Here is a 72,089-nt window from a genome sequence, read left to right as displayed (position 1 = left end):
ATTCCAGGCCTCGATCAATATCCAAACCACCAGTTTTTAACCTGCCACTGAATCTGGTTTTGTATGCAGAATTATCCAATCCATGTATGCATAACTAGCCCAATATGTTGCATAATATTGTGCATAACTGTAGTTGCATGCTGCAACAATGGCTATGATTAAGGCTGTATACTGCATGTACTGTAACACATAAATAAGGGATCAGATGAAATATAATTTCAAATCCATGATTGAATGAATCTGATCTGAAGTTCTTTCATTAACATTTGGTAAGATAAGGTCAGATAAACCTTTATCGATCCCTGTGGGGAAATTCAGGTGTCATGGCAGCAACAGCAGAGTGAAACACATTATATACTGGTAAGAATAGAGAGATAGAAATAAGAGAAATTGTGTCAGAAAATTGCAGACCTCTTTGTTATATTGATCTTGACTACATGCTGCCTTTTCTGTCTGCTAAAAAATGTATAAAGTAATAAATATAATAAATAAATAAAAAGTCATATTCAAGTAAAACAAGACAATACTAAGAGTGAGTTATTTTTAATTAAGTATGCTCTGGAATTTACAACGATAGGGTACTGAGCTACTGTTCAATTCAATACAAGTTGGGTGGAAACAATCTAACAATCTGTTGAGGCATGCAAAATACCATGACTGATAAGAAAAATGAATTAAATTGAAAATAAAAGACTGCAATTGTGCAACAGCTGCATCGATTCATTCCCATGTGGTTGAGGTTAACATCACATTACTCTCCCTTTCAACAACAGAGAAAAATCGAATCATGTGGCTCTCGGGAACGACGTGGCTCCAATGTGGATCTCGGACCTGGCTCCAATGTATAGCTCTTGGATTTCATGTGGCCAGCCTGTGACATTAGTCCTCTATGACGTCAATCGATTACGATTTATCTATGATGTATGACTCCAAACATGGACAAGGTTACAGTCCGATAAGAGCCCCATTGACTTCCATTATGAATGTAAAGTTAAAATATTATAATATTATTTATACATCTATATCTATCAGACAGACAGACAGACAGACAGACAGACAGACAGACAGACAGACAGACAGACAGACAGACAGACAGACAGACAGACAGACAGACAGACAGACAGACAGACAGACAGACAGACCCTCTTCTAGATGACTCTGCCTCCTATAGAGCCATGCAGTAAAACAATACAGACAACAAATAATGCCAAACTAAAAGGGCTTCTGAGTGAAATCTGAGACCACGGTGCTGTTGTTTCATCTCCTCCTGGTGTTTAATGCTCTAATAGAACTGGGGATAAATGATAGCTTTTATCGGTTCCGCCTACACCGAGGGACCGTACATTTTTGGTGATAAGAGCAGCTACTCAGTATATACTGTACAGGATGTGTAATGGATCAGAGGCTTCTTCCTCTGAGCTACTCTGACTACAGATTGCTCATATACGTCAGTCTCCTCAGATATTTGCATGCAATAGCTTTAATAAAGTCTTAAAAGTAATGTATGTGTACACACACACACACACACACACACACACACACACACACACACACACACACACACACACACACACACACACACACACACACACACACACACACACACACACACACACACACACACACACACACACACACACACACACACAGTATGTATATACACATGTATACACACACAATATATATATATATATATATATATATATATATATATATATATATATATATATATATATATATATATATATATATATATATATATATAGTATACATTTAGTGCATGTATATGTATAGAGGACTATTTTAATGAATTAAGTTTCACTTGTGTAAGGGTTGTAGCAGACAAGGGTTGCCCCTCATCGCACCGCTGTTAGGTTTGTATGGAGCGGAACAGAAGGCTTTAGACAAGAAAGGGATGGTGGTGGGTGTGCTTCTACAGTTCCCTTTCCTCTGAAGAAACTCTTTATACCCGGCAACAAAGGGCCATTTCAATCAATCTCTTTCTTGTAACAGAACGAGCCAAATGCTTTGATGCAGAACTCTTTGAGGATGATATTTATACACTATATTATTTATATTTCCAAACTCCAGTCACTTATCAGTCCAAATTAGCAAGATGCTCACTTTCCATTAAGTTTTAGAGTAATTTGGAGGGGATAGTGCTGCAATAGATGATAGCATATCAGCTTTTTCTTCCTTCCTATTTCATTGGTTGGTTGGATGTACAGCTAGATCCATAAAACATGCACAACACATTATTATACCACATGCATCTTTAAGTCTTACTTACTTATAGTAATGCATGAACATAATCGGCTGTACAGTGACAATAACCCATTGCAACACTATGTCAGGGTTTGTTTTGCAACCATAATGTTTTTGGTTACATTTGAGATTCTCTCGGGCGTCCTACAGGGTGACACCCTGGACCCCTTCCCTTTATGGTAGCGATGGACCATGCCCTGAGACTTGCAATCAGTGGCAGGGAGGAGACACCGGGGTTCGCGCTGGTCCCGAGGCAGAGCAACATCCCATGCCGATTTCCGACCTCGACTATGCAGATGACATAGCCCTAGTCTCGGACACAGCAGAGAAAGGAAGGGAACAACTGGCAGTAGAAACGGCTTTAAGCTCAATGCTAAGAAAATGTCTTGCATGGGATGAGGAGAGAGTGGAAATCTGACATGGGAGATGACCTCAAGAGGCGGCCGTTCATACAGTGGAGTCAGTACTGCTGTATCTTGCCGAGACATGGCTACACAAGAATGCTATGAATGGCACTTTGTCACATGGGCGAACCACATCAGAAACTTGGACCTCTACAAGGGCCTCCCACAGGTCACAGACAAGGTCAGACTCAGAGAGAGAAGCATGAGGATGATATATTGTGATTATACCATGGCTATGAGCATTGAAGGCACTCCACTTAATGTCATGCCAACAATACCCGCAGCTGTGGTATAATAATACACCACGGTTTTAAATTGATGCACACACCCTCACTGTACATTTCATCAGATTTCTGAAGCAATCAGTCTAGCAAGCAAATATAATTATAAAAACAAGTGTAAGGTAAACATCAAAATGGTAGATATTGCTTCCAAAAGTTTGCATATTTTATACTCCTAATAGACCCCTTAACAGACGACATCACACTGATAAGAACCAGTATGCGCGCACAGGCCGGCACCAAATTAAACCCATTTTGTCATGTCTTGCTAGGACGCGCTTCACTAGCCAACACACAAGAGGTTGAATGAACTGAAACCAGCGCACCCCGAAACAATATGTTGGGAATTGACTTATTTAAAGACTTTTTTAAGACTTAAATAAGATTTAAGAACATGTAAGACTTGCAAACATTTACTGGAAAATTACCTCCTTTCAGAAAAGTTACACATAAGGACAACAGAAGTGTTTTACCAACACAACCAGTGGGTTGTGCGGCTGCCCATGAGTGTGTTGTGAGAAATCCACACTGATCAAGAGCAATTTAGACATAGTGCTATATAGTGCAGTTATTTAGGGTCATGGCCTTAGACAAACAACAACTTCAGAGGGTTGTGTTATGTAATTATTGGTGGTTCCTGACTTCATGGTCAATGAGACATTTTGGGTCCCAGTTGAGAAGAACTGAACTATTACACTGCTAGGTCCTCCTGACTTCACAGAAAAGTTATAATTTGAAATCTGAGAACAACCATTTGGGAGGTACTCACTTGGAAAAAGATGGAGTTGGAAAGAATATGAGTTAATATTTCACAACACCAGTTTATGCAGTTCTTCTAAGAATCCCTCCATACATGGCATTCTAGTCTCCTGTTTATATTGTGTCTTTTGTTAACATGCTGTAGCTTGAAAAAAAAATTATTGACAAAGATCATTAATCGAGTAAGTACAAAAAAACTGAATGGATGATATTCTGTTCTTCTCTCATTGCCTTAAAGGACCTTTTTCCTCAGTAAAAAATGCTACTTTTGAACTGCAGAAAAGCCCACAAATTGTAGTTACTGTTTAAAATTACAAGAATAGAAAATGAGACACAAATGGGCCATTCATGCAGCAATCAGTTGTACCACTTCCAACAGTCCCTCAAAAATCACCGATCGCTCGCTAATGGCCTTCATAGTGTGCTATTCAGATTCTGCCTTTTTTCCTCTGGAGTGCTGATTTCGTCTGCATTGTGCTCTGAACATTCATGTTCTTAACCTTTTGACATGGTGATGGGCTACTAGGTTTAAAGTCTGCTATGTCACTCATTTAATGAGTGACAAGGAAAAAAGAAAAATCCTTTCCAAAGTGTAAAAGGGCATGTGATGCATCACCCTGTCCTCTAATATCACTGCCTGTGCTTGGGTTTGACCTAACAATCGACTGACTGCCTTTTGAAATCGGCACAAGCCCACATTGTAAGTCACAGTAGATTAAAGTGTCGGTGGAGTAATGAAGTAATCGTGCTAAAATATCACTTCAATGTACTTTTCCTCTCAGTTCAGTAAAGAATGTAAGTCATTCACTAATATGTATTTGATGCTTGGTTAAATCAAATTCAAGGACACTGCGTTATGAGACACAATTATTTCAAGGCTGCGGCTTCATTCCAGCACCCTGTTTCTTATTTAATTATTTTCAGAAATCAGTTAATAAAAAGGCCTAATATAAACATGACAGAAACAGTGCTATATACTGTACAACAGTGTATTGCTTGGCTATCGTGAATGTGTATTGTGCCTTTATTTTAGAGTCCTACGTCAAGGAACTGCACCGCAAACCTCCGTTTTGGAAATACTAATATTCTACACCCCCAAGGACAAAGCTCCACATCATGGGCGACCAGGCTCTCTGCTCAACCGCTCCTCGGCTGTGAAACACTCTCCCTGATCACCTGAGAGCACCACAGTCTGTCAATGTTTAAAAAAATAATTAAAAAACCTTCATTTTTAACAAAGCATCATTGTGTAAACATATTTTGGTTCCCAGGCACAAGCTCCACTTCCCATTAACTATTATTCACAAGAAGACACTGTTGCAAGCTATAACTGCAACAACTGCAGTGAGAGAGAGAGAGAGAGAGAGAGAGAGAGAGAGAGAGAGAGAGAGAGAGAGAGAGAGAGAGAGAGAGAAAGAGAGAGAGAATGAAAGAGAGAGAGAGAGAGAGAGAGAGAGAGAGAGAGAGAGAGAGAGAGACGGAATGTGTATGTGTGTGTGTGTGTGTGTGTGTGTGTGTGTGTGTGTGTGTGTGTGTGTGTGTGTGTGTGTGTGTGTGTGTGTGTGTGTGTGTGTGTGTGTGTGTGTGTGTGTGTGTGTGTGTGCCTGTGCAGTTTCAGGAGTTTAGAAGTATGGCACTGGTCCAAGATGACCTGGAGGTGGTTCTATCTACTTGGCCTGAACACTTCCACAAGCGAGAGCCCAGAGACCTCAGGATGGCAGCCTGGAGAACTCCAAATAAATAGGACTTGTCCATCAGCAGCTGATTCACACCCAACACTGTACTGTACTATCTATAACCCACACTGCTGGATAGTAGCACAATCATGAACTTGTGTGTGTGAGAGAGAAAGTGAGTGTGTGTGTATGTGTGTAGTGTACTATCTATAACCCACACTGCTGGATAGTAGCACATGAACTTGTGTGTGAGAGAGAAAGTGAGTGTGTGCATGTGTGCTCCATGTGTGTATGTGTGTACACATGCGTGTACGCACGCACGCACGCACGCACTCACTTTCTCTCTCTCACACACAAGTTTATGTGTGTGAGAGAGAGAAAGTGAGTGAGTGAGTGCGTGTGTGCATGCGTGTGTGCATGTGCGTGCACATTGTGTGTATATGTATGTGTCTTCAAGAGCAGTATTTTGTATCAATAAAGGTTAATACTACACCTGATAAACATTAATACAACACAATGAAGCTGGCAGTTCTATGGAATGCAACACAATAATACCTCGGAGTGGGCAAAGTGTTCATGGACATCTCATAGTAAGCTACTAGTTCATATGGGCACTTTCCCTGTTTACTTTTTAATTGTTATGTGTTATTGACTCATTTTCTACCAGCAGTTTAACCACACTAACCCTGCTGTCCCTATTTTGAGCAAATTTTCTAAATGTTGTGACACGATTCATTGTGAGCTTGTAGATTGGCTTTTTTCACTATTTGTCATTCGACAAAGTACATAAGGCTGGTTAAATGTCTGATTTAACATGTCCATGTCCATATCCATGGAAAAAATTAAAGAAAAAGTCAATTATTATTCTGATGGACTTCCCATCAGTTTCCCTACCTGAAGGCTTACCGTAATGGCAGCTAGACCTTTCTAATACTCTCGTCAGTTTAACCCGTTAATACCTGAAGCCGATTCTACAGTACAAATGTCTTCTAAATCCCAACAGTTTTCTGAAAAACGTTTCTATATCAGTGGTGCTCAAACCTTTTCATGTCAAGGACCCCCAAAATGATATGTATTTGGCCGCCAACCCCCATCTCAAAATATGTTGTTCCAGGGACCCCCAGAAGCAAAGAATTGAGTTAAAATTGTTCGCTTTAAAATAATATATATATTCAAAGATTTGCACACATTTTCAAGATAAAAAAAAATTAGCAGATCTACAAGCTCGTAGCGCAGCACTGGGTAAAGAAAAGGCAAATGTATTCGTATATACTCTGTAGCACATCTCATACACAAGGCAATACTGCCTCCAATCTCACTTCCCACTCATGATCCCTCTGGGTCACCTCTGCACACCCACACCTCCCACACTATTAGAGCCTGTTTCTCTGTCTTTCCTGTCTGACACAGTTTCTCACTTGGACCTCGCAACCTGCTCCCTTGACATCGTTCCCTCACACCTTCAGGAGGCTTGTCCCCAGTATCTTGGCTTTTATTAACTATTTTCGTAGTTGCAAACACAGATACATCCTGTTTTATTTTTATTTTTTGGGGGGCTTTTTATGCCTTTATTATTGATTGGACAGTAGGCTGACAGGAAATAGGGAGAAAGAGATTGGGAGTGACACACAGCAAAGGCCGTAGGGTATTGTAGCCTAGGTTGTAACCCCCCCCCGACTCCGTTACATCCTGTTTTAAAAGGTCATTTAAAGGGTCCTGACCTTTTAAAATCTTTTTAAAAAAGTCAGTCAAATCTGTTAAATCTTGATTCTGGTGACTGTGCTATTTTCATTCTATTGGACCTTAGCACAACTGATCATGATATTGTAATTGACTATCCTGAGCTTGAGGCTGGCATGCATGTCACATCTCTTAAGTGGTTTGCCTCCTATATTATGTGCAGGACCTTCTCTGTCAACATTAGCACCCTTTCTTCCTCCCTGCTTCCATCTCCTGTGGATCACTTTTATGACTTATGCAATTTTCTTTATATATGCTCCCTTTTGGTTCCATTATTCAAAAGATAACACCTTCCTTCATTGCTATGCTGATGACACCCAGCTTTATCTCCCCGTAAAAAAACTCAATGACAAGTGTTCATGAGAGAAACGTCTTAACTGCTTTGAGGACATCAGCTGCTCGGTGTCAAGTCATCTTGAAGGTAAGATTGAGTTTATGTTATCCCCCCCCCCATCCCCTGTCAGTCACATCGTCGATAACCTATAGGAACTCTGTCATCACACTGTAGCCTACGTGAAAGGTCACGCCAATAATCTTGGTGTGATCTTTAACTCAGTCTTCAGATTTGACAAGCAAATACATTATTTAGTTTAGAACTATGCCAAGTCCTTTCTTTCATTTCATGAGCTGCAAAAAAACAAACATACAATGCCTTCATCTCCTCGTAGACTATTGTATGTAACTCCCTGTACACGGGTGTCAATCATTCATCTCTGTCCTGCCTGTAGCTACAGTAGATGAAAATGCTCCTGCCAGACCTCTAACTGGCATCAGAAAGAGAGAAGACTTTCACTTTTGTGTTGGCTCCCCAGTTAGTTTTGTTTAAGATTTTAATGTTTTGTTCGTAAAGCATTGCATGGGCCGGCCTCTTTCTTTGTAACTGACCTATTAGGTCACTCAGATCCTCCAGCCAAATGTTATTGTTTGCTCCATGGTCTCAGTTAAAGCACAAGGGGAACATCGTTTTGCCACTGCTGCACTAGGACTGTGGAACAAATTGCCTCTTTGTGTTTAGGTCTATACCTCTACTGTTGACACTTTTAAATCCAGCTTAAAAGCCCATTTCCCTTGCATTTCAGACTACCTGAAGGCCCTATTTGTTGTTCTGTGTAGCCTGGTCTTTATTACTGTGCCTCTCATCTTGCTCATCACCACCTCTTCTGAAAGCCACCCTCTGGCAAGAGGCAGCGGTGGAAGAAGAAGTACTCCGATTTATTTTTAGTAAGTAAAAGTAACTATACCACAATATAGAAATACTAGTACTGTATTCAAAATTTACTTTAGTAAAAGTACAAAAGTATCGGCATTAAAATAGGGCTTAATTGGTTAAAGCATGTTTTGTATTAATGATCTAAATCTGTAAATGTACTAGTAAAGCTGTCCCATAATTGCAGTGGAGTAAAAAGAACAATATTTGCCTCTGATATGTAGTGCAGTATATTGTATAAAGTATTGACAAATTTACATACTCAATGAAAGTATAAATACCACAAAATTCTACTTAAGTACAGTACTTGAGTACATGTGCTTAGTTACTTTCCATCTTCTGGCGAGAGGCATAGTTCTATTATCATCACCAGGCTCACGCCTGTCAAACAACGTTTTCCCCCCAAGGCAGTTAGGCTCATAAACAAGCCACGGCCTACCCCTTTACACACCTCTGGGACTGGTACTAGAAACACGCACGCGCACACACACACACACACACACACACACACACACACACACACACACACACACACACACACACACACACACACACACACACACACACACACACACACACACACACACACACACACACACACACACACACACACACACACACACACACACACACAGTATTATGGTATGGTATTGTGTAGCATGGCATGTAATATGGCATGGTATGTAGCCAGGTATGTAGCAGTAGTGTAGTGGGAGAATTGCTTTCCTTCATCCTTTTAAGTCCGTGACACACTGAAAGTGTGCGTTACTGATGCGCATGAAAAGAAAAAAACAATAAAGAGAAAAAATAGGTTATCTATCTGCGTTGCTCCAACGCATTTCAGACACATTTTCAAAAATAAATTATTTCAGCTCAGTAAAGAATGTGACTCATTCAGTGACGAGCAATAACGCTACAGCTTGACTTGGGACTCTCAGAGCAGTATCTGTATTTGGTTCATTTATTTTACTACAGCAACAGCATGGTGGCATCGTGGGTATATAGGGCAATACTCAATTGCCCCAGGTGGCAGTAAGCCAGTAACGAATCTCATCATCTGGACAATATGAGAAGAAATTGTGAAACTGCTCAATAATATACTGTAGCGGTAGTTATTTATTAGGATATGTATCTATGAATCCTACCTCAACTATGTAGTTGAGCCAAATTAACCTGCTATAGATATGATCTAATCATCAAGATATAATCATCTGAACAATCAGACAGGCGTCGATCAGCATGTTCAGGTAACGGTGCCCTGCATTTCTCTGGGTTACTGCATGGGTAGACTGAGAGAACGAGCCCAATCGATGGTCTTGAAGGGCGGATCCAAACCCAGCCGCCCGGATTCGTGCGGGGCTTCCTATTGCTTCACCAATCTATGTCCCCGCCCCCCCTCCCCTCCCCCCCGGCCTGTGCACGGAGCACGCTGACGTCACCAAATTTAGAGCGACGCCCCTCTGCACTCTGATTGGTTAGGAGATAACAAGGTCCTAAGACCATCGTTCCTGCATGGCTCTCCCAGGCTTTTTTTCTTTTGTAACAAAAAAAAAGCATGGGTTTCCGAGGCTACTGCATGGGTGGCATAGGCTCTCTCTCTCCCGCTCCCGCTATCCCTCTCTCTAGCTGATCAAAATAATTCAAATTTTTAATAATTAATGTCTGGATGTTGTATAATTGTATAATGTACAAACAAAACAAAGAACAAACAAACACAGTCAGTAGACTTCCTCATGCTTCCTGCAATCCAAATCAGCATAATTTTGCTCTTAAGTGTTGGGCAAAAATTATTGAGGCAATGAATAAATAAAAAGTGGCCATTACGGGGACATGTCAAATCACATAGCATGGGCTTCACAAAACTGTCTGCAGTGTCTACATGTGTTACCAGAAATATCCACAAAAGGTCAAGGCATCCACACCCATGACTAACAGACTTTGTGCAGAGGGAGGGCATACATGTAAAGGTATTTGAAACTCACATCACGGCGCACAATAGCATACTGCATTCAGAAAAGGCAACCGGCGATACCGCCCGTCTCAGAAGATGATTTCCAATTTCCATCAGCCAAGTATGAAATCACTGTGCTGCCAATATTGCCTGCCAAGTTGGAGAGACGGAGACACACTACAAGTAAATCTTCTGTTTGTAGTACAAGGAATGAAACCATCACCTCCCTGTATAGCTTAATCACAGAGATTAATTTAGAAGCTGATACTGGGGAGGCCACAGTTACTGTAGGAGAGAGCGACGTGCGAGAGGAAAACAGGCATCAAAGTCGGTAGTGGTTGAAGTAATTTCCTATGCATGAGTTTGGCAATATGAGTCGGCGTGAAGTAGAACAGCTAGTGTTTTGCTATTCAAACTCAGCCGAACAAATGAGGTAAACAGAGGATGTCAGTCCTTTTCAAATATTATGACTGCCTCCGTGGCATGAGTGAAAGCTAATATTTCATACTTGTGAAATTATTTAGTGCGATGATGAGGGATTCATGGTGATGAGGGAGTAATGCTGAAGTACAGTTAGGACTAACGGAATAGGAAATCTAAGCAGAGCACAATGTGGATACATACTATTCATAAATAGGGCATCATAAATGATAAATGAACCGGAGCATATAGTTATTGAGGAGATTCAATCAAAGAATGGTTTGTGTGTGTCTGTCCTACAGTATGTGGGTGAGAGAAATAGAGAAGAGCTAAAGAGAGGGTGAGACAAAGACAGAATGACAGACAGCCAGGGGAAGAAAGAGATGGATATAGAGAAGGATGGAAAGGGAAAGTGAGAGTCTGCGTGTGTGCAACCTTCTGCTAAGATTTGGCAATGGACGATTCACCTCATCCACTCCCATCTAGTTACTGTGACACTCCAGCCCATTAAATAGAATAGATTATTGATTTTGCTCTCTTCGCTTGCTCTGAGATTTTCCATCAGCGTGCAGTAGGAGAAGTGCTGAAGAAAAGCACTAGTCATTAGGTGTACTGCCACACAATGATACATCAGTTATACAGATGTGTGAGTCTGCATGTGTGCGTACCTCCGTGCGTGCATGTGTGACTGTGAGAGAGACATAGTGAGGGTGCATGCAAGACATCGCCAAAACAACACTGAACATACAATTCATGTAGATGAGAGTTATTTATGGTATTGTTTTAATTGCGCATACAAGCAGTCTGGCACGTTTATCCCATAGACTACGATCAATTCCAACCTTTCCATACATGTGGTTTGTTTAAGGAAGCCTCTGGATCCCATTAAATTCTATACTGGTATCTAAAAATAAAGCCATTAATGGGAAAATTGTTTATGTACAATATTTAGTTAAAACCGTGAATAGATAATGACATATTGACGGCAGTATGGTCCTTTAACATCAGAACCCCTTGAGGGGCTGAACTAATTTGGATGAGAGTGACACAATACTGTACATACTCTGCTTGCCTTGATTGATTTAATTTAACTAAGATTGACTAACCCTGAGGAAGACTGTATTGTCGAAACGTTGGTTTCATTTCATTCTAATTAAACTTTCTGCATCGTGGCTAAGAGTTGTGCGGCCTCATCCTTGTCTACATAGATACCACGACTGACATCATAGCCATTTACTATGCGGATCCCGACTCCCAAGATCAACATAATTTCCTAGTTTATTGAAAGTTCATCGTGGAGAAGACTGAGCTAACTTCAATCTACAGCATAATGGTTGTTGACAGATAGGGGGCCTTGCAAAGCTCCCTGTTCATCAGTCTTTAAAAAGGCCATACCAGCCTTGACAAAAAAGGATAGTAATTTTTTTAATTTTGTAGTTTAAAACAAAATGCCAGACGTCAGATGGGTTAATAGTGTGTGATATAAACAAACAAAAAAGCACGCACATCCATTCACTAAAGTTCCAGGTGCCGGAAAGAGGTCAGAATCACCCCCAAAAAAGAGTCCACACACCGTCTCTTCATTAGACTGAAGAGCCGATGAGGCTCGAAATGTCACGTCCAAATGGTGGAAACAAATACATTTTAAACTTGGAGTATGATCCATTGTGCAGACTTTATTCTCTTTTAGTACTGTGTGATGACATCATGTCTTCAGGTACACATGAAGAGTATGTTCATTTGCCTCCACTCACCTTGAGCAGGTTATAACTGCTCCTAAACTGTCTGAACTTTCTGAATTTAAACCCACCTCTGGGACAGCTACACAGGTCAATGATATTGCTGCTGAATCAGCAATGACACCTTATTATAGAATTTACTACCTACTGTATGTAGCACCTTCAGAATAAGGTAACATTATATAAAAGAGTATAATTAAATGTATGAATGATAAACAAGAAACAATGAACAGTAATGCTTTAGTGAAACTTGTACAGTGTCAATAAATAGGCTGCAAGTATGTACTAATATGGAAATTGATTCCGTATTAGTGCAGATATTTAAGGTTATTCATGAGGTGGCAGTTCTTGCCTCTTTTCAATAAATCCATACAAATCTATTTTTGAGCAACACATAAAATAAGGTTTGATGACTAGTGATCTTAAACTACGCTACTAATAATAATCATATAAATATCAGCATACAGCAATGTCTAATTCAATATCAGTCTTTGTCAGCTCAATGTGTACTAATTAAAATCACACATTATTAGAAGGAAATACCTAAAAACTGAGCAACTCCAATGCAAATCCGTGTTTGCAGTGATTTCCATGTCCTTGGAATTTTAAGTCAGCATTTATGAGGAAAAATAGATTCAGCAAAGACAGATTGCTGCCTTTCTGTTCCATTGTTAAATGAAATATGTTTGAGCACCCTAGTACATCTGTCTGGTTTTCAATGTCAGAGTAAAAAATATGATATCAGGATATCCTTCCAATAACAATGCGCGGCGGTAACCCAGTCTCTTTTCTTGGAGGGTTAGTCAATGCATCATCTGCTCACAGTTTCAACTGGACTCGCAACAAAAGCACAATTTCCTGCATTCCTGAGGTGTGGAATTGGGAGGCATTTGCATGCTAGTGCAGACTGACATGGTATGATATTGGTAGGAAAAAAAGAAAATTGTGTGACTGTACAATAGCATATGACTCTTGATGAAATTCCAATCCCTGTTTGGATGATATGAGTTTGCAGCACACACTGAACAGGCATGTATTCACATCGTGCCAGCAGTCGTGGGCTGGGGCTCATTGTTAATGGTTGTATTGTGTCTCTTCGCTCTCTCTCTTCTCTTCTCTCTCTTTCTCTTTCTCTCCCTCTCTCTTCTCTCTTTCTCTCCCTTTCCCTCTCTCTATCGCTCTCTCTTCCAGCTATAGTCTTGAGTGAGAAGCGATTATGTATGGTGTAGTATGTAAATATAATATAACTTTCATATCTGCAGTGGTTGGAGGTGGTCTCCCTATATACTTTTCCATTGAAAGATTTCAACCCTGGTGTTGGGTAGGACACCGACTGGTTGACAATGTCAATAAAGTTAAATGATGCAGATGGCACACCGGATTGGACACTAGATGGGCCGCCATCTTTATTGTACTTTGGACATCAGTGCAAGTACCTCTCTCTGTTTGGACAGCAAGACAACTGACAAATTAAACTTACAGATTGTAGCTTTAAACATTTTACACACACCACTGACAGAATAAGTTGCAAAATCAAACCAAATGAGCCGAGTTATAAAAGCTTGGCAACTTTCTGTCCAGTTACTTGATGGACCATTTGATTTGAATGAACTCGCTAAGTATTATGAAATGCCTGCACATTACTGATTGTGGGATAATGGAGAAGCATAATGTTCCTGTGTTGAGTTTGTTAGGAAAGCTTAATGACAAAATGGGATACCAGTACATCACTAGCTGTATGTAGCGAACTGAGGGCGTGATAGTTGTGTTTCAACTGTTGGGAGTCCGTCAGTCAGTTACTGACATTAGCTATTAAAGGCAGTCCAAAATCTAAAATGTGAAAGCATACAGTAAATATTGCATGCTCTTGGCAACACTTGTGCTCAGTAGACCACAGACCTCCACCAAGGTGTCAGTTTGTCTATAAGGTGTTGTGGTGCTTCTGGCCCCACGTTCCCTTATGCCCAATATAACAACAAAAAATGGTGGTGTTATTGTCTTGTCTTGTCTTGTCTTGTCTTATAACGTCATTTATATTGTATGCAGTTGTGTTGTTTGTAATTACTTTATTTTGAGAGACAAGTACCTTTAGATTGAAAGGCCCGCTTGGTGAGAAGAGGTGATTGTGACATTAGTAAAGGCAGGTGTGTGAGTTTAGGTGATTTATAAAAAAAACTCCTGTGCGTGGAGCTGAGGTTAAGCACACACTTTGGCAGGAACAGCACAGTTATGCTAATCGGTTCAGATATTATGTGCATTTCTGCTCACCAACGCAATCCAGACTTGTGAGGCACACCGTTGCTCAGGGAGGTGTGGGGGGCACATCGGGGCACCTGTGGGCCCCTGGGGTGCACTTTTGCTCCAATCCGCACCAAACTCGGCACAAACACTGTTCAGGGGTCTGCCATGAAAATAGTCAGGGGCCACAGGCCCCCTGGACAGCAGCTGCAGTGACAGTTACAGTACTTCAGAACCATGGACAGCAGCTGTAGTGACCAGTTACGTCAGAACCATGGACAGCAGCTACAGTTACTTCAGAACCAAGGAGGAGCTACAGTTATTTCAGAACATAGACTGTAAAAAGTATGGACGAAGGGAATGGTGAGTCACACATTGGTTTCTACTGACCCATTGTGAAGCCACTTTTTCAGCAAATTCAAATCCACTATCTTGGAACTTCCATTCCCCAAAAGCAACCGGAAACGAATGCTATTGCCTGGAAGGGCAGTGAAGGCGGGTCTTCACTTGGTAGGACCAGTTCAATTTAATAAAGATGTAATAGAAAATTATTAAACGTTAAAAGTGTAAAGTCCGGCCAAAACCTCTTGAATGGCGTGTTAGTGCTTACGCAGCCAGCAGGAGGGGAAATAGCGACATCTGCGGGGCCATTAATGGGAACTGCAGGCTTAAGAAATCACTTCCTGGGCTTCAAATCCAGTGGAGCTTCCTTGCCGCCTGCTTCAGAAGCATGGGCAGCAGCCGCAGACATCTCTGTACTATGTTCAGGGCCTCTCTCTCTCTCTTTCTCATCCATTCCTATGTTAAAATTGCTTAGAGGGTGGGACCGTGGACGTCACAAACGTTCAGGAGACTGCCATCAGAATAGCCACACCAGCGAGCCCAGGGTGCCACAGGTGCACTGTTGCTCGAAACTTGGCACGAACACTGTTCAGGGGTCTGCCATGACAATAGTCACACTAAGGGCCACTGTTCAGGAATCTGCCATGAGCTAGTAAACCACTAACTGTACTGCATATCATTGCTGCCAGGTGTAAAACTTCCAAAGCACAGTTACTCTTTTATTATTATTTTATTATTTTTAAATAATTTAACATTTTAAAATAGTGAAAATAGCCGATCTACAAGCTCACAACGTGGCACTGGCAGTCCTTTTGTGTGACACTCTTGTATGATGAAGTAGTTCATTAATTTACGAGAAAAAAAACATAAAAAGTTGAAATATGGAGATAGAAGTTTTTTTTTCTTCCTGCCCGACAGCAGCGATATTATCCATAATGGAGGATGTTCATGATTCTCTCGTTAGAGATTGGCTGAATCACACTTAAGCCAGACTCAGAGTATCAGAGTTGGGGAGGCAAATGTAAACATCCCTCTATGGTTAAGCCCATTGCATACTACACCAGTTCAGTTCGGCTGGCTACAAACTACAATATGACGTCATTCAGAGGTTCGGGGTGGGTGGGATCAGAACTAATTTCTGGTCTTCTGTGCCTCTGAGATGTTGTGATTACCCAAACTATTTGGGCTACTGTGATTGGTCAGACGTTCCCCACAGTTTCCGCATATACAGCCCAGCTTCAAGTACATTCTGTCAGCAGTGAAGCGAGTGAAAAGGATAATTTGACCTGGCATGTCTTTTTTCCTGTATACTGATGGTAGTTTGGAGTACAACCATTTCACTGTCTGCAATGTTGCTGGCTGTATTGTTCACATGTGAAAAATATAAACTTTAAAAACATTGCCTCAGTATGTGTCGGCTGACATATGTTCATAGCCTACCTCGGTTCACTTGCACATGCTGGATAATCAAGAGTTTACATTTTTCCCATGTTGCATGTAATGAACGTATAAGCCAGCCAAAATAGTGCAGTCTCCAAGCATCTTTAGTGTGCTCAGAGTAAAGCAACACCCGTAGAACACTGGTAGTGGAGTATAAACATTGCCAGGATGAAGCTGCTAGGTGTGCCAAAACAGTTTCACAGGGTACAGAGGATGAACTGGGATGTGTAGATAAGAAGAAGCTTAGAGGGGAAGAACTAAGCTTCTATAATATATTTAATATATTCTAAAATGTGGGCATGGTTCTACATAGATTTTCACATCGTTGCTCACCTAAATAGCCCAAGGGATACTCAAATCCCATCCTGTGTGAAAAAGTGAACATTATCATGATTATGGTGGCAAATCACGACAAACTTTGTAAGGAAGAAACTGAAACTTGCACCTGCAACTTTTAAACTCGCAAGCAATAATAAGAATCTCGCACAAACTTTAAAACTTCCCGAGCAAAGAAAAGAACCTTGTAGGAGCAAAAAACAAAACAGAAACACAGCTCACGAGCTTCAAAGAGGTGTGCGTGCCTGCTGTCAGTCAGTGCTCCATCTGTGCCGCTCAGTCGGTTTTATCAGTCAGGGGTGGGCTCAGCGATGGGGCTTGTGTCTATGTTACTGTATACTCTAAGTTTACTGCCCTTGTCCAGAACTCTGTCATGATTGTCTGTACAAGAGTAGGGTTCTCAACATTTTCTCGATCAGGGCCCACTTGAAAATCTCGAAAGTGTTCGCGGCCCACCCATCTGACCAGCCGTTCGGCTGATGATGATATGCACTGTACATCTTGTCTGAAAAATCAACACCTATGTCAGTCGTACAACGAGTAAAGAGATCAAGATGTGGCTAGCCTTTATTTGCCTAGGATGAGCGGGGAGCGATAAAAGCAAAAAGAGTAGATCAGCCCTATAGGGCTGATAACTGTTATCCGAGCTTTTGGGAACTCAGATTACTCAAAGGCTGGCTGATACAGCAGTAGTTGACCAATCAGTGCAAGCTGAGGTGCGACTGCATAAGTGTCACATTGAGCGACCTCGCTGCATTGATCAAATGCTATTTTCATGGTCTTTGTGACAAAATAAGGCTATAGGCATAATGATAAACAAACTATCATTAGTTGTAGCCGTCAGTATCCATAGAAGGACAAGACATGTTCCATGTATATAATGGATTATATTTTGCCTTCCTACAGCACTATAGTGATCCGAGAGATTGTTCAAGTCTGTTATGTGTATTTGTTATTTATCTACTTTATTCTTTACACATTTTTATGCTGTGATACACCTGAGAGATCCTGGTTGGCTGGATATAAATGGTACCAATTAGCTGTCAGATTCCAGCTGACATATTTGCTCCCCAATTAAATATTTTCAGTAGCACTGATGATAGAAACATGCTTTTTAACTTTATTCAGAGAGAGGAAAAGTTTTCTCCCCGTTCAAAACCATACCCATACTGTCACATAATGGCTGTAGTGCAGTGAGAATATTGCCCACATTTTCTGGAATTCGGAACTAGTTGTGCATGGTTATGAAAATGAAAGCATGCCATAAAATTTGTAATTTGTGGTCAGATGCAGTACACCACATGATCAAATCACCACATGAAACTATCCTCCAAACTCTAAAGAAAGAGTAGAGGTGACATTTACTGTTAAATTATCTGCATTTATTTTGTGCCTTTGTCCAAAGCTTGTTAATCGTGTCCTCTGAGGGTGTAACATTTATCCACTTAGAGAAACATTATGGTTTGTCACATGCTCACTCTTTAGTGCAACTGGGTGACACCAATATACAGCATTCAACATCCGAAATTAATATTCTTCACCAATAGAGGTCTGCCCCATTTTTCTAACATTAAAACAAAGACATGGGTGACCTCAACCTCTCTTACAACCCTCTTCCCTGCATGCATCCCCACATCCATCTCTCCTTCTCTGACTTTTCATTCGCACATCTGTTGTGGAGATTGCCTTCGTACCGCCGTGACCCGAATCCTGTTCATTAACTTTCACTTTCCCTTTCCTTCGGCGCTGTGACGGTAGACTCCTCTCCCTTCACTGACTTGTCTGATAGGATTTGGTCCCCTCTACACTGATGCAATCTGGGCAGCTCAGCAGCTGCGATATACCCCCCACCCCACCCACAACAGTCCCACCATCTCACCCCCCCACTCCTGTCCATCCCCTGGTAGAATACAGCACATTTCCACCCGCAACATAATACCCTCGTTCACACACTTACGCACGCACGCACGCACACACACACACAGCCCTTGTCGTGCACACTCCAAGCGTCAGCACTCTGGTGCAATCCACTGCTATTTTCATTAGACATAGATGTGGAATCAAAGTAGGGACAGTGGCTACTGGCCACATGTTGACATTGTTGACATGTTGCCCTCACCAACCCCCTAGGTACTCTGGGGAGGTTTTGGCTTAATGCTCTTAACCACTTTGATCCTGGCGTACCAATTTTGGGCATGTCATTAGGTGAACATTTTGGAAAGGTTTTTGAAAGGTGCAACACATTGTGAGCTTGTACTTGTGCTACTTTAGATTTTTTTTAAAATGACTGTGGTTAAGTGGTTAAGAGGATGTGATTAAATGCTTTGGCCAGGGGTCTTTAAAATGTTTGAGGCCAAGGAGAGAGCGAGATGAAGCAGGGACCCTACTACATAAAAAGTGTGTTTTATACATAGATTATCATTAGATACCTTCATTGACTTGTTTGACAGCACTATCATCAGTGTTTTTTGTTTGTTTACACATTATCTTTTCTATTTAATATGATTCATGTTAATGTGCATTTTTAGACATTTAACAATACTCAATTGGACCTTTAGCTCTGCACTTGATCTACTCTATTTTCCCCTCTCCAACAAATCTCTTCGCCAAGCCCTTCAAATAGCAGATCTACAAGTTCACCATGCACCGCAGCGCGACACGTTTACAACTTAGCGGCTGTCGTGTGGTTAGTGGTCTGGTGGGTTGGGCCGCAAATACTTTTAAGATTCTCAACCGGACCATGATCCAGAAAAGGTTGGGAACCACTGTCCTGTAGTCTAACATTTGTAGAAATGCATCCACTGTTATAAAATCAGTATCACCCCCCCAACAAATTATAAATGCTTATTTGTTTATGGCAGCATTCGCTCTCTATTCCACTGCCACATCCAGCAGTACTAGCAACTGACCTGCGTCCGATTTCACAGTGCAAATCTCCAGAGAAAAGCCTCTGGCCTGCCTCTGGCTTATAGTGGAACAGAACGACAGCAGTAGTGGTGAGTGCTATAGCCTGACTTCTAGCCCCTGGGCACTGCAGCCACAAGCCCAGCAAGAAGTGATGAAATAATGCTGGCTATTCTCATAGCAGTGTAGCACACATTTATAGGCTCTTTGCCAAGGCAGTCTCTGTGGGCCCCCTTTCTATCACTTGTAAATCTTCACAAATAATTAAATCAAATATACATGCATAATAACAGCCAGTAAGTGAACAATACTTGACTAAATACATACAGTATGAGTCAAGTGTTTTTGTGAAAATGGGAAATGTGTAGGCTTCCATAATGTACAGCAATTATTACAGGACAATTTGAAGAACATGAATAACATGAAAAACACACATTAAACATTTTGAAGAGGCAAAACTGTCAAATTTCATATAGTATTACTATAATTATATACTGTTGCTACCATGTCAGACAGTATTTTCTCTGTTAGATCAGTGAAGAGCTATTTACTACAACTTTAACTCTAGTTTTAGTTCAAATGTGTTGAACCCCCCCAAACTCGTCCAGTGGAGCTGCTCAGAGGTCAACAGTATAATATACAGTATATTGTACTGAGCAGTTCCCATGTGTGAATGTGTAACTCTGTGAGTGTGAAGCAGGGCTTTGCTGAAAAATAGCTGAGAAAAAGCATTCGTATTCAACAAACCTTCCCAGGATAAATAAAGGTGAAAGATATAATACAGCCAATGCTGTATTACACAAAACCAGCTGTATAAACTCATACAGTACATAATTATCCTAAATAAAACAAGCATTTAGCTAATCACAGCTAGGCTGACTATCCCTCTGGATGTTTGGATCTAGATTATTATGTATATACATTTTTTGACCCCAAGAGGCTCAGGCCGATATTGTAGTGCAAATGTACTACACTATCTGCAAGATAACTTAGACTGCTAGCAATCCTATACCACACATACACTTCTATTAGCTTAGAACAGTCTTAACACATTAACTGCCGGGAATTCATTAATTAGTTAATCAGAAACTGCCAGCGTTTTAACTAATCTTTCGAGACCCACAGACATTTTAAGACTAGGGTCTCTTCTATCATACAGAAAACTAATTTGTAACTACGATCTTCCGTTCTTTAGTTATCGGCAGTTGAATATACTTGTTTTCACCAAAAACGCAATCTGGGAAAATAAATCAGTGGCAGTGAAGCGTTGGATTTGAAATGACGTCTATAGTCAATGGCAGTCAATGCGTTAATAATTAGCAAGCTCTCCTTTTCTCTGAAATACATTTGTCATTAGCTGTTTTCCCTCATGCTTTCTATTTCATTTCTTTATTTTCTTCTTTAGTAGAAATGTGAATTGGATAGGGTTTAGCCATATATGTTCCCTCAGTGTTGGGATTGGGGTTGAGGTTGGGGTTTTAGGGCTAGGGTTGTCGTTGTGGTTAGGCTTACGATTAAGGTTGAGTGATAGAGCTGTGGGAACATAGGGCTGAAAGACAATAACGTAGGTACAGTACGCTCCCAAATGGATAAATGTAACCAGTTGTCTTCATGAGTCGATGGAGACGATGCAAACAAGCATTGAGAATCAGAGATTTCTTGACATTAGTTTTTCTCCAAGTATTTTTGGGATGGTTACTAATACACCATTTAAATTATATTTCCCTGGCATATAGGCAGCAGGTTTTTGGGGGAAATAGACTCCTTTACAATGTAGCTTTTATGTAATTCATAAGACCGAGTGTCCCCCATTGATTAAATGTCACAGCATTAATGTGCCATTATTATGCTTATTCAAGTTGGAGCAAATAGGGGAGAAAATGATAACAACTTTGTATTCAGTTCCACAGTGATTGCACTGGAGCACAATTTAGAGGTGCATACATTTGATGCAATCAATTTAGCATTCTTGGGGCTTGGGTGCTTCTTCAATGGGTACATACAATCATTTCTAGGTGGGGAATCAATTATTTCAACTCAAATGCAAGGAGCAAGTATTATATAATTGCTTCATTACTCATTCCACCCACATCTTCTGTCCAATTCTTATGTAAACTCTTCCAGTAAGTATCAAAGTTGAGTAGGTACACTATGTTTGTGGTTCTGTAGATGTGTTTTGATGTTGTTGCAGACCAGGGACGGATTATGGCTTGGGCACAGTGTGCACGTGCACAGGGCCCTGAGCCAATGGGGGGCCTTGGATTTAATAGGCTTTTAAAAATATATATATAATATATATATATATACCCTAAACCTAACCCTAAAACCGAAATAAAGTAACCAAAAAACGGCCAATATAACCGCAAAAATGTGCGCACGGGCACGGGTCCGGGACACATGCACGCGCGCTGCGCGCGCGCGGGGGGGGGGGGGGGGGTCCGTTGCGATTTTGTGCACAGGGCCCATTTTCACTTTAATCCGTCTATGTTGCAGACTTTTCACCACACGTGTTGTAGGGCATTAACAGAATAATCGAATATTCGAATATTCGACTATCAAACCACTATTCGACCACTGTACACAAGTAAGACGCGCGAACGCGGTAAGCGAACGCAAAAAAAGAAAAAAAAGAATGAAAAAAAATATTTAAAAAAAAGTAACCAATAAAAAAAAAAATTAAAAAAAAAAAAAAAATCTGCGTTAAAAGGAGCATCTTAGAAAAATACAAATTCCCCAAAAAAAAAATTGGAATGTTTTTGAACAATTCAACAAAGTGTTTGAAGTGCCTGTTTCACCCACTTCCGGGGGGCGGAGCCAAAATCCGAGCCCGAAGTATTTGTTCGTAGACCCCCACTTAGGGGGGGTAGAAAAAGTTTGGGAGCGATTCGGGCACTTTTCATTTAACATGGGGTTTCAATGGGGAGTTTTTAGGAGCCTTCTCCGGGGCGTGGCTTCCGGGGGAAGGGGCGGGCTTAAACGCAACCTTGACAGGTGTGTTCAGTTTTCAAAGACCTTTCATTTGATGTATGGTACGTCTAAATTGGACATTTACTTATCTCAGAGGAGCTGCACGCAGGCAGTGCACACAGAGACACAGACAGAGACACAGTGCACACAGAGACACAGAGACACAGAGAGAGAGAGACACAACCCAAGCAGGGTTACATAGTAAGCTCCACTTGGTCGGAGGCGCGGCTTCGCCGCGCCTCCTCCCGCGTTCGCAATCAAATCGATTAATCGAATATTCGAATACTTACAGGTCGAATAATTCGAATGCTAAAAATCACTATTTGTGAATGCCCTAACGTGTTGTGTATTTGTTTGAACCATACTTTAATGTTCCTATCTAAGCTCATTGCACACATTTCTAGCGACACATGTACTCTGTCACATCACATCACATACAGTACTGGTGTGGTGAGGACCCAAAAGCTGAACAGCCAGGCAGGTAGTGATCAAAAACCCAATGTGGGGTGTTTTGATATGGTGAACAGAACAGATATCACAAATACAAACTAACTAATGAAGTGATGCCAAACAATGACTCGACAAGGATTGATTGGGGAACAGACTAATGAGGACTGATTACACATGAGATACAGCTGGGGAGACATGAACATAGAACCAAGACAACTAGAACATGAACATAACAAAGAAATACAAGACCTAGACAAGACAGGCAACGTCTGTGACTGTGACAGTACTCTTCAACAAAACTCGACAAGTTTACACTTAATCTCTTGGTAAAATGGACCTGAGTTACAACTGTATTTGGATCACCTTTTTCCATCTACTCCAAATCTCTTCGCCAATCTACAAGCTCACAACGCATCGCAACGCTATAATGTGTTGTGTGTGTGTTTGACGAATGTTCCCCACAAAATAGGGATGCTGGAGTTCAAGTGGTTAATGCAGTTTTAGAGTGAATGTGGTACATACTGTACTGTTAAAAGCATTAAAACATTAAGAGAACTGAGGAGTTACAGGTATGTCTCTTCCGGTCTTCCATGTGGTTGTACAGTAGGTCTAGCGCAAGCAGTTGTGTTGCTTTTGAATTTTAAATACTCTGACAGGACTCACAGTGCCCTGACAGGCTGACAATGTCAAGGAAGCATGCTGATTTAATGATGATGATATCTAATTATTAAACAGATTTAGTTTAAAGTCTTCCCGAAGGCCTTTATGAGCACACGGAAAACAAGTATTTATTGTCTCCGCCAGGCCGAAAGGCATGGCGAGAGAGTATGTTTTGCCCCCTGTCCGTCCGTCCGTCCTTCCGTCCGTCCGTGTGTGTGTGTGTGTGTCCTGTCCGTGTGTTACCAGCTAATCTCCGGCACCGCTGGCCCGCTCGCTGCGAAACTGTGCACACACACTCCCTCAATGCCAATTCAGAACCTCTGCCCCAAATTTTTCACATGGGCCTGTTATAGCGCCACCAGGAGGCCGATTTGTGCAAAACCCATTTTTTTACATTACTCCTACAGATTTTATCCAAACCTCATGCAAATTGGTACACAGTATCTCTATAGTCATGTGATCAACCCGGATCTGCCCGATTTCCCATATTCCATCCTGATTGGCTAAGGTTGGCTTCCAAAGTTTGCAGGATTGGTTTGTTTTGAACAAAATGCCTCAAATCATGAACGCAGCTTGCAATTTCCGTGAAATTTCACACGCACATTCCCACTAGGCCGAGGAAGAAATGCCACCCATTTGACATTGGCCTGTTATAGCGCCACCAGCAGGTCTAATTTAGCAAAACACATTTTTGGAACAAAATGCCTCAAATCATGAATGCAGTGTCCGATTGCCGTGAAAGGCCTAAGAAGAAATGGCACCCTTTTCACATTGGCCTATTATAGCGCCACCAGGAGGCCACAATAACGTACCTGACCTGGCGGAGACCTGTGCTCCGAGGAGCACTTTTTCTAGTTAATACTGTGTCATTGTGAAAAAAAAAGTGTGTTGTGTTTTAAAACAAAAGCACAGAGGGGTCTTGATCTTAGCGCTGAATAGTCAGGGGAGATCAATCTATCACTGGAACGCATGCTGCACCTGCAGCATTTGTACTTGCAACATTTGACAGTCATGGTGTCATCACATTTCTGATGAATTGCTTTCCAAATATCCATAGAAGTCATTCCATAATAGTTTGATATTGAGAGACAAAAATACTTTGCCTTTCTGGTGGATTATAGAATGACACCCCTGGGAGGTAGAGGAGAAGAGAACAAGCGAGTCACTTCAGATGACCAGGTCAAACGAATGACTCTGATAGATGACTCTATGTGCCTCAATTAACAAATAATTATAGAGAAGTGAGTAGACCCTGGACACTGGACTGTATATAAATATAGACATTTAACAATTTGTGACGGTCAGGGTTTTCTCAGCCCCTACCTGCCATACTGCCCAATGTATATTGCCGTGTGCTGAAAAAAGCTGATTTACAATCTCACAGCTGTGAACTTGTAGATCTGCCATTTTCAGCGCGTAACCCTGTCTTACAACAAAGTATAAATAAAGCATTAAAAACCCATTCACTTCTGACATACTGTTGATATATTGTAAGTGTTCTATCACATGACATCTGCCAATGTCAACAAACAGCAAACAACACCCTGGCTTAAAGTGGTGATATCTCTAATGTGCTATTTTAAACGTATTGTCGCAAGATAACAATCACAAACCACTCAAAATGCACAAGTTCAAGTTTATTATGTCCCAAACTGGGCACAAGATTCAGATAATAATAGCTACCTCCTCCTGCTTCCATCCATGTATTACTACAACACATCACCATTGTTGTTGTTCACTTAACGCCCAAGGGCCCCAGAGTTAAACTAGAGGTCTCCGCCAGGTCAGGTAGGTTATTGTGGCATTTCTTCTTAGGCCTTCCACGGGAATCGGACACTGCATTCATGATTTGAGGCATTGTGTTCCAAAAATGTGTTTTGCTAGATTAGAGCTGCTGGTGGCACTATAACAGGCCAATGTGGAAAGGGTGGCATTTGTTCCTCAACATAGTGTGAATGTGCAAAGTAGGGCTTTCACCAACTAGTCGACTAGTCGACTAGTATAACCACTAGTCGACTAGGTTGGTACTAGTCAAATAGTTAGAATAGATAAAAGAATAGATACAAAATAAAAAAAATGTTTTAATGCCATAGTAATGGCCCATCTTACTATTATTATTATCCTCCTGACTTTATTTTTTATCAAAAGGGGGTCAAAAGTATGCCCAATAAAAGCCTATTATTGGGCAATGGGGATCCTTGGAGACGCTGCTGTGGTGCTGTGCTGCTGTGCCAGAAGCGCTTCCCTTAAAACGCCATAAAAATAAGGGCAGGAGGATAATAATAATAGTAATATTATTATTACTAGTAGGATGGCATTAAAACAATGCCCCCACTAAAAATATATATTTTTTAAAAAAATGTAAGTTTCGACTTGTCGACTAGTCGACTACTACTTGGTCAAATGAGTCGACTAGTAAAAATCATTAGTTGTGAATGCCCTAGTGCAAAGTTTGACCGCAATCGGACGCTGCATTCATGATTTGCGTCATTTTGTTCAAAACAAGCCACTACTGCAAATGTTAGATGTGAGTCTGAGCCAATCAGGATGGAATATGAAAAATCAAACAGATCCGTCTTGATCACATGACTATAGAGATCATCTGTACCGATCTGTGTGAAATTTGGATAGAATGGGAAGGAGTAATATAAAAAAGGTGTTTTACATAAGTCGGGCAAAGGTTTTTCCTTGACCTGTAGGGAGTGCGAATGCAAATTTAACACAGATCGTTGCAGTTATAGGTAAAACACGAATCGGCCTGTTATAGCGCCACCATGAGGCTGATTTAAAACTGTTCAAGTGGCTTTTCTTCCTCGGCATAGTGGGAATGTGCGTGCACAATGTTACGGAAATTGCATGCTGTGTTCATGATTTGAGGCATTTTGTTCAAAACGGAGTACTCCTGCAAACTTTGGAAGACATTTTTAGCCAATCAGGATGGAATATGAAAAATCTGAAAGACACGTTTCGTTTAATGACTATAGAGATACTATGTACTGATTTGCGTGATGTTTGGACAAAATCTGTAGGAGTACTGTCAAAAAATGTGTTTTGCAAAAAGCGGCCTCCTGGTGGCGCTATAATAGGCCCATGTGAAAAATTTGGGGCAGAGGTTCGGCTTTGGCATCCAGGGAGTGTGTGTGCACAGTTTGGCAGCGGCCAGGCCAACAGTGCCGGTGATTAGCTGTTCACAGACAGACACACGGACAGACGGACACACACACTCTCGCCATGCCTTTCGGCCTGGCGGAGACAATTACAAACTGAATGTAAAGTCACAGTCTTGTTCTTTTTGTGTGTGTACTTATTCTGGGGCCAAGAGGTTTGAAAGAAAAAAGGAGCAGACCAATTATAGAACCCTGGCTGGGGGACTCAACAATGTTGCTATATAGTGTTTATTTGATAGGTATAGTGCAGACACTGCAGAGAAGCAGGAAACATGGTCCTGCCAGCTGGGAATCAAACCTGGGACTTCTGTCAGGCAGTAGAGCTCATGAGGCATGCACCCTAACCACTCAGCTATCGGATCACCCCAAGCTGCAGCCTATGATCTCTCATATCATTTCTAGACTTTAAAACTTGACAGTGGCAAGTCATACTTCTGTCATAGTTGAATCTTGTTGCTCCTAACTCACTCAAAGTCCCTTGCCAAGCCGAGTATACAGGTATACTGTATGTAATGACTTTCAAGTAGTCCTTTTGTGATGTTGTCCGCCAAAGGTCTTTTATCACAAAAAATGCTTTTCAGCACAAATATTGTGTCAGTACAAACAACATTACACAGCTATATGCCAGTAGTGTACTAATAACTGAAGCTGAACACCTTAATTAAAAGGGATAGTTCCTCTATTCTTTTCTGTCAGAAATGAACACTTGGGAAATCTACACAAGCCCGCAAGTGCATACAGTACACTCTATGAATGATCAGTCAACACTGCATTACCATTGAAGGCTAAAGACAGAGGATGACATGGTTCTGCGTTTTTTTTTATGTGACCATGAAAAAAGAAAGAAGAAGTCCCATTAGGCATTTCTCATCATCTCTGCTTAACATGCAGGGAGTTCAGCTCTGCTTGTTAATTAAACAATTATGCAAATGAGTTGAACACAAGACAGGAGAATTTAAAACGCCAGCTCCTAGCAGGGGGTGTCCTGTTCATTCATTTATCTATTTTATAATCAAAGTGTATGTGCCCACGCTGACATCGCATGCACAGGGGTAAGGGTATGCAGCACATACAGCTGTACACACTGTGGTACAATTATTGTTCCACATTGTTGGACAAGCTGTCATGGTGATGGTTGGAGAAAGTTTCTTGAGTCCAATTTTGACTGATCGGTCCCTTGACACCTGTGATTCGAACAGTGGAGTAATTGCTCACGCTGGCAACAGAAATTGATTAAGAAAAAAGAACAATCAATGCTCAATGTGCTTTCTACATAAAACTTTATGCTGTATCACGCTTCCAGCAAACATGATGAATTAGGCCATTTAGAGTACATTCATTTGTTAAAAGCACAAATGCACCTACAGTAATGCAGCTTATGCTCTCTCAATGGTTTTCTTCCTGCATATTGTGTGCCCCTTTATTCTTGGCCAATATGCTGGTTGTACTGATCTGAAAGCCACCAATGGCAAGCTGTAATGCAATTGAAATTACTAGCTCTTTAAAGATGAATAGCACCGTCGACTGGAACCACCCTGCAATTATAGTAAATGGTAATAGTGAAGCACAATAAGAATATCTACATTGCTACAGTCCATAAACCCCCTCCATATGCAGTAGCCATATACAGTATGTGGCAGATGTTCCCTGAAGCTGAAACAGCATGCGCTCTGGCGGTTGGTCTATGCTCCCTCTCATCACATCTCCCCCTCCCTCCCCTCCTTCCTCCTTGCTCATTGACAGTCGAGTCACATTGGAAACAATCTGCAGGCAATAATTGCCATAAAAAAAACAACAACAACAAAAAACAACCTGTTTATCTGGTCGGAACAGCAATCCCAATGAATACATTCCATCATGGAGAGCGAGGGGAAAGACAGGGAAGAATGAGACCTTGATATTCATACAAAAGAATGAAATAAATTTGAACCAACTACATATTATCTCCCGTTTCCCTGCACTAGGTTTAGCTTTTTGATGCTTTGGGTAAAAAATATGGTTATTGCGCTTTTGAGTGTGCAGGCTGTGAACTCCCTTTGTTTGAGAATTGCAGATTAACTTGGCCCTGGCTTTATCAAAACCTGGGTAATTGTGCTGAGAGAGAGAGAGAGAGAGAGAGAGAGAGAGAGAGAGAGAGAGAGAGAGAGAGAGAGAGAGAGAGAGAGAGAGAGAGAGAGAGAGAGAGAGGGAGGCTACAGCATTTGCCATATTAGAGGGTCAGCCTGCTGTCTTGATGTGGGAGAGGAGTCCTTTGTCGGTCTACCATACATTCATCATTTATCTGTTAAGGGTTCTGTATAACCTATGGCATTGGGAAATTGTAATAGATGTTTTGCTCATATCATATTTGTTTTCTATTCACCTTTTCTATTTGCAGATTTAATCAAACTGTAAGCTGTGAAATGTATGAATCAAACAATTTAGTAAGAGTGCTGATCCTATAACGGGTTGTGCCTTTATGGGGAAACCTTTATTGTGTTGTGCCACGGCAAATAACAGGCTGGTAGGTATCGAGAGTGGGAGCCAGGAGAGCCCTACGTGAGAGGCAAAATTAAATTTTTGTGACATTTATTTCCCTCTCCAGCGCTGCATGAGTCTCATTTGGAGGTGCCGTGGGGCTTGTTGGATTCCACTGTGGTGATGTTGAGTGCATTAGAAAAGACTTTCACTTTGCTTGTTGAGAAAAGAGCTGGCTTGTCAACACCACCATTGTGAATTGCCGGAATGGTTTAAGGGGCAAGCCTCCGTGGGTGGCTTCAAAGTACACTTTATCACCGTGGGGACACAGGCAGAATCACACAGTAGGACAATTGCTTTTTCCTGTTAGAGATGAGTCCTTGGGTGAAGGTGGAGGGACATGAGATGACATGGCACTACAGAGAACAGACAGTGGGCCTTGACAATGCCTTTTAGTGGCTTACGAGTCGACTCACATTACACATTTTGATATGTATTAACGTTTCCCAAGTTTATTTTTTCATGGCCTGTTTGTTCATTCAGCATGCCTGATTGTCCGGGGGAAGCTATATCTACTACCATGGGCTCTGAGGCTACGAAGCCACTTGCCCCTTTTAGCATCTGAAACAGTCCATGGTTGGGGTGGCTAAAATCTTTGATGAGCCTCCAAGCTTGGCAAAGACGGGGATACAGAAGATAGAAGGATGGGCATACTGTACAGTGATTCCCCTAAACTGCAATGAAACTGAATAGGTGCAGAGAAAAGAGCCTAATAGGCCATAATTCAAGATGAATATTACTACACATCAGAGACCGATTTCCTTAGGTTTTACATGCTTTCTTGAATGCCAATTATGAAGTAGCAGCATTGATCTGCACAGCTGAGAGCACCTATTTTCACATAGAGAATAATGGTCTCTGTACAAGTATCAAAAATGCTTGGATTGTGCTACAGTACTCTGCTTGTTTGAATTAAAATGGATGGAATACTTTTTTGTATTCCATCCATGAAAAGCTTTCACTAAACCCACTGTGTGGGAACTAAGTACACAGCTGTGCCACTTTGGCTACATTTTCCGACATGGTCCCAAGAGATGGCACCTTGCTCGGTGGTATCATTAGATCGAGCTGCAGTGGAAGGGGCTTAGAGAAAACTGTCTCCATGGGCCAGTCCCACGGTCAGCCTACTGCTGTGGGAGCATCTGACTGCAGGACACTGATGAATGTCAAGAGACCGAAGACCCACTGGCCATCTGGCAGGCCTCTGCATGCTGATGGGAGGGCGCCATCGATCTGTGTCACAAGTCTGCAGGGTTGGAAGGCTGAGATGTGGCGGCCGACCAGTGGAACACTGGGACCAGTGTCCACAGATGTCACTTACAGTGGCTTCTGGCACAGAGTTTCCAGCAATAATTATTTATTTCTGAACTCACAGCACATTCCGGCTGAGTATTAACTGTGTAACACTAAAATAAGTCCTCTGTGTTGTGTTAGATTTGGTTTCTGTTTTTGCTACACTTTGAGGGACAGCTTGTCCTTAACAGACTATTACAGATCTGATTAACTGTGTGCCTCTACCCACACAGTATAGCCAACCTGTCCTTCAAGACAAACTGTACATTTGCTATTTGCTTCAGAGCTATGTCGATACTGACCCAGTAAATTGTTATACTAATGTTCAATAAATCACTAAACCTTCCTGATTAAATACTGACTGTTAATTTAATTAGTCTTGCATGGACAGTGCAGGGGTCAAATCAAATGATATAATGATACTGCACTGGTGGAAAACATACACATACTGTACACATACACATGCACTAAGATTATGGTAAAGGCTAAGGCTCTGTTCTGTTCTTTATTAGATGTCACTCTGTTACCATACCATCATTCGCCACATAGGGAGAAAAGTCTCTCAGCATATTGCCTCTCAGCAGGGGTGAGTTGACTGGGAGATTTCAGGGTATTCAGGAAGGCTGCAAATGTCTTTTTTAACCCTCCATAAATTTTGTCCTGTAAATCCCTTCAAATTTGCATATTTGTCTAAATGAATCTCCCTGGAGCTGATGACGTTGATAACATTCAGTCATACTGTACATGAATACATGTATGCTCTGATGTCACAATTTTTTTTAACAACAAATAGGTGTTCCAAACCAAACCTGACTCTAGATTAGCTTAAGTAGCCAACTGCACTGTTATGTTCTTTGCGATTACTGACTTCTGCTTTAACTCATATTCATGCATGTGTCATATTCATTCATGCAACGCACTGTCAACACAATAACCCCATCAATAATAGGCTGATAATATTAGTCCAAATCAGGACAAGCCAGACATCGCGCAAATTGTCACATCACGTGTCCATATATGGAAGTACCCATCCACCTTTAAAACTGACCTAAAATAACGTCTATCTTCAAAATACACAGTAATTGAACTTAGAGGATTTGATCCCGTACTTGCCCCCAGAGATGCAAACAAGGCACTCCCTCAGCGAGCTCCATGGAAGGAGCCTGTGTGTGGCATCTTCTACCCCCCTCCACCCCCTTTTCTCTCTAAATATGTCTATTATCGCTTTCAGTGTTGTTGCTGATATGTGATGATATTGTATGTCATGATGATGAATTGAGTACAATGGACCACAATTAAAACCAGCCCCCGGGGCTTTTTGTGTCATCCTTTTAGCACAGCTTACTGTTTTTCCGTACTGTTTTCAAACGTGTTAATAAAGTATACAATCAGTGTGTGTGTGTGTGTGTGTGTGTGTGTGTGTGTGTGTGTGTGTGTGTGTGTGTGTGTGTGTGTGTGTGTGAGAGAGAGAGAGAGTGTGCCTGTTTGTGCCCAGATTATGCCCATAGAGATCCCCATCAATGTCAGAACAAATTGATGTTAGGCAATGGTTATATCACAGTACTAAGTGCCTGGATTCTGAAGTACAAGTTGTCTGTGGCAGACAGTGCAAATAGCCACGCAATTACCCGGTTGGGTCCTGAAACCTGCACATGCCAATTGACGGGTGGCAAAGCGAGGACATTATTCTTATCTCTCTACACTGTTACCTGTCCTTTGTTTCGTGTTTACTGTTGTTGCTGCTACGACACCTGAATTTCCCCCGTGGGGATCAATAAAGGTTTATCTAATCTTATCTTTACCTGGACTTGTACACAATTAAGCCTATTCAGAGGGTCCAAACTCAGGGGTTACATCTTTATTGATATCTGCTGTACAAATTGAAGGTGCAGTAAGTGATTTTCATTTGTTAAAATAAGTGTTAAATAGCTCTATATTCTGATAGTACTCATTACTATGGTGTATGTTCAGTAACAGGCCCCCCCCCCCGTCTCTCCAGCGCTTTAGTTTGGGATAACAATTGTATCCAATTGATAGGGAGAACTCATACACGATACACGATAAACAAGTGAAATTGGAGGTGATGTCAAAGAAATGAGCAGACAAAATTGAAACTGGCTCATTATAAAATTGAAGCTGATAAATGGGTACTCTTTCCTGATTGGATGACATACTGTAGGCAACCCACTTTGATTTTAACCAAGAAATATCACTTACCCTACCTTTAAGTCCTCTCAAATTAATATGAGTAACAGATTTAAAGTAGTGATTACTAACTTGCAGTATTTTGCAGTGCAATCTCAATCACCAATCAACCAGCCTGTGCCTGTGATAATCTGCCTGGCCAAATACATTGTTACTACATTAGAAATATAGCTTTAGCCTGCTTTCATACCCGACTGCTTTCCATTCAACAGTGACAACCACAATCACACAAGGACAGCTGAAAGTAGCAGTAAAGCACTTTTCCTTCTTTTAAGAGTAATTACATACAAGGGTTAGAGGACAAATTCCAGGAAAAGCATTAGCAATTAGAAGTCCAGCAGCCGTCAAGGTATGTAATTATAGGCAATGCGTGTGATTAGGGAAAGAGGTTCAATAAATTACATTAACATACTTTTAAAATCACAAGGGAGAGTCTGCAAGGGCCCTAAAAGAGGCGGAAGACAGAATGCACATTATCGATTTCACATCCCCCCAATGGAAATTTATGTGGTGGCCGCTGAGCAATGAGAGCTATTCCAATGCTCAATTTCCCCACACAAACAGTTGAAACACCACTTCGCACAGCAGGAGAGATCTCTGCAGAATACTCAACATTTGTTTTTATGTCACTGAAATAAAACAAACTCTTAAGCAGCAGTCTTGCCATTTGTATAATTGCATATATAATACTTGCATAATGCCAAGTATTACACAATAATTTACCTTTCATTGCACAAGGCTGTTTTTGTATTGGATGAAGCCAGTAAGTCACCCCCACTCTTTTACCTTCTCGTTTTAATGTCACCAATTTACTCAAACCAGACAGTTATTTCTGTTCTCCTAAATTATTTATTATGTATATATGAATAAATGTATTACATTTTATTTTAATACTGGGAATGCTCAGAAGGGTACAGACACAGTCAGCCAGCAATATGGTAGTAGTAGTAGTAGCAGAAATGGTAGTATTCTGAGGAATTGACTGCACATGGACGGGGGACCAAAACACTATGCTGTACCGTACCACCAGGTGGACTTCCTTAATGGGTCATTAATTTGGTTAAAACACAACCTGTGGACAAATGACTACTAATTGACGGGACAGGCCAATGACATCTAACTTTACCTCTACCGACTGTGAAGGGCGATTAAGTAAAATTGCCTTCAAACTTTGCTTCAGGTTCCTCTGTTCCTTCATGTCAAGGAGGAAAGCGCTGGTGTGTGTCTGTGTGTGGTTGTGTCTGTGTGTTCATCACAGGGTTGTCTGGCAGAGACTGAAACACAGCTGTTGGCTTTAATCGACTTTTTCGGATGTGAAAGATTTTCCAGTCCAGGGACACACACCTTCAAATCGGCTCAGAAGCTTGTTGGCAGGAACCGGGGGCCCCATCTCTATGGTCAAATGGCACCTTTCAACCCTTTTGCTGATGGGCTGGCTGAGAGAAGGGTCTAAGGGTCCTGCAGAAGGCGGGTTGGCAGCGCCAGCGCGGCAGCCTTTTACGGTGGAGCACCCTAATTGCACGTGCATTTCCAAACCCCACAGAATTGGCGGCCGTCCACACCTTTTCCCTGAGCTGGCTTATAGGAGTGCACACTTGTATGCAAATCACGTTGGAGGCACACAAGCCTTTCAAAACTTCCCCTGCAGAAACCGAACAAAGAGGGGCACTCCCTGTTTTGTTCACTGGCTACTTTATTTTAATTTACAAGCTCCCTAAAAACACACCATGAAGCTGGTTTTGAATAAAGACATACTGAAAGACAATACATTTGTCAAAGATTTGACTATACATACTGTAGATGGGAATGATTTATGTTACATAAAGATATACCATAATAACAGAGATACCATGATACCACACCATAATAATACCATCATTGTAAATATGTAGCTGTGGTCTAAGAGCCAGTGCAAAGGTATAGAAGTTACTTCACATAAGGATAAGGTTAAAACACAACTTTTACACAACAAAAGCACAACTTGTCATTTATAGAATAATAAGGTCATTTTCATTGTCCTTCTCGTGTCGTCTATTTGCCACCCATATCACCCTTGTTGTCCATCTTCTAACTGTCTCGCACACGAGCCATGGTGCTTCTGTTAACTGCTTGGAATAGCACTTTAAGTGGCGTGTCAGAGCCCATAGCAAAATGGTTGCCATTCCTCAAGCAGGAAATCACATAGCACATGACATCATTAAGTGGATGAGACCCTCAAGGTGATGTGGGCAGTCTCCATGATAGTCCCTTGCACCATCAATTCTTCTTATGGCACCACTTACCTCCCAATGGCCCCGTAATCTATTTTTAATATTTGCCAGATAAGTACACCTACTGATATTCTTTAAGAAAATCGGTCTCCTACCATTACACCATGAATGAATCAAAACAAAGGCCAAGGTAATGCATTGTAAAAGAATAGCTTTTGATCTGTTAACATTGCTGTCATTGATGCATTTACATGCACACTAAGTTACAAATGACTGAAAATGATCAAATAAATTTGATTTTTTTGTCAGGTTTGATCTGTATGTGAACATTTCAAGAGCATTGCCTTAATAGAGTTACTGTAAGATATGATTATTGGTGTGTACAGTATGTTAAGACATAGTATCGACAAAGACATGTGTTAGTCAGTGCTGAGTTGCTGACCATGTGTGGTTGCATTTTGGTCACAGGGAGATGACTTTTCAATGTCACCACAAGGAAGACAGGAAGTATGAGCAGCTTTTAATAGCAGAATGAGGTTAGCCACCACTGACTGAACTAATGAAATTTGTACAGTTTTTAAATGCATTACCTTGGGCTAGCTTTTCAATGAAACGTCAAGTAAGATGTATGGTCTACTCATAGCGGAGCCATAGATAAAAAGCTAAATGGAAAAGTTTGTTTCATGAATGTCGGTTAGGTAAGTCTTAATGCAGAGAAATGTATTTTCATGTTTCACGTTCATGCACCTTTTAAAATCATTGGAAGTAGTCAAAGTGCTGTTACAGCTGGATTCCATGCTGGATTTCATTCTGCTAGCTGAAGTAACAGGAAGGGGAGCATAAACCTACGTATGTTCCGTCAGCCCTATGTTCCCTCAAAACCAACCCCTAATCCCAAGCCTAAACCTAAAGTGAGGGTACATAGGGTTGAGAGAACATGACAAAACAGGGGGAACATCAGTGCTCAATACAGGAGGAACCACAAATATGTTTTAAAGTTGTTTGATACAGTACATTCACGGTACTATCAAAGGGTTATAATGCACTTTTGTCAGTGGTGGTCAAAGGTGAACTCTATATCCAGATAATGCCTAACCTTTTTAATGGCAAATATTAGTTTTAAGTAAATTTCCCAAAGATAAAAACCTTAATTTGCCTAAACATAACCTTCTCTTCTAGTTAAGTAGCTGCATAGCTACTAAGCTAACAACATCATCACATATTGCCATTAATGATGTAACGCCTAGTGGGAAGCAAGACCAAAGAAACAGCCAATCATATTCACAAAATTAATCTGCCAGCAAATCAAACTCTCTTCACATGCCAGCTTAATTACCTCTAAATGGTTTTCTTTTCTTTTCTTTTCTTTTCTTTGTAGCTTACTGCAAAAGTTGTATTCAAGCTACGGGAAATGTCTACATGACCAAGTTCATAAGCATCATAATAGCAAGCGTGAAATGAAGCAGAGAATATGATGCTGTTCACACCTCAGTGCTCGCCATCTTTGCCTCTATTCTCCCTCTAATCAACAATCCCAACTGAGTGCAGGTGGCATAATTATTAATCGTCTCAGACGAGCCCTGGATGATTGATGAGAGCCACATCCTAATCAATGTAGTGTGCATGATAAGTGTTTACTGTGGAGATTATGGCATCAGTACCATGAGTGGAGTGACTTTTAACCTCTCCTTATGCCACCGGTGCTGCACCGTCATCTCATCAACACTTACTGTAGAGTTGATCTTCAATCAGGGATTATGTCGCACTGATGAGATCAGATTGCCAATGAATTCCAAGAATTCTGCCTTATGAATACAAGTTTTTAGGTTTGAGGCTCTTCAAAAGGCACGAATATATCCTATATTATAATTGGCTTAAGCTAGGACTGAAGTCACGCCCATGTCACCATGCCCATGTCACCATGACGTAGCCATAACCATATAAGGAGCTCCCAATGCAGCTACGCCCAAATATGGAGTGTGTTGTCTAACCTCTATGTGTTGTCATGGCATCAGCTGCAAACAAATCAGTCAGCTCCATATATGGGCACAAAAGGGCAGGAGGGGCCAGATCCACTAGCGCCCTCGACCGGACGCCCCGACTAGCCGCGACTAGCCGCCTACGTAGTCGACTAGCCGCCTATGTCATCTCCAGCGGATCTTGCTGTACCTCCAAAAGGGGGCATGCCCATATATGGAGAAACTGATGACATCAGAGATCTCCATATACAGTATGGGCATAAAAAGTATAAGGACTGACAGATACAGAGATCTCCATATGTGGGCATATCAGTCAGATTGGTGGTGCGACGTAGGTGTGAGGGCCGCTACGCAGTACGAACCTCTAGTCAGAGTAAAAGTGAATTCCCCCACCATGGCTTTTGTGCAGATTTTTTATTTTTTTATTCTGGATGACTGGAAGGAAATGTAAGGCGATGCCATTCCATTGCTCATGTGGTGATACTGTTACCAGCATTTTGAGTCCAACATTTTTAATTGACAATTTGTGTGATTTAGTTTTGGACTGATAATAACAAAACCTTCTGTTACATTTTGTCTGCCGAAGCTGATGTCCAAATTCCGCCTGAATGTTGCCTTACTTTGATGTTCATCAAAATCTTGGCATTAACAGACCTCAGTAATTAAAACAAAATCCAGATCCAATACCACAAGTTGAGGTACAGTATACAAAGTGAAGTCTGATGTCCCTAGCCAAGGGCTCAGGGCGGAGACCCACAAACCATGTGCAAGCACTGGCTCAGAATGCAAATACCTTTCATAAAACAGAAGAGAAAAAAAAGAATCGCCAGGGCCCAATTGGGATTTGGGACTGCATGACACTCTTTGAGTCTGGGAGAGGAAAGAGAGATTTTTTTTAGAGAGAGAATGTGTCAGTATAAGCCTTTGTCAATCACTCCCAAGGGAGAGTGTTTGGATGGAAAGAGGGAGGGTACTGAGAGACTGGCATACCTGCCTTCTCTTTGCCTCTGCCAAAGTGCTGATGCCAACAGGACAAGAATACAATTATAGCCATCAGACTAAGCTGTCACAATTAAGACGCAGTGGCTAAAAATGTGATTGGCTTGGTACACATTGTGTTGTTAAAAATATGCAGGTTAATTGGTGATGACTCAATTCATTCTAAGGGATGAAATAATTCATATGAAAGAGAACTATCAAAAATCCATAGCTCCATTTTCAGGAACAGACTATTATTTTAAAATTCATTCCTTTTCTTCTTACTCCAATTATTGCACCAAAAGCCTCATATATACCCATTCACTTCATCTTGAATGATTCTGTCTTTTTATTGATAGACCTGATGCAACATCTACTGTTTCATATATTCACAATAAAACAGTAAATGTTGTAACAAGACAGCCTGCCCGATAGCACAGTGAGAACAGATTACAGGCAATCCTTAGATGGCAGTATTCAACCACAGATTCAACCACAGAGGGAGTTTGCTTGAGAACAACAGCAAGAGTACACTCAAAGGTCAAATAAAACACATTTCTCCCCCTGTAAAACCCCAATGCAAATATTAATGTATCAATAGATGGGAGGGGGGGGGTAATTTCTAAGAGGACAGAGTTAATGTGTGGATATTTACAATAGACTCTCCAAATTAATGGGAAGGGAGAAGCACTCAAATGCATCTTGCCTTCTAAAACAGTAGCACATCATAATGACATATTGCTCTGTTTATGTGCATTTATGGTAGCGATGTGAGTAGAAATTATTAATGGGGGTTTTCTGTGCATGCTGTAATGCAGGAAAAACATTATTCTACTTTTTTTTTTCAATTTCCCATTACTGATGGTGTTTAAGCATATGACAAATTTCACTGAAGTACTATACATTTATAGCAGACAGGAGCATTTTCATCTACAATGGATTAGTTTGGTACTGTACATCTCCGTTATCAGTGTTCAAGTGTGGGACTAAACACGATGAAAGTGAAATCCATTTGCAGCAGGTTGACTGTACTTGACAAAACAACACTGAAATGGAGTTTAAATAAAGCATTTAATGTTTTATCATACAGTCATGTGGGAAACCCCCTAATGCAGGCACCTCTCGGCTCACTTTTGCACAATAAGGAGTTGACTCCCTCACTTACATGCTCTGCTGCAGGACCTATACCTAATGGGTTCTGATCCACCACTAATGCAGGGTACGGCAGGTTGAATTCCCTGGCCCGATGACTCTGTCAGTTTGAGATGAAATTGACTTCCTGTTTTTAATGCTTTCCTTGAGTGGAGTTTGCAGGGAGGTTGGGGGGGGGGGGGGGGTGTAATAAGACACCGCTGGAGCTTGTCCTATATCAGATGCATGCCGGGAGATGCCCCTCACACAGTCTAGGTCTGTGACTCTATATCCTGTCAAGGGCTCTGAATCACCAAAGGAGGGCTTGATAAACCCCTCCCTCAAAGTGCCTCCCCCCCCCCCCCCCACCCACCCCCCCCCCTTAGTTGAACATACCCTACACTGTAAAATCCTGAGTGTATACCAAATAGATTTGACTCAGTTTGGTTACATTTGCACTTGGAGTTACAAATGGATAAATGAACACTGATGATTTTACTGTTTAGTTAGTTTGCAGCAGTGGTGGAAAAAGTACTCACATGTTTTACTTAAGTAAAAGTATTAATACTTGCAATGTAGAAATACTCTGTTACAAGTAAAAGTCCGGAATTCAAAATTGACTTGAGTAAAAGTACAAAAGTATCGGTATCAAAATGTACTTAAAGTACCAAAAGTAGAAAGTACTCATTATGCAGAATGTCCCATTTCAATCCCATTTTTTCCCCATTTTCAATTGTATACAAATCTTTTGAAAATAGCAGATCTACAAGCTCACAATGCATCACATCGCGACGCATTGTGAACTGTGGCCGAAATGGCCGAAATGTGGTTAATGTATGTTTTGTAATAATAATCAAAATCTACAAAGTAACTAGTAACTAAAATGTTCAAATAATTGTAGTGGAGTAAAAGTACAATATGTGTCATGATATAGTGGAGTAGAAGTAAAAGTACTGCAAATTGAACATACTCAAGTAAAGTAAAAATTCCTCAAAAGTGTATATGTTATACAGTACTTGAGAAAATGTACTTAGTTTCTTTACACCACTGGTTTGCAGATACAGGTGAATAGAACCAAGTTCCATACAGGCTTGATGTCAGAAACTGAAACTGAAAATGAATCTCTTACTGCACTGTACTGTACATGCCCATCTTACGGTCCACACATTGATAAGTGCCACTTATCAAAGTGTGTCTCTCAGGATGAAAAAGCAACATGGCTTGATAGGGACATGCTGACCCAGTAAACTGAATCTCATTATGCAGGACAGCGTCACAACAACTCTTCATATAATAGTTAGCATAAATAACTCATTGAGCTTGGTGCACCAACCGGCTAATTCCACGATCTTTGCTCTGATAGTAATTTCTTTAGAGTCTTGGCAGAAGAAGAAGTGTCAAAATAATTGGATAAGGGCATCACATCTGCCATGGCCCTGTGCACTTGTCTCTTATTCATTAACTGTCTCTGCTTTTGTGGCAGTTGTTTGGCCTCTGCATGGCCCAGCTGGCAGCCTGCATGTGGGAGGTATTGGACCAACAGCATCCCAGTGTAAATATGTATTTTATGTTGTATAGAGCAAGGGTTCCCAAACTTTTCAGGCAGCGACCCCCCAAAAGAATATTTGAACAGGGGACCCCCCACCCAGACAATCACTTCGAATTGTAGGCATTACATTTATTTTGACCCAGTTCCAAAATATTGTGAAAATAGCCGAGCTTGTAGATCGACTATTTTAGTTTTTTCTTAAATTGTAACTTTAGAAATGTGCAGATACCCTGTATACTTATACTGTATGTTGGTTTGTTTACTGCTGAGTGAGAAAACAATGTCGCACATTAAGCTAATCATCTGGGGACCCCCCAAAATAATTTGGGGACCCCCCCTGGTCCCGATCCCCAGTTTGGGAACCACTGGTATAGAGTAGTATGTTGTCCACATTATGTAGGTCATCATAGGATAGTGAGACAAAAATCTATAGAGCATATCACGGTGGGTGGCTTGTTCTGACTTGCTCGCCAGGCCCATTTTGTAATGGAGAAATAGTTGTAGAATCTGATGAAACAATTGCTAAATTTGCGAAGTAGTTTGCTCATTTGACAAATGAGGCAGTTAATAGGCCAAATGTACATACTGCAGTGAGATTAGACAAATGTAGCTGACTTAACTTCCCTCTTTCCTAGATATTAGTACCTGTACCTCATGTGCATGTTGTCATCCACTGAATATTTGTCACCTCAATCAGCCCATTTAGATAATAGCCCCATTGGTAGCTCATATTGTAATAAACAATCATTTAAATATTGAATAATAACATACCATATGTCACCCATAACCTCGTGATGACTTTATGGGTATTTAATGTAATGGGACTCATATATTCTAAGAACAAAAGTAGTAAAAAACAAAATACCGCCTGCCCTATTTTTCTTCTTTAAAGTGCCTTTCCTCCCGGCAATAGCATACCTCCAATACTCACTTATTAACTATTCATAACCTGAAAGTGATTACTGTGCTGTTGCACTATGCAAACACACAGCTGAATATCAGTTCAATCTCAATACCATTTAATGTAAGACATGCTGTAGAACTGGACGCCACCTCTGGCTTGTTTCAATCCCTCTTTAACAGAGGGCCTAGCTCTCTCAGAGCCCAATTAAATGAACCCACACAGCGCAGATCGAGAGTTTGATATGTGAATTATTGAACAAGGTGCACAAATATGAATTACTGTTATTTAACAAGGTCTGAAAACATGAATTATGAGTATAATCTTGTTTTTCACCATGTGGGTGGTTTCCAAGAGAGCATTTAAAGGTGACAGAGACTCAAATAAATCAAATCTTTATCTTGAACTGAAAGTTATATGCCTTTTAATAACTTCAAATCGACTTCAAAAAGATTGGATCTCAATCTATGAACTCCATTTTTGGAAATTATTTTGGGCTTTGAAAACAACTATTTCCAGCCAAGCAAAAGGGTGTGTGTGTGTGTGTGTGTGTGTGTGTGTGTGTGTGTGTGTGTGTGTGTGTGTGTGTGTGTGTGTGTGTGTGTTGGGGGGTGTGTGTGTGTGTGTGTGTGTGTGTGTGTGTGTGTGTGTGTGTGTGTGTGTGGGGGTGTGTGTCTGGTGTGTGTGTGTGTGTGTGTGTGTGTGTGTGTGTGTGTGTGTGTGTGTGTGTGTGTGTGTGTGTGTGTGTGTGTGTCTGTGTCTGTGTCTGTGTCTGTGTCTGTGTGTCTGTGTGTCTGTGTCTGTCTGGGGATCGATCAGTGCCAACAGATTTGCACGCTGCTAGTATGCCAAGGAAGTAGATCCATGTAGGCCATGTTTTCCCCACATCTGTTTAATATATTATTTTTGAAATATGATGATGATTCAGATGATTCAACGTTATTGTCATATCAAAGGTTTACAGGTGTAAAAACGTACACACATTCTTTGTCGTACAAGCTCCCAACTTTAGCAGTGTCAAGAAAGGGGTAAAGAATAGAGAAAGACATTAACAAGGGAAACAAGTTAGACATGTCAAATATAAATGCTCAGGACGCGCGTGGGGTTGTGCACGCACAGCATGTACGTGGGCCTCACGTTAAACTCCCGCGGGGAGGCCCCGCGATTCTGCGTTACGCCACTGAGTAGGCCACAATAGTACAGTAGTACCTCCACTCATTTATTTTTCCATAACACTCAATGAGGCTCAGTTTGGGCTGAATCCTTGCCCAAATTTGGGGTCATACAGTACGCCATATGTAGGCCACATGAAGTCCAATATCCATATTGGAGCCATGCCGATCCCATGTGAATCCTGAGATCCACATGATTAAAAATGTTCAGTAAAACCCTGCTTCACACTCACACAGTACACACATTCACACCTTGGAGCTACCCAGTACAACCACAGTCTTATAGCCTTATGCAGTATCTTATCTACATAGCATTGAGTAACAATTAACACAATTAATGAAACTCATGATGTCTGGCATTCATTGTCCCAGGCAAAAAAGAAAAGAAAGAAAGAACTCTTTGGAGGACAACATTGGGGTTACATGTACATATGTATTTACATGAAATACATCCACACATCCCACTGTGAAGGGATAAAGACAAAGGATAAATAAATATGTGAAAGAAGTGGAAGACTTTGTAAGGAAAATGGATGAGTATTTCAATAGCGTGGCAAAGATATGATATCGTTGCTGTCCGGCAGAAACCAGCTAACTCCATTTTGACGCTTTTGCATTTTTTTCCATAAATCAGTGCTATTGAACACCCTTTACGTCTGTGTTGATAAAAAAAAAGATTGAACTAATGAAAAGTATTAAAAAGTGCTTCTGACAAAACCAGCCAACTCCATTGGATCCTCAAACTTTCTGCTAAACCAGCTAAGTCCAACAAAGGGGGGTGGAGTTAGCTGGTTTTGCTGACTCCAGGCTTCACCCCCTTTGACCTCCAACCTCATTGTGAGCATGGAGGTCCATTTAGCGGTTCTTATCAATGATAAACAAAACCTCCTAACTCCACTTTTTGTTTTGTTTTTGTCATTTCCTGAAAAATGAACATTTTGGAGTTAGCTGGTTCCTGCCGGACAGCAAAGATATAAGGGATTTGAGGGCAAATACATTATATACTCTTATAAACAGCAAACCAATTGTATAGATAATAATTCCTGTTTCTCCGCAAAGTTTTCTTGTCCTGGAAAATAAACAACTGTTTGAAACATTATTGGATTACATTTTTTCTCCCCGTGGGGTTGTCTACAGTAATCATGTTTTTCGTCAACTCATTCACGGATCATAAAGTTCCATTATGTACAGTGCCATATTGCTTGTTAAATGTCAAGGGATAAGACTTTCATTAGTCAAACCACATATTTAATTAGCTTAAAGAATATAAGTGGGCCCTTTGCTATGTAATTAAACAACATAGCTAGTGACATATCCATTCCAGTAGCTGTCAGAGTCAAAGTAATAGACCACTAGGCCAATACTCTGTGCTGCAGATGTCAAGACCCTCACTGACATACAATAGATTAGCTTTCATCATGTTTATGTATGATAAACACATTAGATTTGATTTGTAAATATGCAATATTTGTAGAGAGATCTATTTTTGGCTGTACCAGCAGACCTGCCCTATAGACTTGCATGTCGTTGACTGACTGACTGATTGAATGACTGACTGATCAATTAAGTTACAGCATTGGTCAGTCGGCTGGATGGTCTGGATATTGTCAGAATATGTAAACTTCATTTTTTTAATAAATGTTTGTACCGTAACTTTCGCACTATAAGCCGCACCTGAATATAAGCCGCAGCAGCTAAATTGAATGATTTGTACATATATAAGCCGCACTGGACTATAAGCCGCGGGTGTAAAATCCATAGATTTAGGAGGTCCCCTAGTGGCCGTTAGCTGTAAAAATCCATAGATAAGCCGCACCGTTATATAAGCCGCAGGGTCGAAAAATTGGAAAAAAGTCGCGGCTTATAGTCCGAAATTTACGGTAAATCATAACGCTAGGTTTCATGTAGCCTTTTTTTTGTTGTTATTTGTTATTGAGGCACACAGAATGACAAAATGGAATAATGTATTTATCTCAAATATTGAAGCCTGCCACTCCAGTCAGTTTCAATTTATAGCAGCTCAAAGTAATATGATGGAGACTTTAGGAAGTAATCCTTATCGTTATCCGTGTGACTGCGGCTTTGCTGAGCTCGGCAAGGTCACCAGCATGACTGCTTAAGGTCATCAACACCATGCCAGTCTACCTGCTGTTTCAGAGGCTTGACCTTGTCAAAGTCGAGTCACCTCTGCTAATGCCCCCTTAAACCAAGCGTCCGCAATGGTCACTGTTCTAGACGGAATGTAGCCGGTGGCCTTATTGATGACGCTGATTCTCATAATTGTCTCTGTGTGACTCCCATGGTTTTCAAACCTGGCTTGTCACTTTGCCTCTGCCTCTTTTGTTACAACCCCCACCCCACCTGCATAGTGGGACAGCTGGCCAGGATCCAGGAGCATCAAAATATCGTCCGGACCACTCTCTGTGCTCCCTCATCCCCCCTCTCCAAATTAACCTTTAAATCAAAGATGGAGCCCTCTCCTCTCCTCTACGGTTTCTCCCTCATCTTGTCCTCTGGGTGAATTAATAAAACCTTAATTTCCTCATTAGCCCTGTCAATTCATGCAGGGACTAATAGGCACTACTTGGGTGCATTGGGGGGAGTGTGCTCTCACATACAAAAATGTTACGCTCAACAATTAGCTTCCTGTCAGCCTTTGTGTGGGGCTTGCTGGGCTCTTGTTCCAAGTGAACCCTTTGTTGCCACGACACTGTTTACCTACAGTACACATTCAGAAGGAGAGAAGGAGAGACCGTTGGGAGTGGGCCGGGGAAACATATTAGGGCTCTGACTTGGGACCGGAAGACGCAGTCCATGAACAATGCAGACAAATATGCGGGCTGTTATCTCTTTATTATGAAGGAAAGCTTCACAACAGGACATGCTGACCTGTGAACTTCTACGGGGAGAGGGAAGACGCTCACCATCCCAATCAAGCTTCTCACCCTGGGCCATCTCACCTTGACCAGGCGACCTTTGTGGTTTTTGATAGGGATTCTGACAACTCCGTCTCCCCTGACCCACCTGGGGTAACAGAGTCTGACCGTCCCTGGTCTGAAAAATCATTAGTGTTTGAAATGGGTGGAGGATCCCACCCTCTCAATATGCCCTGACCTCTCTAAGCAATTTGACGCACAGTGGCTATCCAGGTGGCTGCTATAGGAGGTGAAACAACTCAAGCTAATTAATTATGTGCCCTTGTGGGCTGTGCCAAGGACACTACAATGGGTCCACATGTTTTACATGAAGCCAATGTACTTTGCTGTCAGTACCTTTCTTTTTTTTACTGTCTCGTATGCAGCTAATTTCAACGTTCACTCTTGGGTGACCACCCCTTCCTTCGTTTCAGTTTCTAATATTATGTATTGATTGGCTCATTTCTTTTTTTAATGTTTTAACTGAAAGCATGTTTTGAAGGTCACGTATGACTGCCGGAAAGCAACACTTTTTCATAACCTCTCCCAACATCAAATTGGAAGTTTTTCTAAACTAATATACATTTTATTCCTCATGTGTACAGTAGCACTGAATTTGTACTGCTATTCCAAAAAAATCCCAAAATATCAAAATGAAAGGAAACCAGCAAAGCTGTAGGCCCGAATATGCATGTTGCTCTGAGATATTTAATATTTGAGGCTGTGACATTTATTCATGTTTGCATCCACATACAACCTTCCCCGCAGTATCCACTGGCAGCATCCTCCTGGCAGCACCCCGCCCCCCCGACAGTGGTGTGCTTATCCTACCGCCCTCTAAACCTTCTTGACAGGTCACATGGTGACTCATGGTGATTGTGAGTCACACAGGAGAAAAAGCTGTATACGTGTGTTGTGGAGCACACTGCGTCCTTTCAAGAACAGGCTTGTGTCCAGCCGCTGGAGGTTTAAGGTCACAGATTCTTCCTTTAAGGTATACCGTCACAGGGAGGGTGACTTTCTTTTCTTTTCTTTTTTTTGTATGTGTCTTTTGCATTTAGGTGTTCCTTCTGTGACACTTTAATTTGCTGCAGGCCTATTCTTTACTGGGTTATTTGAGAGTGAACATTTTTATTGGTTTTCAGGAGAGTGACAGGTTGCCTCATAGTATGTACGGTATATATATATATATATATATATATATATATATATATATATATATATATATATATATATATATAAATAGGCCTATACTGTATATACTGTATATATATATATATATATATATATATATATAAAAATAGGCCTATACTGTATACTGTATATATAGTCTATAGAATATTATATTATATATATATATATATATATATATATATATATATATATATATAGGTTACAGTCAGATCGAGAAAGGAGCGCTTGCTTTCCGGTGGGCGCAAGACGGAGAGAGTGGGAGGCTTTGACATCAACGACCACGCTAAAAAAACATTCTCCCGCGAGCGCACCACCGCTGGCTAAAAGTTCAACTCTGACCGTCTGCTCTACTACTCTGAAAAAATAAACGGCCAATCCGCAAGCTCGCGACGAGCTCCCGTTTATTTCGGCGAGCAACGCAGTCGTGCGACAGATTGGGAAATTGCCTCAAAACAAGAGCTAGGCGCTAAGCTAACCGGCTCCGGTAGCTCCGGTAGGCCCTGTCCAGCCCCGGCCTCTAGCAGGTCCTCCGACCCTGGGAGCCGAGACGGAGCTTATCGGCCAATAAAATGGGGTCGTGGCATAAAAAATGGAGAACTATAGGTTACTAGCGTAACCCCGGTTCTATGAAATACGAAGCGAGAGGTCTCGCTATGATGATGTAGCTCCTGCATCTGCTCCGGAGTAGGCTTGTCCTTGTCCTGAAAACGCTCCAGACGAGAAGAGGAACGAAAGGACTGAATGAAGATACACCCCCTGACTATATAGGCGGCGGGCGGGACCTTCGATCAGGGGAGCGAATCAGAATCCAGCCAAAAGGGACCTTGTCTGGAAGTACATCAAGAAAATGCTTCTGTGTTCGCGTTAGAGGGCGCTCTCCCATAGCGAGACCTCGAAGCGGAGTATTGAATATAGAACCCCTGGTCTAGATCATCCTTAGATCCCATAGCCCGAGGGGATGGGACTGTCGACTGAGACTGAGATTGGCTGAGACACAACCAGCCTGTTTTCCCAGCAACTTTCACAACAAAGGGTCACAAAAAGGAATTGCAGCTGGATTTTATACATGACACTGTATGACAAGCTGACGTTGAAAGTAAAAAAATCCAGCTTTTCACATAGCGCGTTCATTGAAAAGTATGCTCGATCAACCATGCCCAGGAGAACTCTGTCATAGTAATTTTCCACAATAATATGAGATGTGACAGTTAATGTTTGAGGTTTCCTGCAACTTGGGGACTTGAGTTGAACTTTGGATGCTCAAAGCTTGCACAGAGGGGAAACGGGGAAGAGGGGGAGGATTGCACCGGGGGCTAGTTGTGAACATGGGTGTTTAGGGAAGACAGCGCTCCTTTTGGAGTGAGTTTTCTTAGTCTCAGCTCGGCAGGACACCCCGGCTTGCACTGCCGACACCCGCCTTAAAATAAATCTTTCACAAGACACCATGAAAGGCTTTTCCCCCAGTTACTTCCCCAGTTATGTTTTCTGTGAAATGTTTGTGATTCTCTGGAATTATTTTTGAATTATTGAATTGAATTATTATGCATTTATACAGTTCAAAGCTGACTTACCAAGATCATCAGTATGCACGCCTTTTTATAAGGAAGAGATAAATACAGCTTGTAACAGGAAAAATAAAATAAAATGTTCTCCATGTTCTCATATTTGTCTTGCATAGTAAATGGATGTACCGAAATTTTGCTTTTGCACTTTCCCATGGCTGTGAGATGTTGACTTCTCAGTGCTCTGCATTTTAAGTACACTGCACAGAAAAATATCAATATTGATCAACATCAACTGTTCAGTGCACATACAATTTCAACCATACTGTGGAAGAGTCATACTGTAAGTTGTCTTGCCCTATGTAGTTCCTGTTCAGACATGGTGCAGGGGTTTTCCTGCATTAAAATGTATTTATTAATTGCAATGTGGTTAGTTTGGGGCGTGACAGCAGTTTGGAAGGCATCCGACAAAAATAGCGTCTGCACACTGGATCATGCTCCAAAGTTTTAACATTTATTTTCCACCATAGTAAGCCATATATTCAAGCCTAAGCGGCTGTTCCTGAGGAAGAGGCTCTTTAGGTTGTTAATATATATAAAAACTGCACATATACAGTGAGATTTTATCTTTTTCTGGCCGGGCCGGGCGTCCCTTATTTGGATTTCAGGTAGTTTGCAACCTTACCTGTTTGCCATGCCTTGTAGTTGTCACCACACAGAAATAAGATCCAAACAAGAGCACATAAAACAACCTGTCACGACAGAGGCTCTTTCTGAGTGTGTGTGGGGATGGTTGATTCATCGTGTGTGCATCGATTAGCTCGATGCACAACAGATTTACAGACCAGGCTCTTTCTCTCTCCCTGAAAACACAAGGTTCTCTGTAGACAGAAGCTGGTTGTATCAACAATTTAGCTACAGAGATCACCCATAATATCAATAACATAATTACGATGTATCCAGCAGTTATTTACTATTTCATGCTTACAGCTGGATCTCACATTGTCAATCCATCGGTTGGAGCCGGTACACACCTCCTTGACCACCTTAGTTGTCCATTCATTCTTCATATATATATATATATATATATATATATATATTTATATATACATATATATATATATACATACATATATATATATACATACATACATACACACACATATTTTTTTTTCTTTTTTCGTGGTGCTGATACTATAGCCATACAGTAGACCTGTTGTGTGGTTGTGACATTACTGCTTCATATTTGCTCTGTTCTCCAAGAAGAAAAGACAAAAAGTTCTCTGTTGAAATATAATGATTTAGATGTCCAAGCTAGAACTGTCAGCAGTACTCATATCGGTTAGATACAGGACAATGCCCATCACAATACTTCCAATTAAAAAAATAAAATAAACTTGTGCACTTGTACAATTTCTTCTCATTTAACAGTAGTTTCAATGCTACACTAAATCTGCTTCTGCTCACCTGAAAAAAATAACCTCAATATTTTCAATGTTACGTCCTTTGAAAATGTTTAGTACAGGAACACCTTTTGAGGTGTAGCAGTCAAGTGCATACTCACCCCCTCTCCCTCTGTCGTCTCAGTGTGTTTCAAAGTTGTGATAAGATGTGACAGTCTATCAAGCTCAGTGAGGGTTTCATACCATCCACGCAGCAGTGCTCAGTTATCTCAGCGGCATTTTGCAGCGATATAACAGAGAATCAATTATGAGTACACACAGATATGTGAAAGGTTTAGTCTGCAAAAGATGCTTCTTGACAGTTTGATGATATGATGGCAGTAAATAAGCCGCATATATTTCCCTGATGCTAAAAATACTATCCCCTTGAGCAAATGGCTGCATGTTGAGATAAAGAGGGGGGAACAGCTTGTACAATACCACATAATGTTGAATTAGACCAATGAAAGGGAATAACCGGAATGATCATAATGATTTAGGTCGATGTGATCTTGGAGTGTTATGCTTCTGGATTATTGTTGCTGTATGCTCTCGCACTACTCTGAAATAGCATGATATGAAATCAAATGTTCCACATAATTACTAGATGGTCCCAATGCTGTAACATGTAAAACAATATAGCACAATGTCACTACAGCCTGTATAAGGTTGAGAGCTGGGAACATTTATTTAAAATCATTATTGTGTTACTAATGCTGTTACAACTTTGTTTGAAATGTGATATAATATTCAGCGTTCTTCAGTACAGTTCATTTTCTTTGATGCAAGCAGCAGAGGTTAAGTAAAAAAGGATTAAACATTTAAAAAGACAAAACTTTGCGATATAAAAATGTGGTGATACTGTAACATTTTTTGTCTGTGAATTTATGCAAAACACATCATGGACTTGCCGTCAATGCAACTCTCAGCGTTGACTTTCAATAGTGCGTTCCTGTTTAGCGACCGTAGCAACCACTTCACAGAAATGTCACATTGTGTGTGTGTGCGAGAGAGAGAGAGAGAGCACACTTGTGTGTGTGCGACATGCTCGCACAAGAGAGAGAGTACACTTGTGTGTGCGCCATGTGCACACAAGAGAGAGAGAGAGAGAGAGAGAGAGAGAGAGAGAGAGAGAGAGAGAGAGAGAGAGAGAGAGAGAGATATCCGAAGGGAATTATATATTTTCCGGTATATGTCATAAAAATCTGCCAAAACCAGCAATTACAGGCCTAACACGACCTCTGTATTTACAACCAGAGCAGGAGATGTAGGACAGTAAGAGTCACAGTAGAACTGAAATGATTTCCCATGTTAACCATATAAGAACTTCTAAAAACAAAATCACACATCATTCGAATTTCATTCTGCACACCTAATGTTCAACTTGCTGTTTTGATGAGGTACTGCCAACCTGCTGGTTCCCTGCATACATGCACACCACATCTGTCTCTCATATACGATGGGACAGTAATGACTATAATGTATGCTCTGTAGACAGTGTTGCACATTGAAAATCCAGATCCAGATCTAGCTCACAAAGTGTTGCAGATGCAATATTGTGAGCTTGTTGGTCGTATTTATGCTCTTTCCTTCCTCAGGAAACCCACATCTTACACAGCCCTGGCTAGGCAACCCAGCCTGGCGGAGATATACACTCTTTCTAGTTAATATTGAGGCACATTAACCCACAAGCACTACAATGGGATTCAAGTAAGGACTGTGGGGGGGACTGTGTAATCAAATTTGAGAGGACCTTCATGGAAACATTCAAGTTATTTTTCAGTATTCTGCCTACGGCAACGGCCTGTAAAATGACAAAAACAACGCCTCAGAAAAATGCTAAGCTTTAGTTGGGGGTTATGCTTGTCTCTTATGTCCTTAGCCCGGCTGTCCGTGTCCATGACCCAATGTGATGCCTACACTGACCATCTGATGGATGTTTTGCTTGCCTGAGTTAATGCGTAATTGAACAATAATAGGATATTGATCCTACAGTCATAAACTGATGTGGGGAAACATGTAAACATGGAGCTCAGCAAACTGGCTTTCAATAACAGCATAGACAAACAAATGCCTTCCAGAGTTTTCAGCAGCAGGACAACATCAAGCTGGCAACATTTTTCTTTTTTACATGATGTACAGTATCAAGTCTGTGTAGCTCCAGCTAATATTACTCCATGAGATTGCGTGTGCATTTGTCCATAAATACAAACCTTTTGTTATCTAATATATTCCTGCAGACCATATGCTAAAAATCTTTTGGGGTCGATAACAACACGAAAAGAAATATAATCCACTATTTGCCATTTCAATTAACGGAGATTCTCATAACAAAAGGCTATATTGCCTACTGTAGTGGACTGTACTGTCATTTCATCACACATGCTTGTTTTCTTGCCAACACCCTGCTGTCCCCGAAGATTTATCGATTGCCTTGTGGGGTCATCATCTGTGCTCGCAGCAAGCACAGCTCTCTTTTAAATGGGGACAGAATGAATCCTCCCCCAGTGGGAGACTTAGGGCAGCCGCTTTGTTGCCTGTTTGGGTTTTTCTTCCTGGCTCTTTGAGACAGCGATTCCTGAGGTGTTGGGAGGATGTACAGTATCTTTTGGCCTTTTGGGTTTGGCCGTTGAGATTAATAGACAATTCTACCATCCCTACCTCCAGGGGAAAAAGAGTGGATCCTTATTCCACAGCTGAGTACATCTTCCAGCTATATATATATATATATATATATATATATATATATATATATATATATATATATATATATATAATTTTTTTTGGTTGGTAGTGACAAATGGGAAAGGACACACATTACCTTTCAGTATACCCCACATAGCTTCCCCACCCGGTAATGGATTCACCTCTGTGCCATCATCACCTTCTATTAGGCACGGGACAGAATCAATAGTTTTCTAAATGCAGCAGAATCATTCATCATAATAGGCCTCCTTGTCCTCAACGTCTTCCTCCTCCCGCCCCTCCTTCTCTTCCCCGTCTCACTCGCTTTGCCTCCTCAGAAATAGTGGAATATTCAGAACAATTGAGACTCCATTTGTGAAAGCCCCCACCGGCCCCAAGGGAAAAAGCGTTTTGATGGAGGTGAGTAGATGTGTTATCGGTTTGAGCCCCGGGCCTCTCAGCGGGGCCGTTCATAAAGCAGAGGTGGAGATTTTCTGAATTCAGAAAAGAACACGTTGTTATGGATAATCTTAACTGACACGAGCTAATCCTCCCTTGGAACACGGGGACATTTTAATATACACCAAGGCACAATATCCCCAGACCACATGGGCTACGTTTCAAAGACATGTGTCTGGAAGAGATAAGTTATTATTAATTCCACAGTACTAAACTGTTCAGGATGTAACTTTCTCATGCTTCAGTTTGAAAACACGATATCGGCATTCACAATACAATATTATCAAAATAATATGAACAGAATCTCAATGAAGACAAATTATGTCTGAAAATATTCATATTATGAGAGGAAAACACTTGCTCACTGCCAGTTATTTAGTCCTGCACTGATTAGTTTACAGTCTTTCTGGGAAATAAGCTTCCGGCAAAAGCAGCACAAACTGTTCTTCTCTGAATAGATGGGTTTCCTGTTTGTAAACATGAGACGATGATGCGCGCGCAGTGGCGGGATGAGCCTGTAGAGGGCGCTATTACCCGCAGCAGCTCTGGCCATTGTACATTCAGAAAATAAATGGTCTTCACCAGGTTTAATGAAAGTAGATTAAATGATGCAGTTTGTAATATCTTCTTTACTCAATAAAAATGATTTGTCGAAAGTTGGATCTGTTTGTATATAATAGCAGCATTATGCCTATTATGCCTATAATAGCAGCATTATGCCTATCTAAATCCCGAAAATAACGAGAGAGTGAATGGCGCTTCCGGTTCGTTCTCCCCCGCGCATGTGCAGATTGCGCACTCTGCTCTGTGATGATGTCGCGCGGAAACCCATCTATACGTGAGATAGCTTCTCTTTATGTTTTCCCCATTTACTGGGGTCCTATAAAATTTGTGGTGGTGGCAACTCTCTTTTTGTTAAAAAAATATTTGGATTCTGTCAGACAGGGTCCTCACAAACACAGTTCTCATCTCAACAGACATGACTGGGCCAGTCAGCGGGTCAATAGGTTTTCAACTGCAGATACTGTAGTAGTATAGGTACACTTGGGACTAGTTGTACAGTTGCTTTGCTTTCAACTAGAGTCAGTCATGAATATAGTTAAATATCAATTTACATGTGTATTAGAAATTTCACTAGAGGATAAGCCCCCTGAGATGCACCATCTCGTTTTCGAGGGGGTCCTCGAAAACGAGAATATAAACATACTGTATAAACATTTTAGAATACTGTAAGGGTGTACTGCAACTGAATCCTTCTTCCTCCCTCCTCCACCCCGGGCAATTGCTGCAAAGAGAATCTGTGCTTAATCAACCTTGCCCCGTAAAAAAAAAAAGACATTGCCCGGTTAAATAAGGGTAAAATAAAATAAAATGTGCGATAACAAACTCAACAGGCAATTTCACACAAACAAACTTGACTAAACTGTAGTGGAAGTGGAAGCAGGGGCTTCCCCAGTAACAGGGTTTCCTGTGCCGTGGTTGCCTGTCCCAGATTTTTTTTTAGTGCACCTGGAAATAGGCCTACAGATTTATGTATGTCTCAATCTGAAAATAATAATAGCAGTTTATCCTGACTACTTTATGGTAATTATTTGACAGGCCATTTATGCAATACACCGCAGGCCAAGTAAGAACCTCCACCCCATTTCTTTTTAAAATCGGCCTCACGGTGGCGCTATAACACGCCGTTGTTTGACAAACAAATATTTTGCTACTACTGCAGATTTTTTCCAACCTCACGCAAATCGGTACACATTATCTCTGTAGTCATGTGATCAAGACATATCTGTCAGATATTTAATTTTCCATTCTGATTGGTTACGATTGTATTCAAAAGATTGTGGCGCTATAACAGGTCCCCCCAACACAGCGATTGGTAGGAAACCCGGCCTGGTGGGGATCTGTCACTTTTCTAGTTCACCAAGTATCTGGGTAGCTTGACAAAAGCTACATCCAGGGGCGTCATTTGGGATCCCAGGGGATGGCAATTGCGACCCCATGGTGTTTTCATTTAACCTAATGTTCTCCACTTTTTTGCAGATTTGACTCTTGTGCCGTACTTCGTTTTGGAATAGCTGATGACTTCACTCTGTGTGTGTGTGTGTGTGTGTGTGTGTGTGTGTGTGTGTGTGTGTGTGTGTGTGTGTCCGTGCGTGCGTGTTGCAGTCTTGTGCGTATGTCACTGTGAGCCACTCTCCCAACTTTTACGTTCCCCTATCCCACAGGGAGGGCTTTCCAAAGTCAGTGCACTGGGGGTCCCAAATGGCATCCCAACACATTTAATCCATGTAGTGTTTAGGAAAACAAGAACATCAAGAAAAAAACACATTGATATCTTATCACTTACTGTATGTGTGTATGTGTATGTGTATGCATGTGGTGTATGTGTGTGTGCGTACGTGCGTCCCTGTGTCTGTGTGTCGTGTGCAATGTGTCATCTGTCCACACGACTCTATTCAACCTTTGTCAACCCCCTCTCACAATATAAGAACATTTTCTGGGACTGCATGCCATGGGAATGTCTGTGGAGCAAGACACCAATGTGGAATGGACTGAGGGCAGTTCCAATCGGGGCCAGCCTTCATTCTCCAACGTTCCACTGGGAGGCTGGGCACTTGGTGCTAAGACATGATTAATTGAGGCAATGAAGCTCATTATGGAGATTAAGTAGGAGTTACAGTTCCATTATTGATCATTGTCCTTTAAATAACCTTAAAGTTGCTTGTTTGTGCATGTTTCTGTGTCACTGGTCAATGCAGAGGGCAAAATGGAAAGAAGAGAGTCAATGTAATGTTGCTCTAGGGCATGACCACGTGAAACAGAATCATTCCTGCTGTGTTGTAGGATGAAATGTGCTTATGGTGGTGTAAGGATTGAGATATGCTGGCGTGTTCTTACAGTATGTCTGCAGCCTTACAGGATTGTCGAAGAAATGAAGAAAAAAAAACCCAACCTGGTACTGTATATGTTACACAATAAAAGCCCTTTCCCCAATGGTAGATCTGTTACTTGAGGGTTACTTGGAGTGCAAATACTGTGGTCACTTCTTCCAGCAACTGTTCTTTAATCAATCAGTGTCAAGCAAGAACAATACCTTAACATATGATTAGTGTGACATTTCAGGATATGGTCAAGATTCTATTTTCTTTTAGGACACTCCTTTTGTATGCCTGACGCTCAGCATAGATATTTTGCTTCTTCCCTCTCCATCTATTCTGTTGATAAATATGTTAATATCTTATTCCTATTGAAATGTTAATGCATAAAAATAACATTTGAAGGACTTATTTTAACTCTTTGACTGCGGACGACGCGATAACGCGTCAAGTGCTACTTTGTCCAGTTGGCCGTCGACGCGCTCGACGCGCTGGACGCGCGTTCATTGTTTAATCTCTGATTGCGCTATGCTGCTTAATATTCAATGTTATTCTCGAGTTCCACTTACTTCACGGACATCTGCATCCGGTTCCATGACCTGGATTCCGTTTCCGGTTTTTGATTCTTTTCCCCAGTCATTTTCGTCCAAAATAGGTAAATAAACGGGGTTTCACACGGTATAACGGACAAACGGAACGGTTCTCTTCTATAATCTATGGTCTGGGTGACGATCAGTCATCGCCGTCGTATATCACAACGTAATTTTCGCCGATCAAAACAATGGGGGGGACGTCACATCCGTTTTCATGTTTTTCCTTGTCTAATCTATGAAGAAGGGTGAGAGAGACCCAACGACATGGATCAAGCTGTCATGTGCTGCGCTCTAGTGGCGGATTTGTGCTGGGTCTTTACATTATGTGTCCTTAAATTATTTTCATGAGAAAAATTCAAAATATAAAAATAAAAAAACACGAAAATTGCTGGCACTGGGGGAGTACTTTATGAAAATACTCTGGCAGTCAAAGAGTTAACACAGTTGTATAACATGGAGACACCAATTGTACACATGTTGTTAAGGACTTAATGTAGATCACAGCTTTCTGATCTACATTATACATATAACCATATACTGTATCACTATCGTGGTGCTGACCTAAAATAGTCATTTTCTATATCAATTACCATCAGTAAATACATACATTTTATATAATATATATTGCTTTGTTCAATACTTGATTCTGATTGGTTAATCACATCATTCTGCAGTTATTATCGATGGCAGACTGCTGTTCTGAATAACATATAGGCCTCTGATTATGTTGCTATGGAAGCAGAACCTTGTAATCTAATCAAATCATTGTAAAAACAATATTTTGTGTAATTATTATTATAATTTTCGATCATTTATATATTGCAACAATAATCCCCGCCTCACATTATAACCACATTATAACATCTGTTCACTCGCCTCTAATAATGATTTACTCAAGTGTGTGCCTCAAACTCAGACTTGATTCAGAGACAACTGCGCACTGAAGTCTCTTAATTCAATAAACTCACAATGTTATAAGCCAGGTATTGATTCACAGTATATCATTAACCCATTCTAATAGGACAGCTGGTGCCTGTATGTTGTCTATTGGTTGCAGAATTCCCTGTCAGGTCGGAATGGGGGCAGGGAATCCGGTGATTATGTTTTCGCTCCACGCCGTCTGTCCGTCTGTCTGTCCGTGTGTCAGTCAGTCAGTTTGTAAACAGCTATTCTCAGGCACTGGTGGACCGATTGGCGTGAAACTTTGCATGCACACTCCCAGTAGGCCAAGGAAGAACCTCGTAGTTATTATTTTTTTGCGCCTTATGGTTGTGCTATAACAGGGCGCTTAATGTTTTGGCATGGGTCGTAGGTCGTACAGTGGTCTGTCAAAGTTAATGCGTCAATAACGTTAATCGCGATTAACAATTTCAGTGCATTAACTGCAAAATAAAAGAGGGATATAACTACTTAACCATGGCAGTTCTGCTTGTCGTTTCCATTTAAGTATGTTTGTTACTGTCACATAATGCATACAGTAGATAAGGATGCCTATTAATTTAACAGTGTTTATATTGTGGCTCACATTAAACTACTTTGCATAGGCGTTACTGCTAGTCCTTGATTGGCCAAGGTCATTCATACCGTCTGCGACTCGCAGACAGCCTTGCCATGAAATGCAAACAAGGAAGTGAATGTGGTTTGGCAAACCTCCATGGTAAGTGAGCTTACCTTTTCTTCCCAACCAATTAGAGTCCCAACTAATCAGAGTACACAACATTTTATGAAGCGTCTGTATACACGAAGCGCTGCCCTGCGCGCAGCCATTGCTGCGGTGTCAACGCTACGCACCGCGACACCGCAGCAATGGCCGCCTACAGGCAGCGCGTCTGTGGATTCGTCTATAGGGTGCAGTTTTGCACAAAATGCCACCAATCATGTCCTCTCTGCTCCAAATCGGAATCACAGATTTAGGGAGCTCTAAACAGCACAGAGCCAAAAGCGATTGCACGTACACCCATAGAGGCGCCACACTGCTATAGACGGCTGCACCCCACGAATGACACAGCCCTGCATAGGCGACCCAGCCTGGTGGAGCTCTGCGCTCCAAGGAGCGCACTTTCCTAGCTTACTTATTGTTATCTTGAATCTTAGGTAATAACTTTAAAGGGAATTTCACTCTTCTAAGATCACTATCAGCTCTCAGCATTATTGTATGCATGTACTATGTCCCATGCTAAACAACAACAACAACAAAAACAACAGCTGATCTCTGCCCTATTCTATCTCACTCCTGTCATTCAAAATAGGAATTGTAATACTTTAGCTCCGTTATTTATTCTTCATCTTCTCTTACCAAAATCCTTCTTTTAAATCCTCTTATCCCCTTTGCTTCTGTATAGCTCTTACACCAGAGATAACACACAGACTTCTTCTTCTAACAATGGAGACAATCTGCCATGTCTTCAGAATATTGATCCTAACTTGAACCCTCCAATCTGTATTCAGTCTCAGCGTCTTCTTAAGAAGCTCATCCTTGTTTACCTTGGAACTGTTTGACTGTCCTGCTGTGAACTGCAGACAAACTACAGTATTGGCATTAACTCTCGTGTAAGACACATGCAGTTCTGAATGTAGTTTAAAGAAATTGTCAAGGTGGGAGCTTGGTCAGAGGACATTTTAAGCCTGTGGTGCTTACCAAGGTCAATACTTGGTTGTGGCACACATTAATTAAGCTTTAGAAAAAAAGAAAAAAGCTATCTCAGACACCTACTAAAAACTTGTTAGAGGACAACCTTTGGAACCACAACAAAGCTAGTGAACATAGCGCCCCTCGGCCATTTTCTTTCATATTACCTACAGTAAGTCATCATCAAGCAAACTAAAGAACCAAGGACAAGTGTAGGCACCGCACATCCTAATGCCACTTTGTGAGGATATTCTCCTTAAAACGATCAAGCCATATTTGCATGTCATTCATGTGATCCTCACCTCACCTTTTGTCCAGGTCGGGTGTATCATAGTTGAATAACATAATCATCTGTCTCATTAGACAAATAAAGAAATGTGTTGTGATTTGAATATAGCTGGGTGTCAACCGATTAATTCATCCAAGGTTAAATATAGACTAAGCGATTCAAATGAATAGAGACTGCATTCAAGCAGCAGTAAAACAAAACGATGAATACTGCAAAAATGGCGTCAAGAATCTAGACCAGTAATTCTCAACCTTTTTAATTCCAAAGACCGCCAGTTATTCATTAGGCCATGGGCCCCCATTTAACCACTACCCAGCATCCATATTCTGGGGCGAACATTAGCCAAAAATAGCTGATCTACAAGCTCACAACGTGTCGCAACGCAACATGTAGTGAGCTTGTAGATTGGCTATCGTTGGTGAAGACATTTGATGTAGAGCGACTAGAGCAGTCCAAAGTTGCAACTCAGGTCCGTTTGACTAAGAATAGGGGGTTTAAGTGGTTAATGTGATATTTTTGTCTCTGGGACCACATTCTACAAAGTGTAGTACTTCTGCAGGTTCTTAATTATCAAGCCGTTAGCTGCATGGGGACCCCTCAAGGGGTCCCTGGACCTGAGGTTGAGAACCATTGGTCTATTTTATACAGGTTGTGGTGGTACAGTATATTCAGCTAATGTGTGATCCATCATTAAATTATACTGATTATGTGTGCAGTAGATATACTTATATACGTGTATATAAAAGAAACGGGGAAAAAATCCTGTAGATTATTGATACTATTTGTATGTACAGTATGTATGAAGAACGAATGGACAACTAAAATAAATCACTTCAAGTCAGTTTCCAACACTCACCCATCAAATGAGACAGGCCAAGGAGGTGTGTATCAGCTCCAACCGTGGGATCGACAGGTGTCAAACTGTCACCCAGTTTCCAATTTACCACGCAAAAATCACTGCTCGCCTTCAGGCAAACCTGCCTGTACGTATCTATAGGTACAAGGAGAATGGGGTCGGACTCATTTAGAGAGTTGACGACGGCGTCTCCGGCTTGCCTCGGATGTGTTTTCCATGTTCGTCACGTCCTTGAATAAAAGGGGCCTATTACTCCATGCTAATAATTCCGGGCCATGTGTGTTCATGCTTGGCACTGGCATGGGGGCGTTCTGAGCATGTCAGAGTGATAAGAGAATAGCAGGGTGCATGTTCACATGCCTTATCAGAATCTGTCAGGAGAGGACTTGGCCTGCCTTTTATTTATTTATTTCATTTTTTTTTTTTACAATGCTACAACCTTAAAGCCTTTGATGCAGTAAATGCATGTGACGCAGGTCTGCAAGAAAGGCAAACGGGGGATTGGTGTTTTGTATAAATAGGTCATTTGTTGCTAAGTAATAAATTGTGTTTGTTTTTGGAACATTAATGCCTGAGAGATATCGACGCCGTTTAGTGCAGACAATGAGTAAAGCTTGTAAACATGCATTTCGCTCCCACGCTAGAAAGCTAACACACAGCGCACGCACACGCACGCACGCACGCACGCACGCACGCACGCACCACATACACATAATATAAACACAGGAACAGTTACAGAGTTACTACAACAGACTAATAACAGGACAGTTGCATTCTATAACCTCTAATCTAGGTTTGTAATCCTTAACCACCTGAACCCTAGCGTCCCTGTGCTAGGTGACAAACATTTGGCAAAAATAGCAGCTCTACATGCTCACAATTCAATGCCTCCCATCTGTGACGTGTTGTGAGCTTGTAGACCAGCTGTTTTCGGCACATGACACTGTCGTACAACAAAGTATAAATCGGGCTTAAAATGGTTCTGTCTCGTCTCAAATCTTTGGTCTTAACTCTGAGGCTTTAGAGTGGAATTAGTTCTGATACACTCACCCTTGGCACTTTCCACATAGCATTTCCTCCACTTTAGGCTACAGCGCCGGCAGAGTCGAAAATAAATCCCATAACCTTTTACCATAACCTCTCAGCACTGAATCCATATATCCCCCACCTGCTTCTCCTGGTTGAAAATACCACTGCGTCTGCAAGATAAGTCAAGGGCAGAGTTGAACTCTAGGTCCTTTATTTAGTGCTCTTAAGCCTGATTTATAGGCCTAATTTGTTGCACGCCGCGTCACACACTGAAAACAGCAGATCTACAAGCTCACAACGCGTCACAGCGTTGTGAGCTTGTAGATTAGTTATTTTCTGTGCGTGACACGGCGCACAGCCAAGTATAAATCACCCTTTACCTGCTCCCTTCAGTACAGTATCACTAATCTACAGGTGAGTAAGCAGGGGATGGCAGACTGCAGCTTGCCAGACATAGATAAGCAGATTCATTGACATAGGAGACCCTTGGCATCATTTCATTCCCAGGCCTATTATACCTTATTGATCTCTGCTCCAGTCGCTTTCTGAACCCCCCCCACACAACACAAATAAGGCAGCTACTTTGACTCAAGAAATTCTCTAAACTCAGCCCTTTCGCACTGCCAAACAGACTGCCTACCAGCAATAACAACAACAGCAGCAGCAGCAGCAGCAGCAGCAGCCCAAAAATCATTTGTAAGTATTTTAGGTTAGTAATGCCCCCCCCCTACACACCCCAATGTCGTATCCCTATTAACTCGACTTTTGATCACACAGCGGCTTGATATATGGAGTGGGCGGTTTCAGCAAGCATGCAAATGTGAATTTGTTTCTGGTCCACAGATGAAATATTCCAAAACATCAAGGAGCCTGCTTTGTTTAAGCACCACATGTGCATGTGGACCTTATCTAAACATTACAGACAAAATGGAGGCAATGTTTGATTGATTAAAGATGTGCGCTCATCATATCATCAGAAATGTTGCCTCCACTGCCGACACTGAAACATAGAGTGCATTTCACCATTGAATGTAGCACTTTTGATTTATCCAAAACCACATCTTGCATGAAATTAAATCAATGAGGTTTGCACAGTTGAACAAAATGGTAAATGGAGTAAGGAAAAAGGTAATAGCTGATTTTTAGGTATTTTGTCATCACAAGGAAATGACAGAGAAATGAGCTGGAAAGCCTAATACAGCATGCAAATATCAATAGTATACAGAGTTAAATTAGGGGGGGAAATTAACTGGTATATTTTAGAGGTCATTAAAAAGAGAGTTTTTGAGCAAAATGTGCTCGTCTAAATCCCTGAGCTGGGAAGATCTGGTCAGGGAAACTATCACTAACATTCACTTGATGGCTACTGAAGGTGCTCAGGGTGCCCTTGAGTAAGACTCTTAACTACATGAACCCTAGCACCCCTATTCAGAGGCGAGCATTCGAGCAAAATAGCAGATCTAGAAGCCCACAATGTTGTGAGCTCGTATATTGCCTATTTTCATAGATGAGATGGTGTAAATACTTAGTGGACACTCTTATCCAGAAGAGCATTTAGGGGTTAGGTGCCTTGCTCAGACCCTTAGACACATAGCTGGGGCCGGGAGTGGAACTAGCGACCTTTTGTTTTACAGCCGGCCTCTCTACCCATTCAGCTATGTGGCCGCCTGTGCTCCCTGTCTGATGACTATCATCTAATCATTGCATACACTACATTGCAGCATCAGTGGCATGGTATTTTATCATTTTCCCTGCAGACAAACATGACGCTGGAGCATGGGCATGTTGACATCCAAAGGGGCGTGTGGACACCAGTAGGTGAGTTGACAGGAAGTGTGCATGCGCTTTAGAAGTGTGCATAGCTTAGCTTTATAGCTATTAGTACAGTAGTATTAGTACATCCTTTGAAATTGTTGAAATAAATAATAGATTATTTTGCACATAATTGACAATGAAATTAAATGACACTACGTTCAGCTTAACTCTGGTTCCTGGATATAAACACGGTGTAAGTTCCATGTGGAAAAAAAGAACAGACCATTTTTCACCAAGTGTGTACCCGCCTACTGGTGTCGACACACTCATTGTGTGTGTGTCAACATGCCGATGCTCCGATGCCTCCTATGTTTGTCTGCAGCTTCCCATTACTCCCATTTCGACTTGTTGCCGTTCTTCAGCTCCAGACTGTTATCAGTCAAAAGCCAGAACACTGGCTCTCTTTTTCCTCAGACCCTCGCCTACTTGTGTCTTTGTCAGTCCACATCTCTGCACTCGGACAAGCCCCGTATCAGACTCAGGACGCTTTTGGCCATTATTTACACCTGTGTGACAACAGGCGGCCTTATCTGATGTGGTGATGTGAGCCGAGCTCAGCAGCTGATTAATAGACACTAGGGTCATGTCAGCACTCTCTCTCTCTCTCTCTCTCTCTCTCTCCCTCCATTTCTTTCTCTCTGTCTCTCTCTATCGCTCTCTGTCTGTCTGTCTGTCTGTCTGTCTGTCTCTCTCACACCGTATGGCATGCACAGAGGGGAAGATGGGGGAGGATGATATTATTAACCAGAAATAAAGTATTATCATTATTATAACATTGCATCAAGGGCAGGGGTTATTTGAAGGGTATGAACACAAGTGCTGATGAGCGTTTTTGAAAACATGTTGTCTTAACAGCAGAATGGAGCATGCACATGCTCAGACGCGCGCATGCACACTTGTGCCAAGCATGCACATATCATACTTGAACACGCACGCACGCACGCACATACATGCACACACACGCACATGCACATGCACGCAATCACTGTTTCTTTTCTTAATTAAAAGCTTGAGTGACAACTTGGCCTATTTCGTCCATGGCTGCTTCAAATACAGAGCGATAAGACTTATATTTAGGAGGCCTTATCAAGCTCATCTATTTACTGCAGGGTAATTTTTCTTTTCCCTCCTTACAAGAAAGTGCAGACTGAAAAATATCCTCCTCTCTCCTGTGTTCCAAATCTCCAAAGTAAAGCTATGAGTACATGTAGGATATGCTTCTCTCTCACCCTGAATCTCTTTCACCTCCCTTCCATAGTGCACAAAAGTAAGAAATAGAGAATTGATTCAACTCGTGTCTTAATGTGCTTTCCCATCTAAGCCAGTTTTAGTCAATATCCTCGCAGACCGCTGAGTAATGAATGTTAGATCTGTTCAAGGTTTTGAGTGTTTTCTCTTGGGTAGCCTATCACCAGAGCTGATCTCTAAACATTGTCGGCTTTGAGTCTGTTTTCGCACAATTTAACAGACTGGCATTAAAGCATCTATGACACCAGAAAAAAAATCTCTCTCCTTTGGTCTATTTTTTGCATCACGAGAGGAGTCACTTTATGCTACCTGTCTCCTGATGGTACATGCACAGGATAGCATTTTTGTCATGTAACATTAGCATAAAATACAAAGGGAAGGGCATTTTACCTTTAGGACCCATAGGAGAAATGAGCTCAGAAACATTTACATTCACATGACTATTTTGGTAACACTTGCTCATAAGGTACCCGTAATTAACGCTTAATTTATGATAACTTAATACAATATTTAAGCGTTAATTAAGCATTAATTCTCTCCGCCAGGCCGAAAGGCAAAACACATTCAGTGTAAACGATAGTTCATGTAGACACGGCAGGCAGAATGTTTATATTTCATTCATACTCCCCGGACCCCCCATTCGCTAACAAGCTTATTCAGTTGTACTCCTTTAAGTCATACGTTCAACCCCTTGTCATTCTCATTCGCTACAAGCTAACTCACTCACGCCCTCTTATACCCACAGTGCATCTCAGGCGGTTCATTTAAGCAGCCTCTGTTCTCTGTTCATTCTCTGTTCATTCTATGTGCTTGGCTGTCAGTGCCGGTTGTACAGCTGTAGGTTTTCAAACAGCTGTAGGTTTTCAAATTTTCAAATTCCTTGGTTGCTGAACCAATGCATTCTGCTAGCTGCTGCGAGCTGTCATCTGCTGCTTATCTACGCGTTGTGTGCTGCTCTATGATATTTTGGTGCTATATGAGATGATTTTGCTAATGATGCTGACTTTACCACTGCTACAGCAGCCAATGCTTCTTCTATTATTGCTGCTAACACTACTGTGCTCATAGCTTAAGCTAACATAGCATGCTTGCTGCCATGTAGAAGTTTGGAATTGTTGTAGCTCATAAGCTAATACAGCATGCTTGCTGCCCATGTACAGTAGAAGCTTGGTTGTAGGCTACTCCCTTTTACCATGTGGAAAGCTGGAATTGTTTGTAGCTTAAAGCTAACATGGCATGCTGCTGCATGTAGAATCTTTGTTTGTTATACAGCACTGCACAGTTAACATAGCATGCTTGCTTCCCATGTGGAAAAATCAAATTGTTTGTAGCTTAAAGCTAACATAGCATGCTTGTTGCCATGTAAAAGCTTTGTTTGTTCAACACTGCACAGTTAACACAGCAGGCTTGCTTCCCATGTAGGCTACTCCCCTTTACCTCATCAGGTAATGAAACTTGGCTATTTCAGATTGTTATTATTATTATTGTTTGCTTAAGGTATAGAAGTAATGGAGCTATATTTGGGCCAAATCTTTTTCCAAAATAAGTACTGCTTCTAAGTTCTAATGCTGTTCTGCTGAGGCACTCTTGACTCTGGGAATACCCACAATGGTGCAGTGCCATCTAGTTGGCTCTGAAGCTTCAAGCAGAGCTTCCAACAGTTGTATTGCTACTGCTTGCTCAAATGCTTTTATAATATGTTTATACTTATCAAGGCTGCCGTAGACAATCTGTGTGCAACGGGGCATAATATAAGACAAGAAGTCAAATTCAGACATGTACTCAAGCCAGGATAGGAAAACACAGCATGTGTAGCAAATCAGTGTTGCCATGTCTGCTTATTATAAGCGACTTTGGGATTGTGTTCTGTAAGTCACAGCAAATATGATTACTAAACAGTGTTCATGTGAAGGAACCCCAGATTCATATGTAATCATGGTGCAAAAAATGTTTAATATTCTAAACATTTGTTTTGTGACTTTTTATAGACTTGGCCGCTTGTTTCTTTTACAATCTGGCAACACGGCGTGGTGGTGTCACGTGACTACTTCTTGGGAGTAATCAGGAAGTCTCATACAATACAGCAATGCATCTTGGGTACTGTAGTCTATGCAACTGACAGTCATATCATGGGGATCAGTTCAATGCTACCGTGTGAGAATAAGGTGAAAGGGCAAGGGTGTTTTCTTTCTTAACTGGTCATGTGCAGGCATTATGGCAGTGTAACTGTCATGTTAAATAGGTACACAACTATCATGGGATATTCAAGTTAATTTAATCCACTCAGTGAAGCGTTATTTCTGCATTCCTGTTCTATTCACTTAATTAACGCTCAAGTTCAGGTAACTATAATGTGGGTGGATTAGTTTGCAGATGCTTAAATAGATAATTACTTCATGGTGGATTTGAAATCTTGTGAAATGGGGCGATTGCTTCAATTGTAGTGGGTTGTCCTCCAGGGGGTGCCATTTAGAGGGCAAGCAAAGGTTAATCTGATTCTCAGATGCAGGTGGATTCATTAGTGCACTGAAGCTAATTTGCACGTTACTTCACTTTTAGCTAACCATGTCATTGTAAAGGGATATTCATTGCTTGAATTCACACTGCTTCTGTTTTTCGTTTCATGATTGACTGCTATTATGGTGATCCAAGGCTTTTGATGGCATGACCTTCTTTCCATCACGGATGCCGGAAAGGTTCAGGTTGGGTTGCTGTTAGTTCTTAAGTGCGAGCTACTGATTCTACTACTACTAAAAAAAAAGAAAAAAGCTATTGTTAGCTGTCTGTCTATTTGTCTGCCTCCACACTTTTTGAGGACAGAACAGGCTCTAATTGATTCATTAGGTATAATTGGTTGTGTTTTATATTAATGAAGCATTGATGTTATGCTATTTTAAAGTCCAAGGTTTATCAGATAATGTAAGGTCATTGTAAATTAAAAGGATTGTGGAAGTATTTGTAAGATTGGTTGATGGTATGGCACATACTTTCACCCGGCTGTATTCCACCATGATACCATTCATAGTAGTAGTAGTATTATATTTTGTATTTGTTGTGGTCTCTTGGAGTACATTAGGGCCAAAAGATCTAAATGGGGTTAAAATAAAAGGCTTATCTGTTAATACTGCCTAGCTGCTCAAGTTAAAGGTAGCTATAATAGGTTGAATCATTCGGTTCAAATAAAATAATATGGATAGTTTGCTGAGGCTTAGCTTGATTATGCTCTGGTTGCCACCAAGTTTCAATTCGAGTGTATTCAAGGTCATTGTTCTTAAATTGTGATAGTTATTTGGGCTGTTGTATATCATTATGTAGCATTGACACCGTACTGCTATTCAAGTCAAAAGCTTAACAGGTAATGTGAGGTAAGGATTGTAGTATATGTAAGAAGGGTTAATGGAAGTAGTTTGGAAGGAGAGAAGATAATGGTAGCTATTTCTATTCATTGTGGATTGAAGCTTGTGAATGGGGTGATTGTTTTAACTGTAATTATCTCTAGGGGGTGCCATTTAGAGGGCATACAAAGGTTAATCTGATTCTCTGCTGCTTCAATTCCTATCAGCATTATGGATTGGATTCATTGTTTGATGAGCTAACTTGCATGTTACCTTCACTTTAGCTTAAACATGTCTTTGTAAAGGGATATTCATTCATTGCTTAAACTTATTCTGTTTTATGTTTCTTGAGCAACTGCCCATTATGGTGATCCAATTCTGACGATGGCATGAACTTCTGTCCATCATGGATGCTGGGAAGGTTCAGGTTGTGGGTTGCTGCCGGTCTTCATAACTACTGCAGCGATATGGTCATTGCCGAGCAGTTCTCAAGATCACCTTGGTGGTATAACTGGATCTACTTCTGCTGAAGTCATGAGAGGCAGGTCATCATTAATCAAATCTAAATTTATTCTGGTTCAAGCTTACTGAAAGCCATGTCGGTTGCTCACTGCTTGATCTGTGTAACCCACTCACACTGATGTTCTAAAGGAAACGGCGTCCATAAAATCCAGGCGTATGTCAAATGGTATGGATCGTTTAATGATCTCGGACATTTAAGTATTCTGGGATGGTTGCTTTATATTGAACTTATTACATGGGTGTTTAAATCGCTTCATTCTATGTTGGGATTGTGATGGTGAATTTTGTGAAAAGTTAATGCATGATTTGACTCAAAAGTAGCTCTGGATCACTCGGCACATGTGTTGATGAACGCAGCTAGCTGCGAGAAGTTATGTAATTACTAAGCGGAGGAAAGAATCTTAACCAATGTAGATATTATTTGGAAGCAGTTTCTATCAGTATCTTATGGGTTTCTTAGATGTGGGGAATACATTTCTTGCACTGAAAGCTTTAACCCCTTGCATGACATTTCCATTCCTGTCTTCTCTTTCAGTCACATGTTTCAATTCCTCTTAAGCACTCTAAATCAGTTAATTATTCTTATGGAATATCAATTATTGTAAGAACTGATACCGCTTTATTCTAATGGAATATCAATTATTGTAAGAACTGATACCGCTTTTGTCCGTTCTCTTCTATGTCTCGCTACCTTCAACGGCGGTTAAATTCTGGGGGAGATGAACCTTGTTCGGATGTTGGGAGGGCCATGTCAAGGCTTGGTTCGCTGCCAGGAAGCAGGATGCCTTCAGATGTGGACTTGCCCCAAGTTGTTCACTCCTTTCGGATTGGTGCTGCAACTCAGCAGCATCTTTGGTTCCATCATTCACACTGAAAGCCATGGGTCGTTGGTCATCTGCTCCTTATGAACGTTATATCCGTTAAATACGGATGAAATTCTTTCAGCTCAAAAGCATGAGTGTAAATGTGTAATCAATTATGGAATTAAGTCAGGAGTTGCATAATTGATGTCGTATGGTTAAGTAATTGCTCCTGCCAGAGCGCAGGTTGGGGGTCAGGTAAAACACTATAGCATCGGTCGTGTTATGGTCTCACGTAGGCTATAGTGTGGTATTATGATGTTATGGTATCTTTTAAAGTATAACTGGTAAAACACTATAGCATCGGTCGTGTCATGGTCTCACGTAGGCTATAGTGTGGTATTATGATGTTATGGTATCTTTTAAAGTATAACTGGTAAAACACTATAGCATCGGTCGTGTCATGGTCTCACGTAGGCTATAGTGTGGTATTATGATGTTATGGTATCTTTAAAGTATAACTGGTAAAACACTATAGCATCGGTCGTGTCATGGTCTCACGTAGGCTATAGTGTGGTATTATGATGTTATGGTATCTTTTAAAGTATAACTGGTCTTCATATGCTTCAGTGGTTTAGGTTGGTAGGCATGGTTAACCTAAGGTTTGGTCGTGTTTGGTCTCACGTTTACCTTAATGTGGTAGGCTTATAGATAGGTAAATTTATAAGCTTTGGTCGTGTTGGGTCTCACGTATGCTTAATGGTGGTTTAGATGGTAGGTTTAGATGGGTAATTCACTATAGTGTATTCCTTCTATATCAGGTCACCGTCCGGGCGAGCGGGACTTGCCTAAAGGGTTAGCATTGCTGCCATCATATAGAAGGAATTAGACATTGCTGTCTATACACATAGTTATTCATAAGTTCATAGTTTATTTCCTTTAACATCAGAACACAGTGGTGTTTTGCCAAATGTGCATCTAATAGTCGCTGCTGGCGCAGGATGTCGGCTTTAGATGTGAAGGGCATCTTCGGTATGCATTTAAAGGAAATGTGTCAACGCTGACACTCACATAGTTAATTCATGTAGCATATTTCATTTATATCAAATGGATTTAAATGGAATTGCGTCAATTTGATGCTTTTACTGATAAACATTCTCATATAAGGTAAGGTGTGGCTCTGTATTTGCTCACTGCAAGTGAGCGCGTGTTGGGGGTTTGTGATTGAAGATCTGTGTCATTTTGCACAGGAAATCTTTTAATATCACATGAGCAGAGTCACACCGCCAAACTTGAATGCAATATCATTGCATATATGGTAACGGTCATATATTAATAAATGGTTAATGGTTCATTACGGTCTGGTTATTTCTGAGCTGAAGTGTCTAAATGAAATTCAGTGTAAACGATAGTTCATGTAGACACGGCAGGCAGAATGTTTATATTTCATTCATACTCCCCGGACCCCCCATTCGCTAACAAGCTTATTCAGTTGTACTCCTTTAAGTCATACGTTCAACCCCTTGTCATTCTCATTCGCTACAAGCTAACTCACTCACGCCCTCTTATACCCACAGTGCATCTCAGGCGGTTCATTTAAGCAGCCTCTGTTCTCTGTTCATTCTCTGTTCATTCTATGTGCTTGGCTGTCAGTGCCGGTTGTACAGCTGTAGGTTCAAAACTCCCCGGCCTCCTCCCTAGCATCTGATGTTGGCAGGATAGTTTTGTAGATGGCGTTGTATTATGGTGATGGTTGTACATTAAGGGTTTAATGTCGTGTCATGTTATAACTGTGGTGTAATAACTGTTGTGTAATAACTGTTGCGTTATAACTGGTGTTATAACTGTTGTGTGATGTTATAATTGTATTACGCTCTGCTCAGGGGTTTGTGATTGAAGATCTGTGTCATTTTGCACAGGAAATCTTTTAATATCACATGAGCAGAGTCACACCGCCAAACTTGAATGCAATATCATTGCATATATGGTAACGGTCATATATTAATAAATGGTTAATGGTTCATTACGGTCTGGTTATTTCTGAGCTGAAGTGTCTAAATGAAATCTTTTTATATTACTCCAACAGATTTTGTCCAAAAAACACGCAAATCTGTATTTGCGTGTATGACTATAGAGATACACAGTATCTCTATAGTCATGTGATCAACACGGATCTGTCCATATTCCATCCTGATTGGCTAAGATTGGCTTCCAAAGTTTGCAGGATTGGTTTGTTTTGAACAAAATGCCTCAAATCATGAACGCAGCATGCGTTTTCCATGACATTTTCCACGTAGATTCCCACTTGGCCCAGGAAGAAATGCCACTTAAAAACTTTAAAATCAGCCTCATGGTGGCGCTATAAGAGGCCGATTCACGTTTTTACCTATAACTGCGTGAAACTTTGCACACACACTCCCTAGAGGCCAAGGAAAAACCTTAAATAATGTATTAAGTAATCATAAATTAAGCGTTAATTACGGGTACCTTATGAGCAAGGTAAAACAGGAAAAACTATTTTTCCTGTTGTATACCTGGCTTTGATTCCCTGTGTTTTTTTTTCTCAGAGCTGGCCCTAATCAAAAGAGATGTTTGACGGATGCTGCTTTGGAATGGATTATGCAATACTGCTAATGTAGATGACCTGAAGTGCCTTCGTAGGCAAATGTGTTGCAATGTTTGTGGCTGTGTCCTTGGAGAGGGGACACCTACGATAATAAGGCTCTCGTCTAAAAGCCGGATGCAATCTTGGAGATCTCACTGTGCTAGTTCCTGCAATGTGCACTGTCGCCACAGATTTTCTCTCTTTATTTATCCTAGGCAGGTGCACAGATGAATTATATCTTTAGTAAGATACATGTAGTGTTGTGCATATTAGTTCAAAGGAATTCTGGGATGACTACATGATTAACCACATGAACTCTAGTGTCCCTATTCTGGGTCTCACAACACATCGCGTTGTGACCTTGTAGAATCCCTATTTTAGCAGAAAGGATTTGGTATGGAGAGAGAAAAAGGA

The sequence above is a fragment of the Gymnoscopelus braueri genome, assembly GCF_963280865.1.
Source record: "Gymnoscopelus braueri genome assembly, chromosome: 4".
In the NCBI taxonomy this organism is placed as follows: domain Eukaryota; kingdom Metazoa; phylum Chordata; class Actinopteri; order Myctophiformes; family Myctophidae; genus Gymnoscopelus; species Gymnoscopelus braueri.
This window is presented reverse-complemented; position numbering follows the sequence as displayed.